Source organism: Triticum aestivum, chromosome 4A, assembly GCF_018294505.1.
Source record: "Triticum aestivum cultivar Chinese Spring chromosome 4A, IWGSC CS RefSeq v2.1, whole genome shotgun sequence".
Lineage (NCBI taxonomy): Eukaryota > Viridiplantae > Streptophyta > Magnoliopsida > Poales > Poaceae > Triticum > Triticum aestivum.
In genome coordinates, this window is record NC_057803.1 from 35,515,000 (window position 1) to 35,584,332 (window position 69,333).

The 69,333-nt window shown below is 48.1% G+C and overlaps 1 protein-coding gene across 1 annotated transcript; it reads right to left on the reverse strand.

Annotated features, from left to right (window-relative positions):
* Positions 1-35,854: 35,854 nt before the first annotated feature.
* On the reverse strand, positions 35,855-38,119 carry LOC123084948 (putative polyol transporter 1). Its single transcript, XM_044506489.1, has 2 exons — positions 37,799-38,119; positions 35,855-37,689 (listed from the first exon to the last, which is right to left on the reverse strand). The coding sequence occupies exons 1-2, from the start codon at positions 37,920-37,922 to the stop codon at positions 36,248-36,250; spliced, it is 1,566 nt and encodes a 521-aa protein (XP_044362424.1). The 5' UTR covers positions 37,923-38,119; the 3' UTR covers positions 35,855-36,247.
* Between the last annotated feature and the right edge of the window lie 31,214 nt (positions 38,120-69,333).

Here is a 69,333-nt window from a genome sequence, read left to right on the forward strand (position 1 = left end):
TCACCTACATCACAAGTGCCACTTTGCTCCACTTGGGAGCCGTTATTCTCATCAAACTCCACGTTACACGTCTCCTCAATAAGTCCCGTGGATTTATTGAGGACACGGTAAGCATGAGAGTTTGTAGCATAACCAACAAATATGCCCTCATAAGCTCTAGCCTCAAATTTAGACAACCGAACACCTTTCTTGAGAATGAAACACTTACACCCGAATACCCGGAAGTACTTGAGGTTGGGCTTGTTACCGGTGAGTATCTCATATGGAGTCTTGTTCAAGCCCTTGCGGAGGTAGAGCCGATTTGATGCATGACACGCGGTGTTGATGGCTTCGGCCCAAAAGTTGTACGGAGACTTGAACTCCGCCATCATGGTCCTTGCCGCATCCATCAACGTCCGGTTCTTCCTCTCTGCAACACCGTTTTGTTGAGGGGTGTAGGGTGCGGAATATTGATGCTTGATTCCCTCGTCACTAAGAAACTCATCCAAGGTGTAGTTCTTGAACTCGGTGCCGTTGTCACTTCTTATTGTCAAGATCTTTGCATTGTGTTGACGTTGTGCTTCATTTGCAAAGTCAATGACGGTTTGTTGGGTCTCGCTCTTCCTCTTGAAGAAATACACCCACGTGTACCTTGAGTAGTCATCCACAATCACCAAGCAATACTTCCTACCTCCAAGACTATCGAAGGATGGAGGCCCAAAGAGATCCATGTGAAGGAGCTCCAAAGGCCTCTTTGAATAAATGATAGTCGTGGGAGGGTGAGCCTTCTCATGTAGCTTTCCTTCGATACAGGCACTGCAAGCACGATCTTTAGCAAAACTAACATTCGTTAGTCCACGGACATGGTCCCCCTTGAGGAGACTTTGCAAAGATCTCATATTGACATGGGCTAAACGGCGATGCCAAAGCCATCCCACATCAACTTTAGCCATTAGGCATGTCGCGGTCTTAGTGGGTCGCTCCGAAAAGTTAATCACATATAGACCGTTCTCGACATGCCCAACAAAAGCTACTTTAAGAGTCTTGCTCCACAAGAGGGCCACGGTATCGATATCAAAGAAAGTGGCAAAGCCCATGATAGCAAGTTGACGAACGGAAAGTAAATTGTATGCAAGGGACTCAACAAGCATGACCTTCTCGATCGTGAGATCATGAGAGATGACCACCTTGCCAAGTCCCAATACCTTAGAAGATGAGGCGTCACCCCACTCGACATTGGTGGGCATAGATGGAACCTTGTGCACGTCCACCACCAAGTCCTTGCTTCCGGTCATATGATTTGTAGCTCCGCTATCGAGCAACCATGATCCCCCACCGGAAGCAAACACCTACAAGAGATCAATGCTTGGTTTTAGGTACCCATTTTGTAATGGGTCCTTTGATGTTAGTAACAAGGGTTTTTGGAACCCAAATAGACCATTCAATGTATTCATGAAGAGAACCAACAAATTTGGCATAAACATGCCCATCACTAGCACGACATAACACATAAGAAGGGTTAAAATCGCCGGCTTTGTTGAGAGGGGTGGCATTGCCCTTCTTGACATTGTTCTTCTTCTTCTCCTCGGGGGCACTCTCTCCCTCCCTCACAAAGGTTTGCATGAGGGGAGGAGGTCGTTTGGTCTTGTCATTCTTCTTCTTGTTCTTGGAGTCGGGCACGTACCCAACCCCTTCCTTGGCCACACCTCCCTTTTGGTTGATCAAGAGATCGTTGAGGTTCTTCTTGCCTTGTATGCAAGTCGCAAGACCTCTCTCAAGTTGCTCCTTCAACTTCGCATTTTCCTCAACAAGATGTATATGCTCACAACACGGGTTAGTAGCATTTGCATTATCAATTAAAACCATATGAGGAAAAGTTGCTTTCTCCTTAGTTAGCTTCACTTGGAGTTGATCATGAGACTCCTTGAGACTAGCGTGAATACCCTTCAAGGCCTTGTGGGCCTTGTCAAGTATATCAAACTCCTCTTTGAGTCTAGCAAGATCAACCCCGAGTTTGGCCTTCTCGGAATTTAGCACACGAGAAACAATGAGGACATGATCATAATCTTTCTTTAACTTAGCATGATCAACGTTGTGTGACTCCTCAAGAGCCAAACGAAGACCACGCTCTTCCTCAAGAGCATTGGAAAGATCCGAAATCTCATCGGCATAGTCACGACTATGCCCTTCCATCTTAGAGATGGTGTCTTCGTGAGCCTCGATCATGTCATTGGCTTCACCAAGTTGTTCCAAGAGAGCAACAAAGTGCTTCTTGGATTTTCCCTTGAGTTTGCCCATAAAGGCCTCAAACTCGTTAGCCTCCACATTAGCTCCCTCAAGTTCATTAATGCTATCCGTCGGGGAAGGATGATTAATGATGGTAGTTTTGATGTTGGAGGTTACCTTGTTGGTGGCTTTAGCCATGAGGCACTTGGCGGTGATGCTCTCATTGGGTGAGTCGAAGAGAGACACCCGTGACGTTGTTGCAATGGCAACGGAGGCCATGGCAACCGACTCACCATCTTCATCATCGTCATCATCCTCATTGTACTCTTCTTGCACAACCAAAGCCTTGGGAGGAGTCTTCTTGGTGAAGTTGTTCTTGTTGGGGAACGACTTGGCCTTGTCCTTTCGGATGAGCTTGCCACCATTGTCTTCCCTCTTCTCATACGGGCATTCCGCAACGAAATGACTCACGTTGCCGCAATTGTAGCAAGTCCTTACACGTTGCTTGCCCCTTGTGCCACTCGAGTTGCTTTTGCTAAAGTTTGGCCTCGAGTTTTTCTTGCTCCAAAATTGCCTTGAAGCAAGTGCCATGTGTTCATGATATGCATACTTCATATCTTCGGGGTTGCTCTCCTCTTCTTCCTCTTCTTCTTCTTCCACGGTGAGCTTGGCCTTCAATGCTAGGTTAGGCTTCTTTGCCCGTTGAGAACGGAGCACCGCATTGTCGGCGGTCTTGTCCAAAATGTTCATGGCCACAAACTCATCCAACACTTCGCTTGAGGTCAAAGTGTGGAAGTCCGGTCTTTGACGAATGACGGAGGACATGGCCTTGTGATAGGGCATCATTGCCTTGAGGAATTTGCGCTTGATCCAATTGTCATCCGTGTCCTTGCTCCCGTGATCTCGTAGTGAGACCGCGAGTTTGGTTACTCTCCGATAAAGCTCACGAGGTTCTTCATCTTCTTTCATTGCAAACTCATCGGCCTCATCTTGTACCACTTCATAATTGGAGCGTTGAATGCTTGCGCTTCCCCGGTAGAGAGAGACAACACAACGCCATGCATCTTTGGCCAAGGCAAAGGGACGAAGATGAGGTAGGTCTTCGGGTGGAATTGCATCTTGAATGATGAAGAGAGCATTCTCATTGAATTGATTATCCGCGGCTTCTCGAGGAGTGAAGTTGCTTGGATCATGCGGATAAAAACCTTCTTCAATGATTCTCCAAAGGTTAGTGTTCACATGATTTAAATGACGTTTAAAGCGGTAAACCCAAGAATCAAAGTCCTCATTTTTCACAATCTTAGGAGGAGGACCGGCATGATTCAAATGAGTGGAAGGAATCGGTCCACCATAAACAAGTGGTGGTTCCACATGGGCAAAGATGCGGTGCCATTCTTACCACTAGAAGAAGGAGCCTTTTCACTACTAGCTTCCCCCTTGTCGGGGATAGCATCCGTCACCTTGTTGGCGGGATCACCCACTTTCAACGGTGCGGTGGATAGTTTAAGCCCCTCAAGAAATTTAGTAAACATGCTCTCAACTTCGGTCGTCATGGAGGTTTTCAATGTCTCCAAGGCCACATTGAACTCCTCACGAGAGACCGAGGTTCCCCCATCGCCCGTAGACGAGATAGGATTCACACCGGAGTGTTCCTCCGCACCGTCTACGGTATCAACCATACTCTTTGGACGGTAAAGTCCTTAATAAAGAGACGAGGCTCTGATACCAATTGAAAGGATCGATATGGTTGACTAGAGGGGGGGTGAATAGGCAACTAACAATTTTTAGCTTTTCTTTAGCAATTTAAACTTTGCATCAAAGTAGGTTGTCTAGATATGCAACTAGATGAGCAACCTATATGATGCAACACGAATAGGAACACAAGCAAGCAAGATATATGAAACAAATAAGCTACACAAGTAAAGGCATGAGATAACCAAGAGTGGAGACGGTGGAGACGAGGATGTGTTGCCGAAGTTCCTTCCCTTTGAGAGGAAGTACGTCTCCGTTGGAGCGGTGTGGAGGCACAATGCTCCCCAAGAAGCCACTAGGGCCACCGTAATCTCCTCACGCCCTCACACAATGCGAGATGCCGTGATTCCACTATTGGTGCCCTTGGAGGCGGCGACCGAACCTTTACAAACGAGGTTGGGGCAATCACCACAACTCAATTGGAGGCTCCCAATGACACCACGAAGCTTCACCACAATGGACTATGGCTTCGCGGTGACCTCAACCGTCTAGAATGCTCAAACATCCAAGAGTAACAAGATCCACAAGGGATTAGTAGGGGGGAATCAAATATCTCTTGGTGGAAGTGTAGATCGGGGCCTTCTCAACCACTCCCGAGCAAATCAACAAGTTTGGTTGGCTAGGGAGTGAGATCGGGCGAAAATGGAGCTTGGAGCAATAATGGAGCTTTTAATGGTGGAAGAGATAAGTCAACGGGGAAGAAGGAGACCCCTTATATAGTGTGTGGAAAAGATCCAACCGTTACCCACCAACCAGCCCGCGGCCAGCGGTACTACCGTGCCTGGCCAGCGGTACTACCGCAAGGCCGCGTGGTACTACTGCTTGCAACCAAGCGGTACTACCGCACGGCTGTGCGGTACTACCGTACCGACCCACGGTATTGTCGTGACCCCAGCACAGAAACAGACGCACAGAAGCTGGGGGCGGTACTTCCGCACGCGCGGTACTACCACGCCCCCCATGCGGTACTACCGCAAGGAAAAAGTCCTAGCCAGGGGGAAGGGAAACTTCCGTGCCTACTTCCGCAAAAAAACGGAAGTAGCAAAAACCCGACACAGTAGTACTGCCGAGGGGCGGTACTACTGCCTGACCGCATAGCGCGGTACTACTGCACGGCAAAAGCGGTACTACCGCGGCAGGTGCGGATGTAAAAAATTACATCCGCTCCTACTACCGCAAAGGGGCGGCACTAGCCTGGTGGGCAGCGGTAGTGCGACTCCAGGGGAGCGGTACTACCGTGGGCACCAGCGGTACTACCGCGCCACCGCGCGGTACTACCGTGGATGCCTACGGTACTACCGTTGATCCAGGAGCAGTACTACCGCAACCACAACAGCAGCCAGTCACAGGAGGCAGGAAAATGGAGGAAGCTCCAAGGAAGAAGGAGGGGATAAAAGGAGACGTGTACGTGATGATTCCACCCAAACCTTTCCAACGCGGACCCTCTCTTAATAGTACGACTTTCCTACGACTCAAATCCACCAAAAAGAAACGTAGAAAAGACGTCGTCTTCGTCAGTCTTCGAGGGGCACCCAATCGTCTTGTGCCTAGCAAAGAAGTGTCTGGAATACTCATGGCACACGATTAGTCCGCAAATGCGTTGTCATCAATCACCAAAACACTTAGGGATAAATATGTCTTTACAGCCACTAGTGAAACCTACGGCCCCCGGGTCTCTTCTTTATTATATTTGCCTTTGTGATCTATTTTTATTTGCTTTTATTTTCAGACCTATTAATCCAAAAATACAAAAATACCTAGCTGCAATATTTATTTATTTATTTATTTATTTTATCTCGCGTTCCGGCGAGATCTATTTATCCAATTTACTACAATTTTACCTATCTTTTTACCCATGAGGGATTGACAACCCCTCTCTTATGTCGGGTTACAAGTATTTGTTCTTTGTGTGCAGTAGCTGTTTACGTGGGTGTTTCATGGTTATCCCACTGGTTTGATAACCTTGGTCTCATCACTAAGGGAAATACCTACCGTAATTGTGTTGCATCATCCCTTCCTCTTTGGGGAAATACCGACGTAGTTCAACCCGCATCAGAAACATAGTCGATCCTGTATATAAAAAAGTTCAGTGTGCTTGTAACAAATGTTTCGGCATGTATTTACATAAATTTTCAACATTTATTTGAAAAATAATCAACATGTATATTGAAAATGTTCAGTATGTATTCAAAAAAGTTGCATTGTATTTGAAAATAGGAAAAATTAAAGAGCAGAATTAAAAAAATTCGAAAAGAATGATACATTCAAGCTTAGGGGGGGGGGTCGGAACCTTCCCAAAACTGATGCCTACATTCATGTGAGGTTTAATGAACAATGGGGGTTGGTTTTGCACGGCCAGTCATATGTATCGCTTAATGCAATACATATGGAGGAGTAGGGTGCACACCTTGAATCGCTAGCTCCCAACATACACGTAAGTTTGTGTTTCTTTTTACCTTTGATTTCTTTTCCTTTTCTATGCTAATGCTACTTTTGTTCCATTATAACATTGTTTTGGCATCTTTTTAAACAATTTTATTGAAGTAACCTATTGATCCACTGAACAGTGCTAGTTGATGGGTTTTTTTGCATGTATTTCGAGTTTGCATGAAATTACCTTTTCAGGGACCAAAATTTGGTGAAAAAATATGTCACAAAGTTTCAATTAAGGGAAGGCAACATGTGCCGGAGGGGAGGCATGTGGGCCCTATGTGGGTTGCCCATGCAGCGAGCCCATGGTCGGGTGGAGGTCCTTGCGCCTCTCTACCGCCTCTTAGTCCTACTGCCTTTATATTTGCCCGAAATGTCCAGGGTTTATCAAGATTTTTCCCGCAAGCGCCACCTTGTGTTCTGTGACTATCCAATTTGGAGGTTTTCCGGTAGTTTACTGAAGGGAGAATTTTTCACCAAAACTATCTTCATCAATTCCAAACATATGATACTTTAATCATAGGTTTCTTAATGGTGGAATCCGCAAGATGCAAGTTTAAAGAACAATCATCAAATTCACGGAAACCTATCAAATCACACAAAGTTTTAGGAATCGTGGAAACACTAGCACCCAAATCACATAAAGCATAGCATTCATGGTCTTTAATCTTAATTTTAATAGTAGGTTCCCACTCATCATGAAGTTTTCTAGGGATAGAGACTTCCAATTCAAGATTTTCTTCATAAGATTGCATTAAAGCATCAACGATATGTTTAGTAAAAGCTTTGTTTTGACTATAAGCATGCGGAGAATTTAGCACGGATTGCAACAAGGAAATAGAATCTATTAAAGAGCAATTATCATAGTTAAATTCCTTGAAATCCAAGATAGTGGGTTCATTGCTATTTAAAGTTTTGACCTCTCCCATCCCACTTTTATCAATTTTTGCATCAAGATCTAAAAACTCTGAATCATTGGGACGCCTTCTAACTAAAGTTGACTCATCTCCAGTCTCATCATTATCAAGATTCATATTGCAAAGCAAAGATTTAATAGGGGACACATCAATAACTTTTAGATCTTCATCCTTATTTCCATCAAGTTTTTCTTGTTTGGCGGCCATCTTATTAACTAAGGTTGCCTGCTTGTCCAAAATTTGAGATATTAAGTTTTCAAGATGAGTGAACTGAGATTTCAAACAATAAAATTCTTTAGACATATCATCGAGCTCTTTGTTCATGTACCCTATAAAACTTTTTTGTTCTTTAAGCTCGTTTCTGAAGAAATTATTATGCTCAAACTGCAAGGACATAAAACTTCTAACATTGTTTTCAATTTCTTCCAACCTTCTTAGGTGAGGATCAAAACTTTTTGGTAAGGCCATTGCGGCAAACAATCCAACACACAAGCAAACCAGAAACAAGCAAAAAGAGACGAACTAGAAAAGAGAAGGGGAATGGAAAAAGAGGGCGAATAAAACGGCAAGGGTGAAGTGGGGGAGAGGAAAATGAGAGGCAAATGGCAAATAATCATTACTAGGGAAAAGGCTAGCAACAACGCGGGTTTTAGGTGTATCAGTAGCGCGTGGACCGGCGCTACTAATAAGGCGCTACAGCTAACACATAGCAGTAGCGCGTGCTCACCAGCGCTACTGCTACACAAGTGTAGCAGCAGCGCACTTAGTGGAAGCTCGCTACTGCTAATAGCTATAGCGTGCTTCTTCCGTGCGCGCTACTGCTACTACCGCGCTGCCGCTAACTTTTCTCCACTCGCTACTGCTAATTTTAGTAGTTTTTTGTTTTTTTAGGCATATTTGTTTTGTATTTGAACAGGCTTTATAGAAGAATCTTTAGCACATACAAATGTCATCATGATACACATACAAATGCCTGCGAGACCACAGATGTAATCATAGCATATACATACAAATAGTCTCATCATAGTCATCATCCAACACAAAGTGGTCTCTCGTCATCATCTCGAAAATAGTGATACAAGTCTCGATTACTTGAAAATACATCGCCATCCATCTAAACAATGATATACGCGAGAAGAGCTATCACTTTGAGTACATGAGTTCGTATCCCTCTCTCGCATTAGCGTGAACCTAAACTAACTACTGCCTGTCGCTCGGAAACCGGAAACCGGTACACCTGGGCCTGACACTCCGGCCACTTGTCGTATATATACTCCTGGCGTAGCACTTCTTCGCCATCTATGATCTATGCACCTGCATCGTCACATGAGTCGATGATATGCAACATATATAGTTGAGCAACAGAAAGAGACAAACTTGGCAAAAATAGAAACAACATATCATAAGCATAAATAACAAAGTTCACCGTACCCCAAAATTCCCTAACTAGAGTGATTTTCGCTAGTCGAGGAGGAGGACGGTTTAATTACATCACAAATAAAGTTTCACCATGCATAACTCAAAGTTTTGTCGTACAGAAAGTATGGACTAAACGGACACATTGTCATATATCGACAATCACTCCAACATGTCGTTCCATCCATCCAAGTCAGGGAGATAGTCCTTGAGCTTAGTGAAAGGCTTCATGTCGAGACGCTGAGAGGCTATCCATGTTCGGACGTCTTCCCGCGACATTTGTCCTTCTCCGTAGAACATCCCTGTTTTTCCGACGACCTCCTTCATGATGATTTGGGCAAGTTCGCGTTGGATGTTATAGAACTCAGCTCGAAGTCGATGATCCTCGATATCTCCTATGTCCTTTGACCATTGCAGAATATGGGCATCACCGGATCTAGGTGACATGCGAAGGTTCTGGTGATCCCTTCTGTACTCCAGCATGTGGTGTAGGACATATAATACATCATTAAGAGAATCGTTCGGTTGCTGGATGCAGCAGAAGTCGGTCTTATGGCCGAAGGCGGCCCTGCCGCCCCTTGTCTTCTTGTCCCTGACCTCTCCACCCCTTGCTTGGTAGTAAAACATAGCACTGTCGAGAACATCCTTGATGTGGGTGTAATCCTTTTTGTGAATGTTCTTCGACGAGTCCAAGTAAAAAGTGTGGGAGAATCGGGGGTAGAGGATGATGAGGACGGCACGCCCGCCGCTGCGCAAAATAAGTACACCTCAAATTAATTAGCCTCCACCGTGCAAATGAATGGTTGAAATCGAAGGAAGGATAGCAGCGCGGATGACTTACACGGGATGATAAGGCACGAGAATCGCCTCCTTGTCCTTATTGGCGAGCATGAAAGTGATGATGTAATCCCTCGCGTATTCACGGTGCTTTGCGCAGACTCCCAAGAAGCCCTCATGCATGTAGTACGGGTCAGCGACACAGATATTAGATATTTGCTCAACCCCGATGATGTAGTTCATGTGCAAGGCATAAAGGCGGACAAATGTAAAATCCAGCTTCTTCACGTGAAACATGTCGAATATGTAATCGAATCGGAGGAAGAACTTATCCGCGGGGAAGCTGTCGACGTACGACATTTGCCATGGAACGTTAACCACATAGAGTGGGTATCCTGGATCTTTCGAGGCGATGATGCCTTTCTCTACCCGCAGCACATCGTCATGAAGTCTCCTTAGATCGCCGAATCTGGCCCGTAGCGCTGTTGCAGGTAGGATTGGTTGACCGGGGATATGCCATTTATCCGCATCGGGGATATCTATACGGTCCTGAAGCTGAGGCTGCTGAGGCGGCTGGATCATAGAATCAGCTTTTTGGCCTTTCCTCGCTCTCTTCCTAGACTTATTTACTACCGGAAGGTCGTCCATAATACGTTGAGACGGCAATTCAGGCACCGACTCATGACGCTCAAACCCTGAGGAGGCGCCAGTATAGACATACTGTTCAGCTCCATCGTCATCCTCATCCTCATTCATGGCGACGTCATCAGCGACTAATGGAGCCTCCTCCTTACCCCGTAAGCAATCGCCCAACCCGACACCCGACGCTAATTGGGTAGGTGGGGTGTTGATGTTCATACCTTGCTGAAGCTGCGTGCTCGTGGGTGTGCTCCCGGCCGCCTCCAGACGAAGCAGACTCTTTGGCCACAACAGCACCCTGAAGGAAATATGCCCTAGAGGCAATAATAAAGTTATTATTTATTTCCTTATTTCATGATAAATGTTTATTATTCATGCTAGAATTGTATTAACTGGAAACGTAATACATGTGTGAATACATAGACAAACAGAGTGTCACTAGTATGCCTCTACTAGACTAGCTCGTTAATCAAAGATGGTTATGTTTCCTAACCATGGACAAAGAGTTGTTATTTGATTAATGGGATCAAATCATTAGGTGAATGATCTGATTGACATGACCCATTCCATTAGCTTAGCACTCGATCGTTTAGTATGTTGCTATTGCTTTCTTCATGACTTATACATGTTCCTATGTCTATGAGATTATGCAACTCCCGTTTACCGGAGGAACACTTTGTGTGCTACCAAACGTCACACGTAACTGGGTGATTATAAAGGAGCTCTACAGGTGTCTCCAAAGGTACATGTTGGGTTGGCGTATTTCGAGATTAGGATTTGTCACTCCGATTGTCGGAGAGGTATCTCTAGGCCCTCTCGGTAATGCACATCACCTAAGCCTTGCAAGCATTGCAACTAATGAGTTAGTTGCGAGATGATGTATTACGAAACGAGTAAAGAGACTTGCCGGTAACGAGATTGAACTAGGTATTGAGATACCGACGATCGAATCTCGGGCAAGTAACATACCGATGACAAAGGGAACAACGTATGTTGTTATGCGGTTTGACCGATAAAGATCTTCGTAGAATATGTAGGAGCCAATATGAGCATCCAGGTTCCGCTATTGGTTATTGACCGGAGACGTGTCTCGGTCATGTCTACATTGTTCTCGAACCCGTAGGGTCTGCACGCTTAAGGTTTCGATGACAGTTATATTATGAGTTTATGAGTTTTGATGTACCGAAGGAGTTCGGAGTCCCGGATAGGATCGGGGACATGAAGAGGAGTCTCAAAATGGTCGAGACATAAAGATTGATATATTGGAAGCCTATATTTGGATATCGGAAGTGTTCCGGGTGAAATCAGGATTTTACCGGAGTACCGGGAGGTTACCGGAACCCACCGGGAGGTATATGGGCCTTAGTGGGCCTTAGTGGAAGAGATGAGAGGTGGCCAGGGCTGGGCAGCGCGCCCCTCCCCCCCTAGTCCTAATAGGACAAGGAGAAGGGGGCGGCGCCCCCACTTCCTTCTCTCTCTCCTCTTTCCCCCCTCCCGAATCCTATTCCAACTAGGAAAGGGGGGGAATCCTACTCCCGGAGGGAGTAGGACTCCTCCTGGCGGGCCCTCTCCTGGCCGGCCGCACCCCCCCCCCCTTGATCCTTTATATACGGAGGCAGGGGGCACCCCTAGAGACACAAGTTGATCCACGTGATCATATTCTTAGCCGTGTGCGGTGCCCCCTTCCACCATAGTCCTCGATAATATTATAGCGGTGCTTAGGCGAAGCCCTGCGACGGTAGTACATCAAGATCGTCACCACGCCGTTGTGCTGACGGAACTCTTCCACGACACTTTGCTGGATCGAAGCCCGGGGATCGTCATCGAGCTGAACGTGTGCTAGAACTCGGAGGTGCCATAGTTTCGGTCCTTGATCGGTCGGGCCGTGAAGACGTACGACTACATCAACCGCGTTGTGCTAACGCTTCCGCTGTCGGTCTACAAGGGTACGTAGATCAAACTCTCCCCTCTCATTGCTATGCATCACCATGATCTTGTGTGTGCGTAGGAAATTTTTTGAAATTACTACGTTACCCAACACACCCACACATTGCAACAATCACCAAGCTGATGCGGTGTCTCGTCGTCATCCCCCGCTAGTATTGGAGGAGGCAAATTCTCGTGGCCCGGTTTGACACTGGCCACGGAAACCTTGAAGACGTTCAGGGGGATCGGACGGCTGTGGAACAATGGTTCCTTCGGCTTCATTATCGTCGCCTTCCCCACGTCCACCTTCTGGTCGCCGATGGTGTACAATATGGTGCACGGGGTTTCGTCGGCTACAAAGAAAAGTCGGTGCGGGAGCCGGTGCGGGAGCAGGTGCTGGTGCAACGCTAGTCGAGCTGCTCCCCAAGAAGTCGGCAAGGGGAAAGTCCTCTGCATTTTTTCTGGATTTTGCCTTGTCCAAATGATAACGCCCGTCACCAAGGAAGTAGACAAATTTGCAACCACCTGTTTTGCGGCAGCTACCGCTGTTGCGACTGTTTGAGATGATTTCTTCTCAACCGCAATCTCAACCTTCTTGTCGATGTTTTCTTCAGTTAACCTCCGTCTTTCCTTTCTCTCCTCCGTGGTCTCACGGTAGTACTTCTTCCACGTGGTGCCATCTCTGACACCATGCGCGCGTCCATATGACAGTCGAGTATCCACCGGTTGTCGTTTCAATATGTTCAACGCCCGGTTGAATGGAGTGTCCCACTTGGGCCTCGCCAATGCCTCAGACGGCGAGTCGCTTTTGGCCGCAATCCGCTGCTGCTCTCTCTGCAAAAGGCACAAGGATCGTTTACAAATATGACTAACATGTGCAGTCGAATTGATCAGAAACTAAAATTACCAGCTGTCTCATGAACTCCGTAATGACCGGTGTTGTCTCGTAAACCTTGTTCACTGGGTCCCAACGGTGCCGGGCCCTGAGGACGTCATGCTCCTGCGGGACGGTGAAATCCACCAAGGGGTCTGGGATGCCAAGACTCGCGGCTTCCGCGTCCTCCTTGGCCCATTTGGACCTCTTTCCGCCGTAACCACGACTTCCGAGGTGGTGGCTCCCAATGTTCCTCTCTTGAAGCCCCTTCATGTACTGAGACTTTTCTTTGGCAGCTTCGACCTCGCAAGCCTCCTTGAATATTTGAAACTGCTCTTCCGTGATTGTCGGATTATCCTTTACAATCTCGGAGTAGGGTTCCTTCTTGTCGATGATCTTTGCTTTCACTCGATTTTTCCAGGCGGCCAACGCGTTGCTAAACTTGGTCATGGCGTGTTTGTTTATCTTCTTCATTGCCGGGTCCTCATCTAGATCTTCGTAATCCTTCTCATTCCGGCCCGGGAACAAGAATATCTGGTGAAACTTCTTTAGGAGGGAGCTCCTCATATTTTCTATCTTCGGTAGTTTCTCATCGTTGATGGTGGCGGTTGTCCGTACGATGCAGCCTATTTGATTGCCGTAGCATCGACGCGCTTCCTCGGGAGCCTTTGGCTCAAAATTGCCGTCGTCCACCTCCGTGACCACTAGTCTAGTAGTCTTGAGTTTGTTAGGAAGCCGTTGCCTCTTTGCTTTCTATTCTACACCGGCTCCGCTCCCCGAGGCAGCGCCGGTCTCGGTCTCAGCGCCGGTCTCGATGCCGGTCTGAGTCTCAACGCCGGTCTCAGTCTCAGCACCGGTCTGCGTGTCGGTCTCAGTCCCCGATGCCACTGGTTGATTGTCGGCAAGGATAAAAAATTCGTCTGCCGCCCAGTAGACATCGTCGCAATCACCAGAACCCTGTCCTTCATTGTTGCTAGCCATGTTTCCTACGATTAAATCTAGTAAATTAATTCTAGATCTAATAAAATGAATAATGACATACAAAAGGCCTATGTTTTGTAGGAACGTTGACTCCTTCCTGGTGCGGCAAATCCTGGGCACTCAATATGTCCTAGTTTGTAGCACAAGTCATGCTGAAATCCACGGAAAATTTCGGCATGACCTTTGCTAAAAAATGGACAAATCGAGAACTTGAAATTTTCCAGAACGGAAATGAATCAACATTCTGGCAAAACATATATAGGCCACTCAGCTTCATTCAAACAACAAAGCCACTTGGGCACAAACAACATGACCACTTCAATGAAAAGATATAATCAACAATAAAAGTCTAGGAAGGGATCATCTTTAAAATAAAACTTACCGAAATAACCTAGATAATTAACCTAATTAAACTTGTTAACCTGACTAGTTCTCTGTCAAAGCCCTAACTAAATTTTTGCACTAACCTAGGTAATTAACCTAATTAAACTGGTTAACCTAACTACTTCTCTGTCAAAGCCCTAACTAAATTTTTGCCCTAACCTAGATAATTAACATAATTAAACTAGCTAACCTATGCATGAGAGAGAGAGGGGTGGGGGCTTACAGAGGATGGCTCTGGTGGTGGTGAGGGAGGCAGTGGTGGCGAGGGAGGCAGGGGCATCTCCGGTGACGGCGAGGGAGGCAGTTGTGGCGAGGGAGGATCTGGTGGCGTCGATGGCGGCTCCGGTGGCGTTGATGAGGCCGCGCAGCTCCGTGGCGTTGGGGGCGGCTCCGGTGGCGTCGACGGCGCACGACTCTGGTGGCTCCGGGGGCGTCGACGTCAGCAGGAGACGGCGGCGAAGTGGGGCGGCGGCGAATCGGGGAGACGGCGGTGGGGTGGGTCGAGAGATTTGGGGGGCAAGTGGTGGCCAGGGGGAAACGGTTTTTTGGTGAAGTCAAAACTAGCTGTAGCGTGTTTCGCAGAACGCGCTATAGCTAAGGTAGCTATAGCGCTTTTTCCAAAACGCGCTACTGCTATACATATGTAATTTTCTCTCTTTTTTATTTCCTTTTCTGTTTCTATAGCGGGGGTCCTGGAAACGCGCTGCAGCTGCGTTAGCTACAGCGCCTCTTACTAACACACGCTACAGCTAAGCCTTTCTCTGTTTTTTCGCTTTTTCATTTATTTTGATTTACATTTTATTTTATTTTCTTTCTCCTTTTTCTGTTTCTTTCATTTTCATTTACTTTTCTATTTGTTTTTCATTTTATTTTATTTCCATTAGCAGTAGCACTGTTACAGGGAAACGCGCTGCTACTCATGCCCTAGCGGTAGTGCGCTTCCTGCAAGGCCGCTACTGCTATGCGTAGCCCATCGTTCCAGCAATGGGAATATTAGTAGTAGCGCTTTTACGGGCACACGCACTACTGCTAGGATCGTATCTGCAGCCGGTTTATTCTGAACCGCTACTGCTATCTAGCACTAGCGCCCTTTTTTAACCCGCATTGTTGCTAAATTTCTGTGTATAAGGTTTTCCCTAGTAGTGAATGTAATGCGAGGGATAAGAGTTTGTGATGGGTACTTGGCATGTCTTGACTTGTGCATAGACTCCCCGGCAACGGCGCCAGAAATCCTTCTTGCTACCTCTTGAGCACTGCGTTGGTTTTCCCTTGAATAGGAAAGGGTGATGCAGCAAAGTAGCGTAAGTATTTCCCTCAGTTTTTGAGAACCAAGGTATCAATCTAGTAGGAGGCCACACGCAAGTCCCTCGTACCTACACAAACAAATAAGAACTTCGCAACCAACGCGATAAAGGGGTTGTCAATCCCTTCATGGTCACTTACGAGAGTGAGATATGATAGAGATGATAAGATAATATTTTTGGTATTTTTATGATATATAGTAAAAGTAAAGATTGCAAAATAAAAGGAAATCGAAATAGCTCGTTAAAGGAAGATTAATATAATGGAGAATAGACCCTGGGGCCATAGGTTTCACTAGTGGCTTCTCTCAAGAGCATAAGTATTGCAGTGGGTGAACAAATTACTGTCGAGCAATTGATAGAAAAGCGAATAATTATGAGAATATGTAGGCATGATCATGTATATATGCATCACGTCCTTGACAAGTAGACCGACTCCTACCTGTATCTACTACTATTACTCCACACATCGACCGCTATCCAGCATGCATTTAGAGTATTAAGTTCATAAGAATAGAGTAACGCATTAGGTAAGATGACATGATGTAGAGGGATAAACTCAAGCAATATGATATAAACCCCATCTTTTTATCCTCGATGGAAACAATACAATACGTGCCGTTTCCCTTTTTGTCACTGGGATCGAGCACCGTAAGATTGAACCCTGATGTCTACTACACAACCTTCTTCTTGTAGACGTTGTTGGGCCTCCAAGTGCAGAGGTTTGTAGGACAGTAGCAAATTTCCCTCAAGTGGATGACCTAAGATTTATCAATCCGTAGGAGGCGTAGGATGAAGATGGTCTCTCTCAAGCAACCCTGCAACCAAATAACAAAGAGTCTCTTGTGTCGCAACACACCCAATACAATGGTAAATTGTATAGGTGCACTAGTTCGGCGAAGAGATAGTGATACAGCGATATGGAGTAGATAAAGGTTTTGATCTGAAATATAAAACGCAAGTAACTAGTAAGTGAGCATAAAGTATGATAAACAGCTAGGGTTATACTTTCACTAGTGCAAGTTCACATAATAAAATGGATAAAACTATCCTCACATGCAAAAAGGCACTCAAAGTCACTAATAGCGGAGAACAAACGAAGAGATGAGCGTAAACTGGTATTGCAATGTGTTGAAAAAGGCTCAGGGTCATCTTTCACTAAGTTGTAGTTCTGTCGGCATTCTGGGAACGGGGGTCCCCAGACTTGCCTGCCTGCGGCCTGCGGCGTGGCTCAGGTGGGGGCCCAGCGCAGCCCATCTTCATCAGCACAAGCTCAAGACCCTCGCGAGGGGCCAAGCCTCGCGGGGCGGACACAGGAAGCTTCCTCAGAGGCAGCCTCATCAGGCAGGCTCGCGAGGAGGCGGAGAGATCAATGCAAGGGTACCTTGCGAGGATCCCATGATGCAAGCCATGACGATCAAGGCCAGGCGGGCGCCGGCCTGCGCAGGGTCCTTGTTTCCCCTTTGGTGCAAAGGGGGCAAGCACAGGCCAAGGCATCAGGCAAAGGTTGCCATCCCGGTGCAACGAGACCAAGACCAGCAGAGCGGCAGGACGAAGGTCACCGTGGAGCCCAGGACGGCGTCATCACCAGTGCTTTTGGCAGCCGAAGACCACCTTTGGTCAGGATAACTTGTACTAGATGTTCCCCTTCAAAATGGCCAATTGTTGGCGCCCTTCCCGCTCAATTATTCGGGGAGAGGCCCAGGGCCTCTATAAATAAAGCTAGCCACCACAGAGTAGAGACATCTAGAGACCAAGAAGAGAGGGGGACGGGCAGACAGACATCTAGAAATCTGGTAGAACCCTAGCAGAGAGAGAGAGAGAGAGGCAACTAAACTCACCCTAGCAGTTCATCGCACCAGCTCAAGAACACCTCTCGCGAGGCTGTTCTTTCCTTGTACTGTTCATCATCAGCCCCCTGAGGCAATCCACCACACCACACACTGGAGTAGGGTATTACACCACAACGGTGGCCCGAACCAGTATAAACCTTGTGTCTCTTGTGTTGTTCATCATTTTCATCTTAGTTTGCATGAGAGGACCGGACGTAGACCGGTAGGGGAGAGATCTCCGCACATACCCCAGTATTCAAACCTCAAGGATCTGCCGGAACCCGAAATCCGACATTTGGCGCGCCAGGTAGGGGTGCGCCGGAATCTTTCTTCCGCTGTTCGGTGTGATCTTCGTCGTGTCCATGGCTGACGCTCGTCGGGCTCGCGCGAGCGCCGGGCTGCTCGCGCCACTCGCGTCGCCCAGACGGGCCCGTCGGCGGCCCCCCCTCGTCGTTCCCCGTCGCCCGCCGCCAACGCTGCCACCAGCCCGGCGGGGAACGAGCAGCAGGCCTCGTCCCAGCATCCTTCGGTGCGGCGGGATGGCCACACCGCCTCCCCGTCGCTGACTCCAGCTGGCTCGTCGTCCCACGCCCGTCGCGCACCCATGGATGCGCACGCCTCACTGCTCTTGGCGTGGGAGCTCCTCCACTATCGCCCGTTTGACGACCTCTACGAGGACTGGCTCGCCCGCATCACCGACCTCGTCAGTGCCGCAGGGGGCTCCCCCTTGCAGTCCCTCTTGCTGCTTCGCCCTCCGTCTCGTGTAGGGGCGAGGATCAAGAGGCGCCTCCGCCGCCTCCTCCCCAATAAGGTGCCTTGGCTCCAAGGCGCGCAGCCCCAGGGCGGGACCCTCCACTTCCGACGCCTACGCAGCAAAAAGGGAGCTGCCAAGAGATCCCACATCCCCGAGAAGGTGCTCGCGCGCTCCCAGCGCCGGCACGCCAAGATCGCGCCCCAGCGCCTCCACGACGAGACCCCGCGCTGCTCCCAGTGGCGGCACGTGGTGACCCGCAAGAATAAGTCCAGCACCAGCAAAGGGCGCCGGTGGCCACGGTGGGCTGCCTGGCCTTCAACCTCGAGCTACGCGGCGTCACATGGCCAGGCAAGTTCAAGCCTGACCTCCCTCCCTGCTACGATGGCACAGCGGACCCCGTGGAGTTCCTGCAGCTCTACAAGCTGGGCATCGTAGCCGCCAACGGAGACGAAAAGGTCATGGCGAATTGGTTCCCCATGGCGCTCAAGGACGGCGCCCGCACCTGGCTCCTGAACTTGGCTCCCGGCACGATCTCCTCCTGGAGCGAGATGCGCACCCGCTTCATCGCCTACTTCCAGGGCACACGCGACCGCCCCCCGGCTGTGAGCGACCTGCGCCGCATCAAGCAACAGCCAGGAGAAACCCTGCAGAAGTACATCCAGTGCTTCAACTACGCTCGCCTCAAGATCCCCAAGGTGACTGAAGAAGCTATCATCTCAGCCTTCTCCGACGGCGTGCGCGACGTCAAGATGAAGGAAGAGCTAGCAATCCATGAAGACCTGTGCACATCCCTGGAGCTGTTCAACTTGGCGACCAAGTGCGCCAGGGCTGAGGAAGGGCGTCTCTCCCTCCTCGAGCTCCCGGCAGCCGACCCGGAAGAAAAGAAGCTCAAGGCCAAAGACGTGAAGCGCAAGGGGGCTGCCGTGCTAGCAGCGGAACCAGACACCAAGCGAGGCAGGGATCAGCCCGAGTCATCCAAGGGCGGACGGTACTGCGTGTACCACGACCTCCACACCCACAACACCAACGAATGTCAAGAGCTCAGAGCCGTGCGAGATGGGCGAATCGGCCGACGCCCAGAGCGCAACGACAGGGGCTATGGCCGAGGAGGAGGAAGAGGCGGCGGACGATGGGAAGACCGTGGCCTTCGCCAGGGATGGCGTGACCGCCCTCGCGAGGACCGCTGGCAGGACCAGCCTCGCGAGGGAGGCTGGAGGGACCAGCCTCGTGAGGGCCACCCGCACGGCAACGCAGGCCTCCCTCCTCTGCCGCCTCCACCAAGGAGGAACGAAGACCAACACCAAGACGATGGGGCTGGGGGCTTCCAAGAGCCGCGTGCAATTGCTTGCATCTTGGGTGGCGCCCAGGCCCCAGCCTCACAGCGCATCTTCAAGCAGTTTGCTCGCGAGGTGAATGCAGTCCTTCCCAAGCTTGAGGCCACGTGCCCTCTCAGGTGGTCTTCGTGCACGATCACATTCAGTTCCGCAGACCAGCTCAAGTGTGCGGCAACGGCCGGAGTCCTCCCGATGCTTTGCTCCCCAGTCATCAGCAACGTGCAGGTCACCAGGACCCTCATCGATGGCGGGGCAGGACTCAACGTCCTGTCCGTCGAGACGTTCGACAATCTCCAAGTGCCGTACGACCAGCTTCAGCCGACCAAGCCTTTCTCAGGAGTCACCGATGGTTCCACTGTTCCAATTGGGCAGGTTCGCCTTCCGGTCACCTTCGGGCAACGCAACAACTACCGCACCGAGCTCATCGACTTCGACGTCGCTCACATCCGCCTGCCGTACAACGCCATCCTTGGGTACCCAGCCCTAGCCAAGTTTATGGCAGTGACTCACCATGGTTACAATGTCCTCAAGATGCCAGGAAGCGGTGGAGTCATCACCGTACCTTGTGAAGAAAGGGACGCAGTGTGCTCGCTTGAGCGTGCGTTCCAAGCCGCAGCAATCGAAGACCCAGATCACGGGAGCGGGAGGCCTCCCGAGGCGACCCTCAAGAAGAAGAAGACCTCACCTGGCCCGAGCCACAAGGAGGCAGGCACCTCCGGAGGTATTGCGTCAGGATTCGCGCCCGATCAGGGAGCGCCACCCTCTCACGCATAGGAAGGCGCGCCCGGCGCCCTCCTCAGGCAGGGCTCGGGGGCTCTCTCTTGGAGAGCCCCGACCTTGCCAAGGTCGCGGGGGAGGCGCTCGGGCACCACTTGGAGGGGTGCTTTCAAGCACGCTTCCCTCAGGAAGGTACAAGTCAAGGGAGACCAAACCCTCAGGAGTTCATCACAAGGAACACGCATGAGCTACAAGACTCCAGAGTCATGCGCAGCAGCCGCTGCTTACCTGCCGTGGCCCCACACCCAGGCGAGGATGGAGGACTGCGCGCCTGCGTCGACGTACCAGGGCTCAACCAAGCTGTGTCCCAGGAGCGCCTATGGCCTTCGGCCGTAGCGCGCTGCGAGGGACCACCTCACAGCTATGTTTGCATGCCCTTCGGCCTGCCGAGCACGGTCGCCGCACATCAGCGCTTGTTGAGGAGCATTCTGGAGGCTCAGGAGGTCAGGCATCGCGCGGTCCTGGCGGAGGTGGCGATGGTCCCCGAAGACACGCACGTGCCACCAGAGCCTCCCGAGGCCCCTGGGCCTGGGGGCTCATGAGGGCCGACGTCTTCACCACGCATCGCTCACTTCCTCAGCATCACTTCATCTTCAACGGCACCAGGTGACATCTTTCAGAGTTCTACTTTCAGCTGGGAGCGCCCACACGGCTGCACCATTCCCAGGCCGCATGGGCCCGTCCCCGCGGCATGTATCCATTCTGGTTATGCTCTTTGCTTACCTTGTTGGGGGCGCCCCTCGGGCTGCATCATCCCCATGCCACTCAGGCCCGACCCAGCAGCAGTTGCTTTTACCTGCGCTTGCTTGAAATTGGATTTCCTATGTGCTTAACATACCTGACCTAATCACCTGCTCGATCCACGCCTATCTGAAGAGCCGCTCACTCTGGCACGGCGCGTGCGCACGGGTCCGTCCCTGCAGCGTTGATAAATCTGAGTGGTCGAGCTCTGGCCGCGGCAGCCCCGCACGGCGCCACCTCACCAGGCCCTTAGTGCCCTGACCGCTCCCTCGGAGTGACCATAAGTTGGCCGGCGACCGTAACGACAGGCCTTGTTTCTCCTCATGATTGGTGTGCAGGATCTACTCAGAAGCAGCATTGGGGGCATCGTGAGCTCTCTCTCCCACTCTTCGGCACGGACCACTTGCATGTTAAAATGGGGGCGCCTGAGCATCGCGACTCATGGGCTCTCACTGGGTCTTCAGCCCTCACCCCCTGGACTTGACCCACGGCATCGCGACCTGCCATACCAGCGGCAGCTGAGCTCGCTCAAGGGCCGGGACCTGAGGATGTAGAGCGTTAAGGAAAGTGCGGGGGAGTGGGAAGAAGCTCGCGAGGGCCTCACCCAGCAGTACCTCGGCCACCGCCTCTCGGGCCGGGCGCCTCTCCGAGGAACTACGTCAGACGCACAAGATAAGTCGCGCACTCGCAAGAGCTAGACCAACGCAGCGCTAAATCCCCGCCCAGTGCAACTCTGTCACAGCGATGCTACCTTCCTTTCTCGCCCAGCAACGATTGCTTGAGCGCTAAAGGGGACCTCCCGAGCATCGCGACTCGGGGGCTCTTACCGGACCTCGGGCCGGTCACCTCCTGGCCTTGACCACGGCATCGCGACTTGGCATACCAGCGACGGCTGAAGCTTGCCTGGGGACTGGGACCTGTCAGCATAGAGCGCCAAGTCCTCGTGATGATAGAAAGGGGGAGCTTAGCCGGGACAGAACGGACACCTCACGCCAATTCATATTAAGGATATAGTATTTACAAAAGGCACGGCAGACGCCTTACATACCCCGGGGGGTGTTGCTTTGATTCCTCGCAGGGAACAAAAGGTGCTAACCCTAAGGAACGCTACTTGTTGGCACCTCCCCAAGCGACGCCATCATCAACAGTGGGCTGCCCAGTGTCGGCGCCAATCCCATCCAGATCAGTGGCACCGGCGGCCCGATGCAGCTGCCCCACTCAGAGCGCGGCACGAGCTCGGAGGCTCGTAGCTGTCGTCGCTCGTCTCCGGGGTCGCGAGGAGTTCGGGGGAGCCGTTGAAGCCCTCAGTCCCTCCGCTGCTGCCTGAGGAGCTGCAGGAGGACCAACGGGCGGGGCTGGTCCTCGCCAGTTCGTCGCCACTGCCGCTTCCCTTAGGGCAGCATTCCAGCTGGCGTCCTTCTGCATCAAAGACCTTGAAGACAATCAAGGAGGCACCGTCGTATTCAAGATGGATCACCAAGGCACCGTCCGCGCGACAGACCCGGGCAATCTCACCCCAGCCCCGGGTCATGAAGACCTTGCCCGGAGCGACGACCGCGACCTCCGCTCTGGTTGCAGGGGTGCCACGATCGGCGTGCTGCAGCCAGAGCTCCAGGGCCCCGCTCGGCAGCATCTCGAAGGCGAAGGAGGAAGGAAGGCGGATCCACGAAGTTGGAGGCATGGCGGCGTGGAGCACAAGCTCGCGAGAGGAGCGCTCCGCGTGGACTCTAGGGGGACGACGCGCACCACTGTGACTCGCCGACATCGGCAGTGACGCTGTCGGTGTTGCTCGGCGCCCTCCACCCTGGGGCCTACAACGCGGGCGCACAAGGGTAGCGGAAACCCAGGCGGCGGCCGCTCATACCACGGCCTTGACACCACCTGTCAGGCGCCTTCGTCCCGGTGACAGAGGATTGGCCGCTTCTTCGGCGGGAGGGGGTCAGGACCCTCTCTAGGGGCCTTTCCCTTCTCCTCAGCTGAAAACCGGCGGATCGGTGCCATTGGTGCAAGAGGAAGCAAGGATGGGGAAGAAGAAGAGAAGGGAGTAGCAGACAGGGGTGAACTGGCAGAGCTCACGCAGCCCCGTACTTATAGCCGGGGAAGGCCAACCGCCGAAGCACCAAGACCTCAGGTAATCATGACCCATATCTATGCATGCAAGAACTTGTCAAGTCGTGCAGTTGCCAAGGCGTCATGGGGAAGCGCAGACGCCCACGTCCAATCAACCGCCACGCGGCGCCCAAGGCCGCAGGCTATTAGGGCCCGCGGCGCTTCGCGTTTGCCCCTTCGCTTCTCTGCTAAGCCAAGCCCGTGCGCGCCTTGGGCCCGGGGGCTACTATCGACGTTCTGGGAACGGGGGTCCCCAGACTTGCCTGCCTGCGGCCTGCGGCGTGGCTCGGGTGGGGGCCCAGCGCGGCCCATCTTCATCAGCCCAAGCTCAAGACGCTCGTGAGGGGCCAAGCCTCGCGGGGCAGACGACAGGAAGCTTCCTCAAAGGCAGCCTCATCAGGCAGGCTCGCGAGGAGGCGGAGAGATCAATGCAAGGTACCTCGCGAGGATCCCATGACGCAAGCCATGACGATCAAGGCCAGGCGGGCGCCGGCCTGCGCAGGGTCCTTGTTTCCCCTTTGGTGCAAAGGGGGTAAGCACGGGCCAAGGCATTAGGCGAAGGTTGCCATCCCGATGCAACGAGACCAAGACCAACAGAGCGGTAGGAAGGAGGTCACGGTGGAGCCCAGGACGGCGTCATCACCAGTGCTTTTGGCAGCCGAAGACCACCTTTGATCAGGATAACTTGTACTACATGTTCCCCTTCAAAATGGCCAATTGTTGGCGCCCTTCCCGCTCAATTATTCGGGGATAGGCCCAGGGCCTCTATAAATAAAGCTAGCCACCACAGAGTAGAGACATCTAGAGACCGAGAAGAGAGGAGGACGGGCAGACAGACATCTAGAAATCTGGTAGAACCCTAGTAGAGAGAGAGAGAGGTGACTGAACTCACCCTAGCAGTTCATCGCACCAGCTCAAGAACACCTCTCGCGAGGCTGTTCTTCCCTTGTACTATTCATTATCAGCCCCCTGAGGCAATCCACCACACCACACACTGGAGTAGGGTATTACACCACAACGGTGGCCCGAACCAGTATAAACCTCGTGTCTCTTGTGTTGTTCATCATTTTCATCTTAGTTTGCACGAGAGGATCGGACGTAGATCGGTAGGGGAGAGATCTCCGCGCGCACCCCAGTGTTTGAACCTCAAGGGTCTGCCGGAACCCGAAATCTGACAAGTTCCCTCAACAATACTAACATAATTGGATCACATAACTATCCCTCAACATGCAACAAAGAGTCACTCCAAAGTCACTAATAGCGGAGAATGAATGAAGATATTATGGTAGGGTACGAAACCACCTCAAAGTTATTCTTTCCAATCAATCCATTGGGATATTCCTATAAGTATCACAAACAGCCCTAGAGTTCGTACTAGAATAACACCTTAAGACACAAATCAATCAAAACCCTAATGTCACCTAGATACTCCAATGTCACCTCAAGTATCCGTGGGTATGATTATACGATATGCATCACACAATCTCAGATTCATCTATTCAACCAACACAAAGGACCTCAAAGAGTGCCCCAAAGTTCTACTGGAGAATCACGACGAAAACGTGTGCCAACCCCTATGCATAGGTTCATGGGTGGAACCTGCAAGATGGTCACCAAAACATACATCAAGTGGCACGCGGTATCCCATTGTCACCACAGATATCCACGGCAAGACATACATCAAGTGTTCTCAAATCTTTAAAGACTCAATCCGATAAGATTACTTCAAAGGGGAAATTCGATTCATTACAAGAGAGAAGAGGGGGAGGAGAAACATAAGATCCAACTATAATAGCAAAGCTCGCGATACATCAAGATCGTATCTCAAGAACACGAGAGAGAGAGAGAGATCAAACACATAGCTACTGGTACATACCCTCAGCCCCGAGGGAGAACTACTCCCTCCTCGTCATGGAGAGCACCGGGATGATGAAGATGGCCACCGGAGAAGGATTGCCCCCTCCGGCAGGGTGCCGGAATGGGTCTAGATTGGTTTTTGGTGTACGGAGGCTTCTGGCGGCGGAACTCCCGATCTATGTTGCGTTCTAGAAGTTTTAGGTCACGTGGGTATATATGGGTGCAGGGAGGACGTCGGAGGAGCCACGGGGGTCCCACGAGACAGGGGGCGCGCCCTAGGGGGGGTGCGCCCCCCCACCCTCGTGAGCACCTCGTGTCTCCCCTGACGTGGGGTCCAAGTTCATCAGGTGTGTTTCCTTCCAAAAATAACTTCTCTAGTTGATTTCGTTCCGTTTCGACTCTGTCTGATATTCCTTTTTCTTCAAAATACTGAAATAGGCATAAAACAACAAATCTAGGCTGGGCCTCCGGTTAATAGGTTAGTCCCAAAAATAATATAAAAGTGGAAAATAAAGCCCAATATTGCCCAAAACAATAGATAATATAGCATGGAGCAATCAAAAATTATAGATACATTGGAGCCGTATCAAGCATCCCCAAGCTTAATTCCTGCTCGTCCTCGAGTAGGTAAATGATAAAAACAGAATTTTTGATGTGGAGTTCTACTTGGCATAATTTCAATATAATTCTTTTTAATTGTGGCATGAATATTCAGATACATAAGATTCAAGACAAAAGTTCATATTGACATAGAAAATAATAATAATACTTCAAGCATACTAACAAAGCAATTATGTCTTCTCAAAATAACATGGCCAAAGAAAGTTATCCCTACAAAATCATATAGTCTGGCTATGCTCCATCTTCACCACACAAAATATTTAAATCATGCACAACCCCGATGACAAGCCAAGCAATTGTTTCATACTTTTGATGTTCTCAAACTTTTTCAATCTTCACGCAATACATGAGCGTGAGCCATAGATATAGCACTATATGTGGAATAGAGTGGTGGTTATGGAGAAGACAAAAAGGGAGAAGATAGTCTCACATCAACTAGGCGTATGAATGGGCTATGGGGATGCCCATCAATAGATATCAATGTGAGTGAGTAGGGATTGCCATGCAATGGATGCACTAGAGCTATAAATGTATGAAAGATCAACAAAAGAAACTAGTGGGTGTGCATCCAACTCGCTTACTCATGAAGACCTAGGGCATTTTGAGGAAGCCCATCATTGGAATATACAAGCCAAGTTCTATAATGAAAGATTCCCACTAGTATATGAAAGTGATAACATGAGAGACTCTCTACTATGAAGATCATGGTGCTACTTTGAAGCACAAGTGTGGTAAAAGGATAGTAACATTGTCCCTTCTCTCTTTTTCTCTCATTTTTTTATTTTTTTATTCGGGCCTTCTCTTTTTATGGCCTCTTTTCTCTTTTTTTATTTGGGTTTCTTTGGCCTCTTTTATTTATTTATTTTCGTCCGGAGTCTCATCCCGACTTGTGGGGGAATCATAGTCTCCATCATCCTTTCCTTACTGGGACAATGCTCTAATAATGATTATCATCACACTTTTATTTTCTTACAACTCAAGAATTACAACTCGATACTTAGAACAAGATATGACTCTATATGAATGCCTCCGGCGGTGTACCGGGATGTGCAATGAATCAAGAGTGACAAGTATGAAAGAATTGTGAACGGTGGCTTTGCCACAAATACTATGTCAACTACATGATCATGCTAGCAATATGACAATGACGAATGTGTCATGATAAACTGGATGGTGGAAAGTTGCATGGCAATATATCTCGGAATGGCTACGGAAATGCCATAATAGGTAGGTATGGTGGCTGTTTTGAGGAAGGTAAATGGTGGGTGTATGGTACCGGCGAAAGGTGCGCGGTACTAGAGAGGCTAGCAAGGGTGGAAGGGTGAGAGTGCGTATAATCCATGGACTCAACATTAGTCATAAATAACTCATATACTTATTGCAAAAATCTATAAGTTATCAAAGCAAAGTATTGCACGCATGCTCCTAGGGGGATAGATTGGTAGGAAAAGACCATCGCTCGTCCCCGACCGCCACTCATAAGGAAGACAATCAATAAATAAATCATGCTCCGACTTCATCACATAACGGTTCACCATACGTGCATGCTACGGGAATCACAAACTTCAACACAAGTATTTCTCAAATTCATAACTACTCAACTAGCACGACTCTAATATCACCATCTCCATATCTCAAAACAATTATCAAGTATCAAACTTCTCATAGTATTCAACACACTCATAAGAGAGTTTTATTATTAATCTTGCATACCAAGCATATTAGGATTTTAAGCAAATTACCATGCATTAAGACTCTCAAAATAATATAAGTGAAGCATGAGAGTTCATCTATTTCTTCAAAATAAAATTACCACCATGCTCTAAAAGATATAAGTGAAGCACTAGAGCAAATGACAAACACTCCGAAAGATTTAAGTGAAGATCAATGAGTAGTCAAATAATTATGCAACTATGTGAAGACTCTCTAACATTTAATAATTTCGGATCTTTGTATTTTATTCAAACAGAAAGCAAAGCAAAATAAAATGACATTCTAAGAATAGCAAACATCATGTGAAGAAGCAAAAACTTAGGATCAACCGATACTAACCGATAGTTCTTGAAGAAGAAAGGTGGGATGCCAATCGGGGCATCCCCAAGCTTAGACACTTGTGACTTCTTGAAATATTATCTTGGGGTGCCTTGGGCATCCCCAAGCTTGAGATTTTGTGTCTCGTTAATTCCTCTCATATCACGGTCTCCCTAAATCTCAAAAGCTTCATCCACACAAAACTCAACAAGGTCTCGTGAGATAAGTTAGTATAAACCATTGCCAAAAACTTATCATACTCTACTGTAGCAAAACACTAAAATTATTATTCAACATTGCATACTAAATGTCTCTGCATATTTAATAGTCCTATCCTCAAATAGAATCATTAAAGAAGCAAACATATGCAAACAATGCAAACATAACAGCAATCTGCCTAAACAGGATCGTCTGTAAAGAATGTTGCAACATCCATACTTCCCTAGCTCCAAAAATTATGAAATAAAATTCCCACTGTAGTAAATTTATCATAGATTAATATTCAAAAGGTTTCAACATTTTATCACATTCTGACTTTTCTAGGGAATTATTGCAACAGCGGTAAACTTTCTGTTTTCAAACAGCAACATGTGGACTTGTAACATAGGCATAGTAAAGGCTATCAATGCCACTTTTATTGAAATAAAAGATGCAAAACATTGTTCTAAATAACATCAAGCAAATCCTAACAAAATAAATTGACGCTCCAAGCAAAACACATATCATGTGGTGAATAAAAATATAGCTCCAAGTAAAGTTACCGATGAACGAAGACGAAAGAGGGGATGCCTTCCGGGGCATCCCCAAGCTTAGGCTTTTGGTTGTACTTGAATATTACCTTGGGGTGCCTTGGTTATCCCCAATATTAGGCTCTTGCCACTCCTTATTCCATAGTCCATCGAATCCTTACCCAAAACTTGAAAACTTCACAGCACAAAACTTAACAGAAAACTCGTAAGCTCCGTTAGTATAAGAAAGCAAAACACCACTTCAAGGTACTGTAATGAACTCATTATTTATTTATATTGGTGTTAAACTTACTTTATTCCAACTTCTATATGGTTTATAAACTATTTTACTAGCCATAGATTCATCAAAATAAGTAAACAACACATGAAAAACAGAATCTGTCAAAAACAGAACAGTCTGTAGTAATCTGAATCAAACGTATACTTCTGGAACTCATAAAATTCTCAAATAAACTGCTGGACCTGAGGAATTTATCTATTAATCATATGCAAAAATAATTAACTAAATATCACTCTCCAAATAAAAATGGCAGCAATTCTCGTGAGCGCTAAAGTTTCTGTTTTTGACAGCATGATCAACAAGACTTTCTCAAAGTCTTTCCAAAGGTTCTACTTGGCACAAACACTAATTAAACGCATAAAACCACATCTAAAAAGAGGCTAGATGAATTATTTATTACTAAACAGGAGAAAAAAGCAAGGAACTAAAATAAAATTGGGTTGCCTCCCAACAAGCGCTATCGTTTAATGCCCCTAGCTAGGCACGATGATTTCAATGATGCTCACATAAAGGATAAGAATTGAAACATAAAGAGAGCATCATGAAGAATATGACTAGCACATTTAAGTCTAACATGCTTCCTATGCATAGGGATTTTCTAAGCAAACAACTTATGGGAAAAATAATCAACTAGCATAGGAAGGCAAAACAAGCATAACTTCAAAATTTTAAGCACATAGAGAGGAAACTTGATATTATTGCAATTCCTACAAGCATATGTTCCTCCCTCATAATAATTTTCAGTAGTATCATGAATGAATTCAACAATATAACCAGCACCTAAAGCATTCTTTTCATGATCTACAAGCATGCAAAATTTACTACTCTCCACATAAGCAAAATTCTTCTCATGAATAATAGTGGGAGCAAACTCAACAAAATAACTATCATGTGATTGAAAATTAAGATCAAGATGACAAGTTTCATGGTTATCATTATTCTTTAAAGCATACGTGTCATCAGAATAATCATCATAGATAGGAGGCATGCTTTCATTATAATAAATTTGCTCGTCAAAACTTGGGGGACAAAAAATATCATCTTCATCAAACATAGCTTCCCCAAGCTTGTGGCTTTGCATATCATTAGCATCATGGATATTCAAGGAATTCATACTAACAACATTGCAATCATGCTCATCATTCAAATATTTAGTGCCAAACATTTTAGAGATCTCTTCTTCTAGCACTTGAGCACAATTATCCTTTCCATCATACTCACGAAAGATATTAAAAATATGAAGCGTATGAGACAAACTCAATTCCATTTTTTGTAGTTTTATTTTATAAACTAAACTAGTGATAAAACAAGAAACTAAAAGACTCGATTGCAAGATCTAAAGATATACCTTCAAGCACTCACCTCCCCGGCAACGGCGCCAGAAAAGAGCTTGATGTCTACTACACAACCTTCTTCTTGTAGACGTTGTTGGGCCTCCAAGTGCAGAGGTTTGTAGGACAGTAGCAAATTTCCCTCAAGTGGATGACCTAAGGTTTATCAATCCGTAGGAGGCGTAGGATGAAGATGGTCTCTCTCAAGCAACCCTGCAACCAAATAACAAAGAGTCTCTTGTGTCCCCAACACACCCAATACAATGGTAAATTGTATAGGTGCACTAGTTCAGCGAAGAGATGGTGATACAAGTGGTATATGGACAGTAGATAATAGTATTTGTAATCTGAAAATATAAAAACAGCAAGGTAACGAATGATAAAAGTGAGCGTAAACAGTATTGCAATGTGTTGAAACAAGGCCTAGGGTTCATACTTTCACTAGTGTAAGTTCCCTCAATAATACTAACATAATTGGATCACATAACTATCCCTCAACATGCAACAAAGAGTCACTCCAAAGTCACTAATAGCAGAGAACGAACAAAGAGATTATGGTAGGGTATGAAACCACCTCAAAGTTATTCTTTCCAATCAATCCGTTGGGCTATTCCTATAAGTGTCACAAGCAGCCCTAGAGTTCGTACTAGAATAACACCTTAAGACACAAATCAATCAAAACCCTAATGTCACCTAGATACTCCAATTTCACCTCAAGTATCCGTGGGTATGATTATACGATATGCATCACACAATCTCAGATTCATCTATTCAACCAACACAAAGGACCTCAAAGAGTGCCCCAAAGTTCTACCGGAGAATCACGACGAAAACGTGTGCCAACCCCTATGCATAGGTTCATGGGCGGAACCCGCAAGTTGGTCACGAAAACATACATCAAGTGGCACGCGGTATCCCATTGTCACCACAGATATCCACAGCAAGACATACATCAAGTGTTCTCAAATCTTTAAAAACTCAATCCGATAAGATTACTTTAAAGGGGAAACTTGATTCATTACAAGAGAGAAGAGGGGGAGGAGAAACATAAGATCCAACTATAATAGCAAAGCTCGCGATACATCAAGATCGTATCATCTCAAGAACACGAGAGAGAGAGAGAGAGAGAGAGAGAGAAAGAGAGAGAGAGAGATCAAACACATAGCTACTGGTACATACCCTCAGCCCCGAGGGAGAACTACTCCCTCCTCGTCATGGAGAGCACCGGGATGATGAAGATGGCCACCAGAGAAGGATTGCCCCCTCCGGCAGGGTGCCGGAACGGGTCTAGATTGGTTTTTGGTGGCTATGGAGGCTTTTGGCGGCGGAATTCCTGATCTATGTTGCGTTCTGGAAGTTTTAGGTCACGTGGGTATATATGGGTGCAGGGAGGACGTCGGAGGAGCCACGGGGGTCCCACGAGATAAGGGGCGCCCCCACCCTCGTGAGCACCTCGTGTCTCCCCTGACGTGGGGTCCAAGTTCATCAGGTGTGTTTCTTCCAAAAATAACTTCTCTAGTTGATTTCGTTCCGTTTCGACTCCGTCTGATATTCCTTTTCTTCGAAATACTGAAATAGGCATAAAACAGCAAATCTGGGCTGGGCCTCCGGTTAATAGGTTAGTCCCAAAAATGATATAAAAATGGAAAATAAAGCCCAATATTGCCCAAAACAGTAGATAATATAGCATGGAGCAATCAAAAATTATAGATACATTGGAGATGTATCAAACCCAAAGCTAAGCACTTCTCCCGTTGCAAGAAAGATCAATCTAGTAGGCCAAACCAAACTGATAATTCGAAGAGACTTGCAAAGATAACCAATCATACATAAAAGATTTCAGAGAAGAATCAAATATTGTTCATAGATAGACTTGATCATAAACCCACAATTCATCGGATCTCGACAAACACACCGCAAAAAGAGTTACATCGAATAGATCTTCAAGAAGATCGAGGAGAACTTTGTATTGAGATCCAAAGAGAGAGAAGAAGCCATCTAGCTAATAACTATGGACCTGAAGGTCTGAAGTAAACTACTCACACATCATCGGAGAGGCCATGGAGTTCATGTAGAGGCCCTCCGTGATCGATGCCCCCTCCGGCGGAGCTCCGGAAAAGGCCCCAAGATGGGATCTCTTGGGTACAAAAGGTTGCGGCGGTGGAAATAGGGTTTCGTGGTGCTCCTCGATGTTTTTAGGGTATATGAGTATATATAGGAGAAAGAAGTAGGTCGGTTGAGCCATGAGGGGGGAGGGCGCGCCCCCTGCCTCATGGACTCCTCATTTGTTTCTTGACGTCCACTCTAAGTCCTCTGGATCACGTTTGTTCCAAAAATAACTCTCTCGAAGGTTTCATTCCGTTTGGATTCCGTTTGATATTCCTTTTCCGCGAAACACTAAAATAGGCAAAAAAAACATCAATTTGCACTGGGCCTTGGGTTAATATGTTAGTCCCAAAAATAATATAGAAGTGTATAATAAAGCCCATTAAACATCCAAAACAGAATATATAATAGCATGGAACAATAAAAAATTATAGATACGTTGGAGACGTATCAGCGCACTACAACGTCGTATTGTCGGTTCCAACAAAAGGGTGCGTGAGGGAGCTGAAGTTGGTCGTCTGATGTGTGTCATCAACCAATAAGGGAGCAAGCACACTAGAATGTTGCATTGTTAGCTCCAGGAGAGGGGGCACAACTCCCCATTGGTCGTGAATCGCCGACCAGGATGAGCACGCCTCATCGACCCGATGTTGCGCTCTAGGATAGGGAGTCGTGATGGAAGAGGGCTTAAGGGCGGGAGAGATGGAGAACATAGCCTAGAGACCCTTTGCCATTGGTCAGTCGACCGGAAGAAGCCACCGGTAGTGGCGTGGAGGGGAGTGGCGGAAGAAGACTATTTTTAGGTGGCGGCGGTTGGTCGCGTCATGCCAAGGGCTTTCTCGAGCGGGATGGATAAAACTAGTACTAGTGAGTAGCAGTGCTATTGTTGTCACCATGTCATATGTGATGATTTCTTTTCAAAAGGGGGCAACCAGTCCTCTACATCATGAGATGAACACAACCATTTTATTAAATATGAAATGAGTTCACATCACTGCGTACCAAAAGGTTTACAGCAAGAGATTACCACACTGGTAGAAAAGAATAGTACATGGTTCATCTAAATAATCTACTACTGTCACGCCAACCAAACTTGTTAAACAAACTCCATGTCACAGTTTCCAGACAGCTTCACACAAATACCATAAGCTCCCGCGTGTCCACACGTTGAAACGATGACCACAAATAGATTAACACTGTAGCTCTCAAGATAACCCACAAAAAAATAGTTGATCTACAAAAAACACTCATTCCAGCAATTTCAAGTTGCCCCAAAAATGGCACAAAGTCCCACACGGATTTGATCCTTTTAGATTATGGTGAATACCAACCAATCAATTACCAAAAAAATTGGTATACTTGCTGGTGATGCTAAATTGAAAGTGACATGAATTGTGCGCCAAATCAATGTAGGAACAAACATGCCATGAATAAATAATGAATTGTTTTCCCTTGATCACAAAAACATCATTTTTTTGCTATCCCGTCAATTACGTTTTGCAAGATTATCTTCGGTAAGAATTACTTCTCTCTACAAAAACCCCATGAAAACTTTGATTTTAGAAGGAACTTTAGTTTTCTACATTTGTTTTATGCAAATAGCCTAGAACATAAGATCTGCATACATAGACTTTACGATGAAGACACCATTGGTAGTCAACCTCCACTAGAACGTAACTAACATCTGAGTTAGATTGATAGATGTCAACGTACTAACTAAATGAATACACTTAGTCCATTTTTCACCAAGTAAAGCTCTGTGTGAATGTTCAATCGGCTAGTCCTCGGAATAGATGATATGATGATGGGCCCCATATTCTCATGATGTCAGTGGGCGTTTCACACATGCAAAATGGCATGGTCTTCCCTGACGATCCGGGTTTCAGTTATAATTGCCTTGTGATTTAGGGCATGTATAATGATTGATAAGGTCGTCTTACCTTAAACCTACCATATAGTTTAGAGACGACAATAAAATATCGAAAATTGGCAATGGCTCCTAGGTGCATATGCACCCATTGTCTAAATACATATTTTAAAAAGTTGAAAAACTTCGAACAAAAATCCTGCATGTATATCCAAACATTTTATGTGCGTGCACAAAGTTTTCGGTGAAAAATGAGGTTTTTTGTGGCTTGTGTAAAAAAGACAATTTCGGATGCTTCATTACAACTATTCATTTTGCATTTCTTTATCTTTTTTACACAAGCCACAAAAAACGTAGTTTTTCACCGAAACTTTGTGCATGCACATAGAATGTCCGGATATACCCATGGAATTTTTATTCCAAATTTTTCAACTTTTCAAAATGTGTATTTAGACAATGGGTGCATATAAGGTTGTCTTACCTTAAACCTATAATATCTCTTAGTCTTATCTTTTATAACTAGATATTCGAAACATATGGTGAGAGATATCATTGTTAAGAGTGTTAAGAGATCATCTTAAATAAGAAAAGACACAACCTCCTTTTTTGCAAAAAGGATCAGATCTATTATAAAGATTCACTAGAAGTGCAAAGCACCTCATATATAATAAGAATTACATGGAGGTCCATTGCCCCCAGAACAAGCCGATGTCGCCGCTCTCATACTAGAGCCGCCCTGACCTTATCGATGACATCCAGAAAGTCTTTGTGCACATGCCCTTAAGGATCAGCACCCCGGAGCACCAGTCGTCCCGTTGAATCTGTGAATACCTGAAGAACCTAACGTCAAATCTTGTCGTTGCGTAACTGCAGCGAGAAACCCTAACCTTACCGTCCCAGGGAGCTGGCAGGATTCTATGCCAGAGCTCTGTCTAATCTGTCCCAATGGATGAATTTGAGGAGGATAGGAGCTCGAAAGACTTACTCGAAGAAGAAGCGCCGCCATCGATCCGAGCATCGTCCTACAAAGACTAAAAAACCTACCTATCTACTGGCTAGGGCCGAGGCACCAGAAATCCCCTCCCTACAACTAATCGTCGAAGTGGCAACCAGAGGGGAGGCGAATCCATCGGCTCGCCGACAGAGATAAGGGGAGGAATGCTTTCCCTAGTCGCCTTAGGAGAGGGAAAAGAAAACCATTCCTAATTCAATGATCTTTTTGATGAATAAGACACAAACCTTCTTTCTAATTTCTCTCTGCTTAACCTCAACATTTATCCTATGTGGCTCACCTAAGATATTAACAGTATATACGCCCTTACACTGTTACACATACTTACATTATATATGAGCACAAACGGTTACATGTTCAGACGATACGAACTGTTCTCTTGTTTTCCCTTTTGCGCAAGTGAAAACTACGTCACATACTTCACACATCATTTCCCGAAAGAAACAAAACATCATGTTTTTCTTTTTCTTCAAGTTGCACGTGTACAAAGGTCGACAAGAGAGCTTTCGTTTCGACAAGGTAGCTCAAACTTGAACTTCAACATTTGTCTGGATTTGGTAGGCACATATAAACAGTTCTATAAGGACAATTATTTCGAATGAAACAACTCATCACCCATTCATTAGTGGGCCAAAAGAGTAATCATAGGGGGGATGACTTCTATACTACTCAAATTATTACAAACTGAACTTATTAGTGTAAAATTTAGGCCGAATTTACGACAATATTAGTTTGTCGTCATGGTAATGTACACCGGTTTAGCTAATCCGAAGTTGTCAGGAATTTTTCTTACGTCTGGATAGACTTCTAAAAAGTTTATCAGTTTAGAAGAAGCTCAGAGATGGAAAATATGCAACTAAAGATCAGAGATGACTCGGTCATATATACCGTATAACACAAGCCTGTACATACCAGAAATGCTACCCCATACACACTCGTACAGTATCACTGTCACCTCGGTGAAAAAGATCTGTCACAAGCTGCGCAGTGCGCGCCACGGCAAGCAGCGCGACGGCCGGTGAACCGGACCTTTCTACGTGGATTCATCACGCGTGCGGAATATCATGTGATCTTCCTCCCCGTAGAGCGCTGGGTGTCCTTCCCTACGTCCTAAAGTCTGTAAATCTGACCAACGTGTCCAGAATCTAGAGATTCACGTCCAAGATAGCTTTGGACACAGGCCACACCACACACAACACAAGCACACGACATGTGTACGGACGTACGGCGTAGGTTACTCGGGGTTACTGCTGAGTGATCAGCTCGGTGGACCTCTTGCGCTCGTGGTGCACGACGGCACCGTCGTCGGTGTCGCCGTCGTCCATGTCCTTGCCGAAGAGCTTCCCGGTGTCCTCCAGGCTCTGGCCCATCGTCTCCGGCAGGAAGAAGTACATGAACACCCACCCGGCCGCCGCCACGCAGGCGTACAGGTAGAAGCTCCCGGCGATGGTGATGGCCTCGCTGAGCGACAGGAAGGACATGGTGGTGGCCCCGCCCATGAGCCGGTTCAGGCCCGTGCCGATGGCGGCCGCCTGCGCGCGCAGCCGCAGCGGGTAGATCTCCGAGCAGTACACCCACGCCACGGGCCCCAGCCCCGACGCGAACGACGCCACGAACGACAGCATCGCCACGATGCTCACCGCGCCCAGCGCCTTCGCCTCCGACTCCGGCCGCCGGTCGAGCATGAGCAGGGACGTGGCGAGCGTGAACAGGAAGATGGCCATCCCGCCGCCGCTGGCTAGCAGCAGCGGCCTCCTGCCGACCCGGTCGAGGAGGAGCGTCGCGATCGGGATGAAGAAGGTCTTGCACGCGCCCACCGCCATGGACGCCCCCAGCGAGTTGGTCCTGTTCTTCATCCCGGCCTTCTCGAACACCCGCGGGCTGTACATCACCACGCAGTCCACGCCCGTGGCCTGCTGGATGAACATGAGCCCGAGGCCGGCGACGAGCATGCGGCGCACGGGCCGGCTCGGGTTGATCAGCAGCTCCCTCCACACTCCCTGCCCGCGTGCGGCCTCGTTCGCGCGCACGATGGCGACGACGTCATCGGCGTCCGTCGCGTCCGCGGGGATGCCGACGACCTTCTTGATGTCGAGGAGCCGTTCCTCGGCCTCCTCGGGTGAATCGGAGGTCCTCAGGAGGACACGCCGCGCGTCCTCGATCCGGCCCCGCATGACGAGCCACCGGGGGGACTCCGGCATGGCGAGGACGGCGAAGCCGAGGAAGACGGGCGGCACGGCGCCGACGAGGAACATGGCGCGCCAGCTGAGGTGCACGGGGAGGCGCGCGAAGGCGAAGTTGGAGACGTAGCCGAGGAGGATGCCGAAGTTGTTGAAGACCTCCGGGAAGGTGGTGAGGAAGCCGCGGGAGGAGGTGGGGGCCACCTCGGCGGTGTAGACGGGGGCGATCATGAGCGCGTAGCCGACGCCGATGCCGGCGACGAAGCGGCCGGCCATGAGGAAGGCGTAGTTGGGGGCGAGGCCCATGAGGAGGGCGCCCGTGAAGAAGATGGCGGCCGCCAGTACCATGGTGTAGCGCCGGCCCAGCCAGTCGGAGGTCAGCCCCGCCATGAGCGACCCCAGCAGCGAGTAGATGCTGATGATGCCGGCCAGGATCTCGATCTGCGTGTCCGTGATCTTCAGGTCCTCCTTCATGAACAGCTGCGCGCCGCTCATCACCGAGATGTCTGCTCGCACACATCAAACAAGTTAACGTACGTGTTATCCACAGCATCGGCCTTCATGCAGCACGGTGGTGAGCAAGATCTATAGCTGAGAATGCACGTTGCGGCGTACCGTATCCGAGGAGGACGGAGTTCATGGAGGCGAGGAGGGCGCAGGCGAAGGCGTACTTGTTGATGGGAGGGCGCTTCGCCGGCGCCACGGCCACCGGCACGGCGTCCGCGTCCGTGCTGCTCATGGCTTGGAGATGAGGCGTGTGTGGTGACCTGAACCTAGCTCACTCTCACAGTGCTTAACCGACTGTGTAGTCCTGGTGTGCTCAGTTGCTCTATTATTGTTTGTACTGTGGGTCTCTAGCTAGCTAGCGAATGGGCGTGGCAGCCTCACTCCTCAGTGCTGGACGCAACTAGCAACGGAGATGTGGTGTGTGAAATTTCTTCTCCTCGGCCCTCTTTTATATACGGAGCTGCTGCTGTTGATCACTGAACACAGCGAGAGCGGAAGCAATAATAAGTGCACGCTCGCTTTAGCGGCAAATTTACGTATTCCGAATTAATGGGAAATTGATATGGGCCGTCGTTCTCAGATGTATAGAGTGTACTGTAGTATATGTCGACCGTTGTATTTCGGTCGTCATGAACAAGTGATTTCGATTCACAAATTAATGACCCAAGGAAGAAGTATATGTCGTTCCTGGACATCTCGTTTTCCTCCCTAGCGTAGGTGGCTAGGGCAAACTTTTTCCTCTAGACTTCACCGGCAAGTATGTGGATTCGCCTCCCCTCTACTTGTGGCTTCGGCCGGCGATGGCGGGAAGGGAAATCTCTGTGTCTTACCTCCTGTTATTAGATTATTATAGGCTAATGTTTTCTTAGTCCTTGCATGTGCGACGCTCGGACGTATGGCAACGTTTCTTCATTGAATTTGTCTTCTAAGCTCTGATCTTACTCTAATTCATCCGTTTAGATGTAGTAGACGAAGTGCTGGTGTAGATTCGTACCATCTCCTTGGGGTGATGAGGTTAGTGTTTCTTATCATGTGACGAGATTTGGTGTCAGGTACTTCACATCAATGCAAGGGTTGGACCTCCTCGAGGATTACATGCCTGACGCCTCGGGGCGGATTCCTCGCCGGCCACGTACGCAGCCCTTCACTATTAGGCTGGGTGTGGTTGACGGTGAGTCGCGTCTCCGTGACAGACAGGAGCCGGCTCCACAACGCCGAGACGACAACGACCACCATCGCCGTGATGAGGACGACGACCGCGACCGGGAGGACCGGCATGGTCGGGACGAGGACAGGCAAGCCTCCTCCTGGAGGGACCGCTTCTTCCGTAGCCGATCCCGTGCCCCGCCGCGTCGGCCAGATGAAGGCCGTGGCGAATCCCGCCGCGGCGACCGTGATAGGAGAGATGGTCGGCATAAAGACCGCAGGGATGGGCGTCGTCGTCGTACTGACTTGGACTCCTCGGACGGCCGCAAGAGATCAATCCGTGTCGCGTTCAGCGGTTAGCATCTGGTGAGGTGATCCCGGCTTCGGGTCGCCATGCTCGACACCGCCCACAAGACCGCTCTCCAAGACTTGTTGTTGTTGTCGTCTCTGAGGGATTGTGCGTCCGCTCTCCTCCGCCGTCTCCATGTACAACTTCCAGAGACATTGTTGAGATCACCCCGGCCTCCCCAATTCTGTCCTGGTTGCGCCGCGCTGCTTGCCTGGCCCCCAAGGTGCAGTCGTCTCTCACGTTGGAGGCGCATGAAGCGAGCACGATCTATACTCCGTTGCTTTGGAACCCCCCAGCACTTGAGGACCTGCCCCCTGAAGTGATGCAGAATACACCTCCTCCCTGTTCATCTTTGGTCAGGTTGGGGGCCTCTCATGTGTTGGCTGTTGTCTATGAAGATGACTGTGAAGAGCCTCAACATGGAGATGCCACTATGTTAGCTCCTGAGGACCTGCCCCCTGAAGTGATGCAGAACACACCTCCTCCCTGTTCATCTATGGTCAGGTTGGGGGCCTCTCCTGTGTTGGCTGATGTTGATGAAGATGACCGTGAAGAGCTTCAACATGGAGATGCCATTCTGGAACAACTGTCAGGTGATGCAACTGAAGAAGGAGATGCAACCCCACTGTTCATTCCTCGCATGCCAGCGCTGCTTCCCTGTCCATCTCCGAGATCGACGCCGCCTAGAAGGCCAACAGCGAGATGCAAAACCTTGGCTAGGGTCTCTGGCTTCCAGCTTCCCCGGCGCAGCCCTCGCATACAGGCAAAGAAGAGAGCCATTCCCATCGCCAAGCTTGCTGAACAACTGCTTTGTCATCGCATGGGCATCATTTCTGAAGAGGGGCAAGTCACAGAAGTGGCCATCACCAAGTTCGCTGACATGTTTCAGGGGCGCTTGCCGGACATCACTATTGTTGCATTCCGTGCTCTTTTTATGCTAGAATGTGATATTGCTACAACTGTTGACGATGCCCTTGTGCAGCACGGCGGAGAGGGAGGCCCTGACATGAGCGCGTCCACTGCAGGTGAAGCCTGAGCACCGCTGCTCTGACCAAGATGTAGTCTAGTTTCCCATGTTAGATCGACCAAGTCATGTATGTACGCCTGTTTGCAGTGGCACCTGTGCATTGTTCATGTTGGTCCTGGCGAGACCAGAGATGATCTGTTCGTGTCTAGCTTGTCATGGCTATTGTGTTAGTCCTGGTGATGTTAGTCCAGAGGTGTCCCATGTGTTGTTATGTTAGACACAAATCTATCAATCCTATGATGGAATGTATGTGGGTTAAACTGCCCAGATCGTCGCGCTACCGTCCATGAAACCATTGCTTCTTCCTTCTGTCAACTCGTATGCATCCAAGAGTCAAAGCTTCAGGCCTCCTTTGGTTTGGAGGAATTTCATAGGAATTCTAGAGGATAGGATTTCTTATAGGATTTTTTCCTTTAGAGTCCTTTGGTTCATAGGAATGGATTCTTATTCGTACATAGGATTGGTTCCTATCCTCCATATTTTATAGGAAAATAAAAATGAGCCTAGACTCAATGGAAAAATTCCTTTGGTGTCAACCAAATGACATCTCGTTTCCTATTCCTACTCATAGGATTTGAGATACATGTCATCTCATTTCCTACAAAATTCCTATTCCCACGATAATCCTATCCTATGAACCAAAAGAGGCCTCAATCTGTTGACCCCTTCTTAGCGGCGTATCTAGGTGGACAGCACCTAAAGAGCTTTGCCCAAAGGCCGCTGATGGTACAAAAGGTGGCATTTTGCTGCTATGGGATGACTCTGCGGTCATGCTGACAAATGTGCAAATTGGTGTCTACTTCCTCTCTGCGATAGTGGCCATCAACAACTATGGCGACGACAAAACTTTTAAGCTAACCACAGTGTATGGACCAACCTGTAGCTTAACAAGGATGCTTTCTATCTTGAGGTGACTTCAGAAAACCCTCCGCCTCGAACCAAATGGCTAGTAAATGGTGATCTCAATCAAATCTATTGTGACAGGGACAAAAACCGAGCCAATGTGGACCGTAGCCATCTCGTGCGGTTCCGCAACGCCTTCAACACATGTGAGCTCAAGGAGATACACATGCAAAACAAGAAATTTACTTGGAGCAATGAACAAAGTAACCCGACGATGAGCAAGCTAGATAGCTTCTTTTGCAATGAAGACTAGGACATCGAGTTTGCCACACACATTCTGCATGCCCTCTCCTCATCACTTTTGGACCATTGCCCACTTCTACTTGCTAATGATGTCGGACCAAAGAAGCCTAAACCCTTCCGTTATGAAAATTACTGGACAAAGATGCCAGGGTTCCAACGAGTCGTCTCCGAGGCATGGACTGAAATTTCTTGTCATGTCGAACCATATCAGCGGTTGTTCCACAAGCTAAAGAGAACATGCCAAAAACTGCGCTCCTGGAGCAAGACCCTTTTCTCGAACTCCAAGGTCCAGCTCCACATGGCTCTTGAGGTTATCCTTCGCCTTGACCTGGCGCAAGAACAAAGAGAGCTAAGCCTAGAGGAAAGGGACCTTCAGAAAAGATTAAAAAGAAGGATCATTAGCTTGGCGGTGCTCGAAAAATCTAGAAAAAGACAAAACTCGAGGATCATAAACCTCAAAGAAGGAGACACCAACACCCGTTATTTCCACCTCCGTGTCAATCACCGGAGGAGGAAAAACTTCATTCATCGCCTCAAACACAATAGGGGTTGGGTCACCTCACACGAAGACAAAGAGAAGATTGTTCACAACCACTTCAAGAACATAGCCAAAAAAAGGCCATGCTCGTAACATTGATGTCAATTGGGGATTGTTGCCAACTCCTAATTGCAATTTACAGGGCTTGGATGAGGCATTCACTGAGGAGGAGGTCAAAGCTGCGGTGTTTGAATTGTCGGGAGAAAACGCACCCGAACTGGATGGCTTCACGACCACTTTCTTCAAAGCGTGTTGGAACACAATCAAGCCAGGCATCATGTTGGCAGTCAATCATTTCTCCAATCTACAGACTGCTCACCTTCACTGGTTGAACTCGGCTGATGTTGCTCTCATTCCGAAGAAGGATGGTGCTGAGGATATTTCCGACTTCCTCCCTATAAGCCTAATTCATGCCATTGCAAAGATCATTGCTAAGATGATGTCCAAAAGGCTGGCACCTCATATGAACGATCTGGTCTCTCAAGCTCAAAGTGCTTTCATCAAGAAGAGATGTATCCATGACAATTTCATGTACGTGCGCAACCTTGCCAGACGCTTGCACCGCAACAAGACCCCGGCTCTTTTGTTCACGCTCGACATCAAGAAAGCGTTTGATTCGGTGCGGTGGGACTATCTCCTGGACTTGCTGAACCATCTTGGTTTCCCACCCCGGTTCCGTGGTTGGGTGTCTGCCCTCTTGTCTACAGCCTCGTCGCGCGTTCTGCTCAATGGTGTGTAGGGCGACCCCTTCAGACTTGGACGTGGGCTTAGACAAGGGGACCCTCTATCCCCCTTCTCTTTGTGTTCTCCATTGATCCATTACATTACATCCTGGAGAAGGCCACTTCGCAAGGTCACCTTCATCCTATTGGCAGACATGCTATGCCAATCCAGGCTTCACTTTACGTAGATGATGTTGTTGTTTTTATTGCCCCACTTAAGGAGGACGTCAATTTCTTTGCTGCTACCCTTAAGAGCTTTGGAGATATTTCGGGCTTGATGACAAATTGCTCCAAAAGCTTGGTCGCCCCAATTAGATGCGACAATGTGGACCTTTCGGATATTCTTCAATCTTTTCTGGCTCAACGATCCACCTTCCCGGTGAAGTATATATCTTGGATTACCATTGATTGTGAAGTGCCTAAAGAGAATTCACTTTTAGCCTCTAGAGGACAAGATTGCGGCCCAGCTCACTCCTTGAATGGGAAAGCATGTTTCAGCCCCTGGAAGGATGGTTCTTGTTAAGTCGGTCATCACGGCCATCGCCATTTTCTACATGACGATCTAAATATTTCGGTTGAAGTTATGAAAAAGATTGATGCCCTTCGGCGTGCTTATCTCTGGGCTGGTTGTGAAAAGGTCACGGGTGGGAAATGTAAGGTCAACTGAGATCAAGTTTGCAAGTCAAAGTTGCATGGTGGTCTTGGGATCCTAAATCTTCAGAAGTTTGCGGCTGCTCTTCGTCTCTGTTGGTTGTGGTTTGACTGGCAGGACCTGATCATGCATTGGTCAGGCTTGGGCACCCCTTGTGACAAGAATGATCAAAACATCTTTGCATCGGCCTCCAAGGTTTAGGTGGGAGACGGTCTTCGTGCCTCTTTCTAGGAGTCAGCTTGGCTAGATGGCATCAGGCCCAAAGATATTGCTCCCAGAATTTAGGACATCTCCAAAAAGAAGAACTCTTCCATTCATAAGGCATTGCTTAATGGCTTCTGGATCTCCCAGGTGAATGTTGCCTCGGGCATTACCTCTGAGCACATCATCCAGTTTGTTGCGCTTTGTGATAGACTCACCCACATTCAGTTAAACCCAGACATGCCAGATTCCATCACTTGGAAACTCACTACCAATGGCCACTATTCCGCAGCCTCGGCATAAAGGGCTCAGTTTCTTGGCTTGGTGGACACGGATATGAATCAAAATGTGTGGAAGAACTGGGCGCCCCCAAAGTGTAAGTTTTTCGCTTGGCTTGTTATCAATAATAGAATTTGGACGGCTGACAGACTCCACCGCTGTCGGTGTCAAAACCGGCGGATCTCAGGTAGGGGGTCCTGAACTGTGCGTCTAGGCCGGATGGTAACAGGAGGCAGGGGACACGATGTTTTACCCAGGTTCGGGCCCTCTTGATGGAGGTAAAACCCTACGTCCTGCTTGATTGATATTGATGATATGGGTAATACAAGAGTAGATCTACCACGAGATTAGAGAGGCTAAACCCTAGAAGCTAGCCTATGGTATGATTGTTGTTCGTCCTACGGACTAAAACTCTCTGGTTTATATAGACACCGGAGAGGGCTAGGGTTACACAGAGTCGGTTACAATGGTAGGAGATCTACATATCCGTATCGCCAAGCTTGCCTTCCACACCAAGGAAAGTCCCTTCCGGACACGGGACGAAGTCTTCAATCTTGTATCTTCATAGTCTAGGAGTCCGGCCGAAGGTATAGTCCGGCCATCCGGACACCCCCTAATCCAGGACTCCCTCAGTAGCCCCTGAACCAGGCTTCAATGACGACGAGTCCGGCGCACGGATTGTCTTCGGCATTGCAAGGCGGGTTCCTCCTCCAAGTACTTCATAGAAGATTTTGAACACAAAGGTAGTGTCCGGCTCTGCAAAATAAGTTTCCACATATTGCCATAGAGAGAATAATATTTACACAAATCTAATCTGCTGACGTATTCCGTAGCGTGACATCACACCATGGCCAAGTCTTTATTCGAATCGTTTTATTGTCCCACCTCAGCGCGTTTAGCGAGGCAGTTTCCTTGGCACTCTTGTTAAAGCAGAGATCGTGTCCCCTTATTCTGGGATTCTCATCAATACGGGCGTGGGTAACCCAACCATACCCGTTGGTATATTTTCTCGATCAAAGGCGAGTCCTAAACGGTCACGGGGAAGGCCCTTGGTATTCAACCTCTTATAAAGAGACCAAGGCCTTACTCCTTTCTTTCAATCTCAAACGACTTCGCCCTTCGCCTCGAGTTCCAACACCCAAGGTTCCAGATTTCAGGCGCTTCGGACCTTCGACAATGTCCGGTTCCGACCTTCGAGGCCGATGGATGCCCTCCTCCGTCACGAAGGAGGACGTGCTGAAGTTGAGAGAGGCCAGGTTCTTGACCGGCGAAATCTCGCATAGGCTGCCTGCTCAAGGGCAGGTCATTCCCACTCCCAAGCCCGGTGAGAGTGTGGTGTTCATGTCTCACTTCCTTCGGGGGCTAGGCTTCCCGACGGATCCCTTCGTGAGGGGGCTCATGTATTATTATGGGCTGGAATTTCACGGCTTAGCCCCGGAGTCCATCCTCCATATTTCCTCATTCATCGTCGTGTGTGAAGCCTTCCTCCTTATCACTTCTCACTTCGGACTATGGCTCAAGACCTTCAAATTAGAGCCGAAGATGATCGAGGGACGGCACGCGGAGTGTGGAGGTGCTTTTATAAGCAAGAATGCTGGTACTCCATGGCCCAAGGGCTCTTTTCAAGAGGAGTCCAGCTTATGGCAACAAGAGTGGTTTTATATTACCGCTCCCAGGGCCCCTAAGTGGGTGGCGCCACCTGCCTTTCGCTTGGGTCCCCCGCCACGACTGGCGTCATGGGTCAATACGGGGCTGGACTGGGGGCCGGCAAAGGACGTGCCCCTGTTGCAGGGCCACATCCCAGATCTCCTAGAAAGAGACATCAGTCTGGTCGTGGTGACGCAGGTTATGTTAATTCGCCGAGTTCTGCCCTGCAAACGTCGCCCCCTCCGCCTGTGGGAGTTCAACCCAGAGGGACCACGAGTTCTCCAACATTTTCTTGGCATGACGCCCGTGGAGATGTACAAATTGTTCTTCGGACCACAAGTAGTGTGTCCGGATTCTACGGAGGACGCAGGTCTGAGCTGCAATCGTCCGGATACTCAAGTAAGTAGCCTTGTGCCCGGACTCGCTATCCGTATATTTATCATAAAATTGCCCCTAAAAGAGATGTCCTTTAAACAGGAGTGGGTAGCGAAAGCAAAGCTAATCAGGTGTCCGGCCCCCCTCCCCGAGACCACGCCGGGTCCCGTGCTAGTCAGGATGTTGGAGGTTGTGCCTTCAAAGGGAAGCGAGGGAGGGGACAAGGAAGCTACAGCCTTCTCAAAGGAGGTTGTCCGGAAGGGAGGAATCGGAAATTCCTCTCCTCAGGGGAAGAAGAGGACCGCCTCTGAAAACCCGGAGACCATGGCCTTAAAGCGGGGGAAGAAATCTTCGCGAGAGGGTCCTGTGCTGGGGGCTACTTCAGCCGAATTATGCCCTCAAGGGGATCAGCCCTCCACCGAGCCGTAAGTAGAGAGGAGTTTTCTTTTTAAGAAACGAGAGAAATCCCTGCTTTATATCTGAGAAAAGTAATCAAAAATTTACCTTGTAGCTCAGACCTTAGCCCTTCTCAGCAGAGCTCGTCTTCGAGGGATCTTCTTCCGGAGATGATGGAGAGCGGAACGCCTCCCCTGCCGTACCACCTTGTGAGGCGGGCGACCCTGAGGTATCGTCGCGGAGGGTTTCTCCAAATCTGGCAGGGCCGGAAGGTAGTCATATGGCCCCCCAAATCCCTCCGCGTCCGGCCTTCGAAAAGGGCCATCGGACGAGTCCGGCACCGTCTGGTGCGCGGTCGGAGGAGCTGAAGGATCTGCTAGGGCGAGCATCCATCTCAGAGGAGCACCGTGCATTGATGGGTACGGTGATTGAGAGGATTTCATCCGCGGAGAGCGGATTGCATGAGGCCATCAGGAGTTTACTGACAGGTTTTGAGGTACGCGAAATAATGTACCCTTTTTGGATAGTTGTGCATAAATAAGATGCGCCCTGTGTAGATAGTAGCCCCTGAGACTCTGTGTGTTGTCAAAAGTGACGGCGCACAGAGGATCATAATCCCAGGTCTAATATGCCGCCTTTATACGTAGGTGGCGAAGTGTCCGGTGGCCAGCCGGACTGATGGATTTGCCGAGCTAAAGCGGCAACTTGACGTGGCAGATGCCGACATCGCGCTTGTCCACAAGCGGCTTGACAAGGCACAAGGTATGTAATTCCGTTGGCGGCGCCTGGTAAGAGGAGCTTTATGCCAGTATCTTACAATGTGTGCACTTGATGCAGATGGTGCTGCTGCCATGGAGAATCTTCAGGCGGAACTTGCCCGAGCCAAGGAGCAAGCCAGGAAAAATGATGCGGCTGCCGGAAAGGCAATTTAAGAGCTGAAAGCCGAACAGGCTGCTCACTGCCGAAGCAAGAAGGAAATGGCCGAGATGGCCATGAGGCTGAAGAAGGTTGCTGACCGTTGCAAGCTTCTTGAAAAAGAAGATCGGGCGAAACGGACGAACCTGAAGAAGGTCGTCGCCGATGCCAAGGATGCTCGCTCTGCGGTGAGAGCTATGAAGGAGGAGCTGCGTCAGGCCGGAGAGATCGCGGCTGGAAAGCCCTTTATGCTGCGGAGGAAGTTCTATGATCCTAAACATGCTCCGTTAGACCAGATGTGGAGTACGGCGGACACCTATCTGGATTTAGCAGCGAGTGCCACAGATGCGGCCGAACACTTCCAAGATCAAGAAGATCGCGAAGTGGAACAGCTCTTCTGGTCGCAGTTCCACAATCCAGGGCGTCCATTGTCATTAGCCGATCGTTTGGCCGAATGGGCCGAGCTAAATAGGTTGTCCGGACTCACCATAAAGTATGTCATGAATCATCTGTGGCCAGAGAGGCCAGAGCCGAAAAGTTATTTCAACTTGGTGCAGTAGTTCCTTGGTGTGGCGCTGCATATCAATGCGATGAAGAGGTCAGCGTGCATAGAGGGTGCGCGGATGGCTCTTGCCCGTGTCAAGACATACTGGGCGGAAATGGAAGCCACCGTTGTTGCATCCCCAGACTCGGATGGAAGCCGAGTACCTGCCGAGCGCTATTTTCAGGAAGTTCTGCAAGGCGCTCATTTAATAGAGATGCAGTGCTCGAAGGATACTATATTCGAATAGCATGTATTATTGTAAAACAATATTTTGATAAATTGTAGAAGCTTTTTATACTTGTGCCTGCAAGTATTGGAATACCTCATGTGCGGCTGTTTAACATATACGTGTATATAATCTGAAAGATGGCAGTCGTCGGCTTCAACCCCCACGCACATAATGCGGGGGTGTTCGCAGAAGGCGCATTTTCACACTTGATCCAACATCTTGGTCCTTCAAAGGAGGTGATAGCGCAGCGAACTAGGCAATCGGACTATGATGTTTTATCACTTTCACTTAGCCATAGGAGTTTGACATTGAGGCTACTTATATAGCCCCTGGTGGCGCCTGCGCTCGCCCGAACTCGGGGCGCGTATGTGCCATGGCCGGGAAACGGCCCTTCGTTAATGCGGAGGAATCCTAAAGATTCCGGTAAGTCATCGAGTGGTTGACCAGTCTCACGCTATATCATGACAATCAGTTTTCGGCTTTCTCTACTGAGGTGCTCGCCTGGCCGAACCGGGGCACAATCGCAGTAGTTCTCCTGGTGCCGCCTTAGCCGATAGAGCGGAACGTAAGGCAGCAAAACACAGGAGCCGGGCAAACCCAACATTTGACCAAAGACATGATTCGGAGCTGATGCATATAAGGCCAAACTCGCGACGCCGAACACTCCTTAAGGTATTCGGTCTTTATGAGGGCGGGCAGGATAACGTCCTTAGTAATAAGCCCCTAGTGTCCAGGTACGCGCAAAACTCTGACGTGGCCACATGCCAAAACGCCAGCCTCCTCCTTGGTTATACCAAGAAACCAGGGGATGTGTATCAACAAAAGACAGTAAAAAAGGTTTACGCAGGGTCTTAATCTGAAAAAAATCCTTGGAACGGCTCCCTGCTGCACGTCTGCGCCTGTGTCTCCGTTGTGCCGTATCCTGGACGGGCGTAGCATGTTGTTCAATATGAGCCGAACTCGTCTAGCCGTGTCCGTGGTCTTGACGACCTGTTTAGATGCTTTGGCTGGTGAAGCCGCTTTATTGTGGGGTTGTCAAGGCAGCCGCACTATTTTCCGCGCGGGAGGAACACTCAATGTTTTCCCTTTAATGAGATGATGCCTCGTGGACCGGGCATCTTAAGCGTAAGAGATGCATAATGCGGTATTGCGTTAAAGCGGATGAAAGCTTCGCGTCCCAGTAGTGCTTGATAGCTACTTGAGAATGGGGCGATGTGGAAGGTTAGCTGTTCGCAACGGAAGTTATCGGGGGAGCCGAACATAACTTCTAGCCGGAGAGAACCCATGCAACGGGCATCCGGGCCTGGCGTTACCCCTTGAAAGGAGGTTTTGCTATGGGAAATTTTGGTTGGGTCTATCCCCATGTTGCGGACTGTGTCCTGGTATAACAGGTTTAGATCACTGCCGCCGTCCATCAGGACATTTGTAAAATGAAGTCCGTCGATTATTGGATCTAATACCAAGGCAGTCCAGCCTGCGTTCCGGATACTTCTAGAGTAATCCTGATGGTCAAAGGTGATCGGTTTTAACAACCATTGGCGAGACTCCTTTGGGATAGGCCATATGGCGCGTATCTCTGGTGGCGCCGTTCTGTTCGTCACGTGAAGTAAGTGTACTGTTTTGACTTCTTGTGAGAAATCCTTTTGTTTTCTGGTGCTCTGCTTGTGGGGTTCGTCGTCGTCCTCATTTGGTGTGTCGAGCCCCTTGTGTTCGGCGTTGAGTTTGCCGGCTTGCTTGAAAACCCAACAATCTCTGTGGGTATGGTTCGCAGGCTTCCCGGGAGTATTGTGTATTTGACATATCTTGTCCAAGATTTTGTTTAAGTTGGATAGCTCGTCCCTGTTATCCTTGAGGGACGGCTTTCTCTGATTCTGCCGCGAGCTTTTGAATCCGGCATTGACCGCCGTGCTCTTTGGGCTATTTCCCTTATTCCGGCGCTGGTCCTTGCTGCGTCGGGGTTTTCCGTTTCCATCCCTAACTTCGGATGTACTTGGGTCGCTAGTGCTACATCTTGCCAACCAGCTGTCCTCTCCTACGCAAAAGCGGGTCATGAGGCTTGTTAATGCGGTCATTGTTCTTGGCTTTTCTTGGCCGAGGTGTCTGGCGAGCCATTCGTCTCGAACGTTGTGCTTAAAAGCTGTTAGGGCTTCGGCATCCGGACAGTCGACTATCTGATTCTTTTTAGTACCATGAGATGATCCAATGAAAGCACCAATGGCACCAACGTCCGGACTCCCTCAACCGCCATGGGTGGCCGAATTGTAGTCGTTGTCTGCTATGCCAACAAGTTCCGGAATCGGCGGCCCACCTCCTTTTCCAATGTCTGTATACCATTTGAGTCAGGGGCATGATTAAAGGTTGGCTTGCGCTTGATGTTCGGCCTGATGAGTGGATTGTTCTGGACTCAGTTAAGGATTGGTGGACTCAGAATGCCACAAAGCAAACTCCATCGAGAAGGCCGCTTATCTCGCTAATGATGCTCATCTCTTGGGAAATATGGAAGGAACGAAATGCTCGAGTTTTCCGCAGCACTGCAGTTCCGGTGGGAGTGTTGGTCACTAAGATCAAAGAGGAGTGCTCGCTTTGGAGCTTTGTTGGAGCAAAATATTTGAGTAACATTATGCCGCGAGAGTGATGTGTTGTATCTTGGCCTCCGGCCTTAAACTGTAAACCTTCTCTCTTAATCAATGAAAATGGCAAATCTTTTGCCTCGTTTAAAAAAAATGGTGTCGACTGCGGCTTCAGGGCACTGGTCCTTAGGAGCACGTGCATGAAGACTTTCTGATTGTCATCTACAAGGTCAAGTTGGCTCCAGCGGCAGAGCAACGTCAGCGGCGCGTTGATGGCTCGTTCTGGTGGTAGTAGTAGTCTTGAAATTTGATGTGATTTTTATTATGTTTGAGATGCTTTATATGTCCGGTGAAGTTTTATAATAGATCTGATCCATTTAAAAAAACAAATATTGTTCCCGGAGGTATGACCCAATTGACTTGTGACTGGCTTGTTGCCAAGGCATTGGGACGACCCAGTCAATTGTTAATTAGTGGTACATGATGATCCACACGAGTTGGCGGCACTATTGTTTTTAATTATCCAGGTTGACCGTTTTTTCTTCCCGTCTTGCAAGGCGATTAGAAAAAGCCTTCCTATCCTCAATCTTCACTTTCGAGCCTGTCGATTCGCCTTCCCTCCACCTGTTGCTTCGGCGACCGGTGACGGGGAGGGGATTTCTGGTGCTTCAGATCCGGTTAGTGGATGGGTAGGGTTTTAGTCCTTACAGGGGCGAATTTGGACGGATGGCGGCGCTTCTTCTTTAAGTCGGTCTTCTGGGCTTCGATCCTCCTCAAGTACGTCCATTGAGACGGATTATACGAAGCTTCGGCGTAGATTACTGTCAGCTCCTCGGGGCGACGAGATTAGGATTTCTCGTCGTGTAGACGCAAAGGCACGGCGAAGAACTTAATTAAGATGGTCTCAAATGGAGAAGTGTTCAAAGTGAGAAAGTTCTGTATCGTCAAAAGGAATAACTTTGATATTTGGGCCATAGTCATCCGGTCTCATCTCTAAGGCCGAAATTGTGTTCGAAGTACTTAGATTTTGTATTCAGAACACTATTCGGCTGATTACGCCCCCAAGACTACCTCATATTGAAAACTGATCTACATAAATTTTCTTCGTCTCATCGAAACAGTCAATTTTGATATAAAGATCGTCTCAATCCAAGGTCATATGCAAAAGTTAGAGCTCGCATAGCGAGACCCTCCAGTGAGCAAAAATATGACGCCCGGAACCAGACACATATGTGGGTATGTCTGATGTGCTGCGTTAATAATTAGCTGTCTTGCACGAGCGATTTGACCCTCGAGATGACCTCTGATGAAAAAACATTCAACATGAAAGTTGTTCATCTCATCAAAACGGTCAAGATTGCTTTTGGGCTCGTTTCCATCCGAGGTCGTTTGTCACCACAAAAAGGACCATCAAAGTACAGCCAGTTTAAACCGAACAGTTTTGGAAAGTTCGGATAAAATCAGTCCAAATTTGACTAGGGTTTTGGACGTGAATTGATGTAATTTTCTTGTAAGGAAAGCCTAGATAAATACTTTGCTTGTACGGGAAGTCCAGCCGCCTCTTATATATGTTGGGGCTGACAGCCGATTGAAACAACACACAATCGACAAAATCATCTACCACTTTTATCTTTTATCTTTTCTCCTTAACCCTAATTCTTCTTCTTCCTCGTTCTTCGTCTGTTCTTCTTGTTGCAGGGAGGCGAACCTCGAGGCCCTAGGGGCGATCAGGTCGACCTAGGGCAGCCCATAACCGCCGCGCGCCCTGACGGGGTCCCTCCCGGGCGTGTGGGGTTTCGGGTCCTCAAAAGCACCCGCCGGATTGCCTACGTACCGCGCTTCCGGACGGGTCTGCTTCGACGTGAGCTGCGGTGCATCACCCCCGGTGTCGAGGGTACACGATGACGTGTTCGTGTGCGAACACACTTTTTGGCGACTCCGCTGGGGACGAAGCGTTGAACGGTCTCCGGCCCGTTCTTGCTACGAAGAGATCGTCATCTAGGGTTTGACATCTACAAAGGTAATATGAATACCCACTTCACTTATGTAGATGCAAATAATGCATATGTTGTTGCTAGATCGCCTAATGAGCATAATGTATCGGCTAGCCCTAGTTTTATCAATAATGTATCTAATTCTGTGCAATAGCTGATTTAGAATAATCTTGATGCTTCAACTTCATATAATTTCAGCAATATGCAACATATGTATCCCAACTCCCATGCATCGGCAACCCCACAAATCTATATGTCGATGAACAACATGATGAGTTTGGTTAATCAAGTTGAGATACCCCATGTAGGAACTTCCAATAGGATGCAACAAAATGTTTCAACTTTTTATTCATTGGCAAATAACTTGCAGTTTGTTAATCCAAACGTGTCGGTGGATAGGGGAATTGGCCGTGCTACTACTAGTTATTCGGCCAATTACCCTCAAACATCATATGCTACACCTCATGCTACTAATTTTCTGGCACCATACGCAACTGTTGATGTCCATAATTTGGCTCCCCACCTTCATGGTCATGGCCGAATAAGTGAAACTTCTACAGGAGCACAAATGCCTTCACCTACTACCGTGGCATATCATGTTCCCCCAACACAATTACAGAATTTCGGTGACATATCGTTACCGAAAGAGTCTAAAAGTGTTGGGGGGGGGGGCAATTCTATCCAGATTGGGTCATTAAGAAAAATCTTACGCCTTTTTGGGATGAATGCAATGTTGTTCTACATGAATTAATAAAAGAGGGAATGCCTATTAATTCTACTGCAATCCAAGCTAGATTATGCCAAAAAGAGAAAGCATTGGGTGTGGATAGAATTATCAAAAAAGATGGTGATTCGGATAATAAAGTTAATTCGGCTATTGAAAAGACCGAATCAAATATTACGTATGCCGAATCTATTCTAGAAAAACAGGATGACAAGGTGTTGGGGAGCTATTCGAAAGAGGAACAACCTATCGTTCAAGTAACGCAACCATCATGCTCTCCCAACGTGTTTGAAAAGGTATGTCTAGCAAGTGATTTACCTATCTTCCGATTTGGTCGCAGCTTTATTGTTGATGCTTCTATAAGAGAAATTCTCATAAGTAATTTTGAAAGATCAATGACGAAGGGAAATTTACTTGTTAGCAATAAAACTGTTATAAAACATATCGGTCAGTCTATTGTGCCATTTATAAAGACCGATAGTGACCTATTATTGCAGCCAAAGTTTTCTGCATTGCTTTATCAAAATTTCATATCTAATTGGGTAGCTTTGCTTGTTTCTTACTTGGGTTGCACTTGGTCTCAACTGAGACATGTGTATTCTAACTATTTTCGTTTCAGAAATTTAAAGCCAAGGTTAAATTCTTTTGAAAAATCCGATGCTAATATAATATCTTATCCAAATACATCAGAGATAGGGTGTAAAACACAATGCATAGCCGAATGGGGAGATTCTAAATCTGAACCATTCGTTTGCTCAACTCCAAAGCCGTTTGCACACCAAGATCGGCTAGAAAATAAGAAGTATACCTTCAATTCAAGCATGTGTGATCAAATATTTGATTTCTTGCTGAAAAATAATTACATTAAAGTTCTTGATCACCATGTGAAGCCATCAATCCAAGGACAAATGTATTGCAAGTTGCATGATTCGTCTAAGCATAATTTTGAGGATTGCAACATGTTTCGTCAAATAGTTAAATCGGCCATTGATAAAGTACGATTAAAATTTGTTGAAACACCAAGGGATGACCAGTCTATTCTGATTGGTCCTAATGGAAAAAGGTTTTTGAATCGACTACTTCAAGACGATTTCTTTAAAGATGAGAAGGTAAAAACTACAGGTGATGGGATCAAGTTTTCAAGTAAAAAAGTTGCTCAAGAGCACAATAAAAATATTCTTGAAGGCATGGGTTCTATCGAAGATACAATGAAGACGCCAAGGACTGGGGGGCAACAAGAAAATCCAAAGATCGATGCAAGTCAAGACAAAGGAGATAAATGCCGCAATAAGCACAAGTGCAAGAAATCCAAGGTCACTTTTGCACAATTATTAGATAAATATCAAAAGAAGAGTGAAGAGAAAAGTGCTTATCGGCCAATTAATGGAAAAGCATCAAGATCACCCCCTAGGCGCAAACCCGAGGATTGGTATTGGCAAAATGAGAATTCTGCGGTATATTCGTATCCATATTTTGTGCCGCCAATGCCAATGTCATGGATACCTTCCTATGATCATGTAAATCCATATCCATCGTGGGACAAGTATGATACAAGGGCGCATTCTTCATCTTATTTTAGAACATCTCACAAACATTATGCAGCTCCAAAAAGATCAACATTTGAACAATCACATGTCAAAGACCGTTTCAATCATAAGGAATCGGTCCGGAGCTCAAGGAACAAGAAAGAGGTGGTCAAACAAATTTATCGTGTTAAAAAAGATGGCCGTAAGAGTGCTACTTCAGATTTGATCTCAAATGAGAAGGAGCCAATTAAAGTATTGACATTGTCTACTAATGGCGATGAGGCAAGTCAATCAAGTACCAAATCTGAAGATAAGAAGTCGAGAGTGCACATGATAAAACAAGAATTGCCATTGCTTCAAACAAAATCACAGCCAGGGTGCCCACTCGGCTTATCATATTGGCAAAAGAAGAAATTACAAAAACTTAGTGCACAAGAACTTGAAGAAAGGAATATGGCATGGGTTTCCAAAGGAAGTATTCAAAATAAGAATTATGTGCAAGCTTCCTTTACAAGCAGTGCGGCAAATGTGAAGAAGGAAAAGAGTGAAAACTATGAAGGACCAAGCCGAATGTTTCAACATCTTCGGTCCACACATTATCCATTTTCTTCAACAATGTCGTTGATGCCTATGCCATGTAATTTCTCATCATGTATGATTGGTTATCCTTAATGGGCTTATTTTAAACCATGGATGCAATATAATTTCTTACATCATGAAAGGGTATTACCAAATCATCATATGTTTGATTAGCTTTACTTTTGTTGCTAATCCAAATGGCCGATATATACTTATCGTCCTAAGCACATAAAATGGCCGATGGAGTGTTGACATCGTTCTTAGGAAAAGCATCGTGCAAGTTATTTTTCAGCACACAAGTTTGCCGAAAAACATGGGGGCATGTGTTGACACCAGATTTTGGCACGGCGAAGAACTTAATTAAGATGGCGTCAAATGGAGAAGTGATCAAAGTGAGAAGGTTCTGTATCGTCAAAAGGAAAAACTTTGATATTTGTGCCATAGTCATCCGGTCTCATCTCTAAGGCCGAAGTTGTGTTCAAAGTACCTAGATTTTGTATTCAGAACACTATTCGGCTGATTACGCCCCCAAGACTGCCGCATATTGAAAACTGGTCTACATGAATTGTCTTCGTCTAGTCGAAACGATCGATTTTGATATAAAGATCGTCTCAATCTGAGGTCATATGCAAAAGTTAGAGCCCGCACAGCGAGACCCTCCAGTGAGCAAAAATATGACGCCCGGAACCAGACACATGTGGGTATGTCTGATGTGCTGCGTGAATAATTAGCTGTCTTGCACAAACGATTTGACCCTTGAGATGATCTCTGATAAAAAAAACGTTCAACATGAAAGTTGTTCGTCTCGTCGAAGCGGTCAAGATTGCTTTTGGGCTCGTTTCCATCCGAGATCGTTTGTCACCACAAAAAGGACCCTCAAAGTACAGCCAGTTTAAACCGAATAGTTTTGGAAAGTTCGGATAAAACCAGTCCGAATTTGACTAGGATTTTGGACGTGAATTGATGTAATTTTCTTGTAAGGAAAGTCTAGATAAATCCTTTGCTTGTACGGGAAGTCTAGCCGCCTCTTATGTATGTTGGGGGTGACGGCCGATTGAAACAACACACAATCGACAAAATCATCTACCGCTTTTTATCTTTTATCTTTTCTCCTTAACCCTAGTTCTTCTTCTTCCTCATTATTCGTCTGTTCTTCTTGCTGCAGAGCGGCGAAGCTCGAGGCCCTAGGGGCGATCAGGTCGACCTAGGGCAGCCCATAACCGCTGCGCGCCCTGACGGGGTCCCTCTCGGGCGTGTGGGGTTTCGGGTCCTCAAAAGCACCCGCCGGATTGCCTGTATACCACGCTTCCGGACGGGTCTCCTTCGACGTGAGCTGCGGTGCATCACCCGCGGCGTCGAGGGTACATGGTGACGTGTTCATGTGCGAACACTCTTATCTTTCTTTTTCATATGGATAATAAGAGTACATAATAGATCTCAGCCATTGATTTGATTAAGCAGTGGTTTGATTCTTACCTCTATGTGAAAAAAGGGGGTAAAAGGAAGCATGTTAAAATTTCTTCCCGCTCGATAATTATATGGGAACCTCGAACGCGTAGTCCACCGCCTTGCACATGAATCCCTCTTTTATCATTTGATTAAGTCTTAAATGAGACACCCCCACCCCCTAAAATGAATGTATTTGACATGTTTCCCTGTGAGCTCGATATGGTTTGCGATTTATGTTTCAATCGCAACTTGGTCCAAGCCGAAAACCCGTTCTTCCACCCCCCCTCCCTTCTCTTTCTCTCTCTCTCTCTCTCTCTCTCTCTCTCTCTCTAGCCCCACGCGTGTGCAGGGCGAGCATCGCAAGCTGGAGGAGGCCCTGGCGACTGACGCACCCATGGTCGTCTACTCTGTCACCATCGGCAAGGACCTCTATGGTGAGGGCGGCTCCGGCTCCGACAATGCTGAGATGATAGCCGCCAACCCTGTGGTGCGACGCTCTGCGTCCTCGGTGGGCCTGGGATTGCAATATGGTCCATGTTTCAGTAACAATATAGGTCATGTTGCAACCCCGCACACGTGTCCATGTGAGAACTCGGCATGGGTTTGCAACATGATCCAGGTTTCGCTCGTCACACGGGTCATGTTTGCAATCCCGCAACGCGAGTGAGATGCTGGGCCGTTTGATTCTAGCTGATCTGACGGCATGGAGGATGATGGATTATTGAAAGTTCTAGAGATACTTTCCGAGAAAAATATGTGCCTATAATCTTCAAGTCTCAACTTACAATACCCAAAATGATAGTTGCATACAAAGTTTTAAAACTTGCACTAAAAATATGTCGAAAGCGTGCGCACCACTTTTTTGTGAATCCGGGTGAGTATCAGAGAGCATAGATGAGGGGGACTACAAATCAACAACACTGTACCCATTCCAATAAAAAGAACAGTGTGCATACCTGGTGTTTAGGAGAACACGTTTTCTTTGCGCACATAGTGTGTGCAATACCACAATGTCGTCATGTCGACACCATGCATCACTGCACCATGTCCTCACCTGCGCACGAAACCTTCTCGTCCGGTTGCCATCGCGGGCATCTGCTCCTCCTCCGCTACGTCGACCCGGCGTCACCGTTGCATCCTCCTCCCTCCGGAAGTCCGGATACTTTTTTTTTTTTTTTGAAACGGAGAAGTCCGGATACTTGTACCAGCCCAGGATCGCGTATAGCCTCACGATCCAAGCCGATCTTCAGGGAGGAGGATACTGACCCGTCGTTATATACAGGTCGATCTTCAGGGGCACCGTACGTACGTTGGTCGTTCTGAGACGAAGGAGCCGTGTCTGTACTCCTGGCGGCTGGACTCACCAAGAAGCCTTGCAATTTGTACCTCCCGTGCGTATGGTCCAGTATATTTCCAGGTGAAGGAGACTGCACATGTGTTCATAACTTGCCGTGCCCCCTTTGCGGCTTGCGATGGAGACGGCGGTGCAGATTTTCTACTTCTCGTAATGTGGATCGCGACGCTGGAACGCACACCCAGCGTAGGCTGTTGCATCCTAGGTCGAACCGATCGCTACTGTATCTTGTTATGTGTTGCTACTACGGATTTCTCACGCCTTTACTGTGTCCATACGATACGGAGCGATCGGTCGATGAGGATGTGCGCAGCGATCCCGTGAGATTGCGTATGCCCGCCGGCCATTGCTTGCTCACGCGGATCTCCACCGGCTCATGGAGCCCGGGAGCGCCACGTTCGTCTCCGTTCGTTCGTTCATGAACCGCGCTGTGCCGATCGGCCCGAGATCTAGCGGCCGCGCTCGATTGTCCAGCGATTAATCAGAGTGATTAATTTGGGCCGATGGTAGTCCTGTTCATCATTCATCAACGAGATGCCCGGATTTTCCATGGCTAGAGACCTAGAGTAAACTTGTCCACGGACTCAGCTCGGTGTCGATGCAGGTATTACTTCCGTGACAAGCACTGCGAAAGCACGTGTGTAGACGGCCGTGCTCATACCAGACCGGAGGAACCGGAGGGGTATCGATCGGAGGGGAGCGTGGTCCATGGAGGCACAGCGACGGCCGGGGCGTCCACGTCAGGCACTCGCTGTAGACTTCCGGGCGCCGGTCGAAAGGGACGACACCAGCCCCGCCGGCCCGGAGAGAGACGCGGTTCATCGGACCATTCCCTACCACTTGCCCCACCGCGTTTCAACCTCGACCCCGACCCGCTGAACGAACCAAGAATCTTGGCACTGAATCCACAATCCAGCCAGGTCGCCAATTAATCCCGTTGCGTCGTCGTACAGTCTAGCTTCTTTTTTCGAACACGTCGTACAGCCCAGCTAGTGAACGCCTACCTAACGGACGTCCCTCACCAAAGACTAACTCCAAAAATATAATGCAGGGGTACACATCCTGGGCCCTGCCTGCCACTGGGCATTGCATTGCGTTGCGTTGCACCGGGCGCTCCCTTACACGTAGCCGCCGCCGGAACGCACCATCGGCATCGGCATTTTTCTCCAAGCAAACGGATCTTATGCTTACCACTAGCACAGAGATGGGGTATTTAATTCCTGTTATCCGGTGTGTTTCAGCTTGCTTTACCACCATCTCACTCCACCCACGACGCAAGTGTACGTAGTTTTCATGTCCAATGGCGCGGCTATGTACCCCCCGCGGTGCTCAGCACGAAACCTTCGCTGTCCGATACCATGCCGCCGCTCTGCCAATCGTCGTGCAGCGCGGTCCTCGGTCCAGCGTGAGTAGACTGAGGGCCAATGAGGACGCCAAGGCGGGCCTACTTTTACTTTACTGATCTTTTTCTGCTCATCGATCCAAAATATCTTGGAGGATTTTGCCTTTGCCTGCAGTCTTAAGAGCAACTCCAACGCGCCGAACCATTTTGTCCGCATGTGTCCGTCTGGATCGTCACGGACAGAAAAGCCGGCCCAACGTGCCGACCCAAATGAACGCACGTCCGTTTTTCGTCCGTCTGCCGACCCATCCCCGGCTCAATTTTGAGTCTGATTTGCGACGGCGCGGACATGAAACGGACGCGTGTGATGTGTGCCTACTTCTTCCCTTGGCCCGCCAGTCGGTGGCACAACGATCACCATTCCCCTCCACTTTCCCAAAACCTCCCGGCCGCTCGCCATGGACGATGCCGCCGCCGGCCTCGCCTCGTCCGGCCTCACCTCCGTCCCCTCAGGAAAAGGCAAGCCCCACGCCCCCCCCCCCCCCCCCGCGCACCAAGAAGAAGAGGCAGCTGACGCCCGAGTAGTGGGCCATGCAGTCGGCCAAGAGGAAGGACCGGAGGCACGCGTCGAACGTAAGGGACGAAGCAGCGAGCATCGCCGCCCTCACCGCCGCCACACATCAGGAGGAAACCAATGCCCGAGTCGCCGCGACGACGAGGGAGGCCCTGATCTACCTAGGGCTAAACCCTGGCCAGCATGAGCTCGTCAGCGCCGCCATGGCCGCGGCCAGCACGGGCTCGTTCGCATTTCCTCGGGTGGTGCTCCCAGAGTGCCAGAGTCGACGCGTGCGTCTGCCACGCACCCGATTCCCGGCTTCCACGTCTATCCGCAAGCCTCTCGCTTCTCCGGGGAATGCTCGCCGGAGGTGAGCGTGGTGGCGCCATCCACGCCTGCGCCCGCGCCCGTGTCCATCAACGTCAACGCCATGCCGGTGGCCGATGCATCATCCTCCGGAGGGGCGAGAAAACGCCCGCGAGAGATGCCAGCCGACGTGCTCCCCGGCGCCCGTAACCTGTTCGACATAATGCTAGCGGTCGGCGACAATGAAACGGCCAACCGTTTCATCATCGAGAACATCATCTTCGAAGGTGGTGCGGCGGCCGCTGGCTCCGCTCGCAGTTGCCTACAATCCTAATGAGACCCAAAGCCAAGACGGCTGAGCGCCATTCACGCCGACGACCTATGATCAACTCCAAGACCAACTCCAAGAAGGAGGACAAGCGGGATGCGGCGTCGATCGCCTTGCTTGCAATCGTGAAGGTCATGATGAGCGAAAATGACTTAAGGGAGAAGAAGCACCGGCAAGACAAGGGAGAGCAAATGAAGTCTTCATGGAGATCCAAAGGAGAAGGCTTGAGATGGAGGCGCAGAAGCAAGCGAGGATGCTTGAGATGGAGGCGGAGAAGCAAGCCAAGATGCTCGAGATCGAGGTTGTCAATGCCAAGACCAAGGCGAAAGAAGTGGCGCTTGCTAGCATGATGACGGGGGTGGAGATCATGAAGGTGGACCTGAACCCCGTGTCACCGAGGAAGAGGCCATGGTTCGAGAAGATGCAGGCCGACATGCTCAAGTTCGACGGCGAGTGATCTATGACTGAGAGCGCCATCCCTTTTTTGTATGCCGGCAAGTGTGCTGGCATGACCATGGCCGAGATGGCGTGGTCGAATTTTTGCCCCTCTTTTGTATGGTGGCATGTCTGCCGGCCGCTGGCAAGCGCGCCAACGTGAACTGTGCGGTGGTTTTTTTTTAGGCTGACATTGTATACCGGCCGCTGGCATGATGCCGGCATGAACTTTGGGCGACGACATGACCGCTGGCACAATCTATGATCACGGGCCTTTTAAATTTATGAGCGGTCATGAAATGGGTCGTGCACGTTGGACGTACGTCCAACCTAAAACAGAAATAGAACAGACGTGGAGCAGGCGGCCGATCTTAACAAACGAAAAGCAGACAAAGCGTCGGCTGGAGTTGCTCGACAAAGTAGGATGGGGAGATGAACCGGCCAAGGACGGGGAAGGGAACCACCGGGTCAAAAGATTGTTGCTGGATCTCGCCAAAACAGCAACTTTCTTTGCCTTTCCTGAGAAGCATAGTGAGCAGCTTCTCATTTTCTTTGAGACGAAGAGCACAGTGAGAATCGATCTTTTCACTGATTCTGTTGAGAGGCACCGGGGAACTTGTTTCCATCCAGGCTAAGAAAAAGACCGGCAGGACAAAGTGTGGACTATGTCTATGGGGATAGAGCCATTTCAGTTTTTATCCGATGTGATGGAGCACCCTGTGTCCAAGCTGAAGCTACAGCTCATTTCTTGTGCAAGTTTTGGGTGCCTGGTTGATTGGTGTAACTACAAAGTTGTGAAGTTGATTGGGTCCAGAGTTTGGATGGTAGTGTTACTACTGCTAAAGATCCTCAGCCCCAACTACATACTCCACTAGATATGATGACCACCCTTCTAACCGAGAACGCATATTGATATATGGAGACCGGAGAGTGATGAGTGCACTCTGTATCGCGCTTTGAGGAAGGACCTACCTTGGAATGGATGAGGAAGCACAAAGAGCTAGCAAAGCTGCATCTGCCAAGGATTTGTTTTCTTCTTCACGTGGATTTGCTTTTGCTTTTGCTTTGCTTTGCTTCTTCTAGTGCAAGATCCACCTGTCATGCGACACGTCATAATAAAGAATTTGCAAAGACGTCTGTTATACTATAATACATACTCCCTCCGTCCCAAAATGTAAGATCATTCTTAGTTGTGTTAAAAATGATCTTACATTTTGAGACCGAGGGAGTAGTTTGCAAGGATCTCACGAGATCTCGTTAGATTTTGTTCAGCCGGCAGCATTCACTTTGTTAGGCCCTTTTCTCGCATGCTGCAGCATGCAAGGCCAAAACGAAGTGCTAATCAAGATCAATCAAGCTGCATGAGTTCAGTATAAAGGATAGAGCTGGAGATGCATGATTTTTCAGCACCGCAGATGTGGCCATGCTGCACTGCTAGTACGGAAACACCATCGGGATGATCCAGAAAGCGGTTCTGATTGCTCAACGCTTTTCCTCGTGTGATCATGTTTCTTCAGGACCTTTTGCCTGTTTGATGCGTGCAAGTAATCATGGTGCTCATCATGGAGCACTTTTCGACGCCGATGCAGGTTCCTTTGCTGCTGCTGATATATGTGGAAGCGTGTGCCTGCGGCCTCCGGCGACGAAACCGCGTCTGCGTCTACGCTGCAACTGAGCAGAAAAATCAGATGCGTTCATCATGTGAATCAGGCAAACCCGAAGGCTGGAGTGCCTAGCTATGATTCATTCATGGGAGCGACGCCTATGGTAATCTATGCTTCCGAATGACCGGCCCGGTAAAAGGGAGCCGATGTTGCCCTGGCCGCCGAACGCAGCTCGACACGCTACGCGTGTGGATCGTCAGCATTAGCACTAGCTAGCCTAGATCGGCCACCGTACGACGCATCGAAAGAAATTCAGTAGTACGAAATTAACCCGATCCTGCCGTGGAAAGGCGTCGCCTAAAGCTGGTTAGGAAATGGATGGACGGATGGATTGACGGAACGGACCGGCGGCCACTACGCGTGCTAGCCGGTTCGCCGGGGCCGGAGCCTGGAGCGGAGAAAGAAAATCTAAAGGGAACAGCACTACCAACCATGGAGAAAATTTGAGCCGCCCGTCCACTCACGTCCACCGCTCGATCGGCCGTTGCGATCGAGCGATCAGTTCGCCCGTCTCCGGGTGAAGCTCCCCAAAGCGATCTCGCCGGCGGCCGGCCGGGTCGCTGCGGCTGCGGGTGGATCCTGCAATAAGCTGCGGCGCCATTGGGCGTAGTTGGTGTAAGCACGCCGTGTCAGGGGAAAGCCAGGCAAAAGATTGGCCGCCCTGTGCTGCATGGACACGCACGCGCGCGCGTGTGCTGCTTTTTGGCTCCTGCCCGCGTACGTACATCTTCTCCGGCTCTTGAAAACAAAAAGGAGTAGGGAGAGAAAACTTTTGGAGTCTGCCAAGTGCGCCGCGTGCGCGTGCCGTCCTTTGATTAGTTCAGTTTGCGAGCTCGTGGGATATGCATGGCGCTACGGACTGTGATAAAACTTTGCTTTACTGAACATGCTGAAATGGATTGCAGGTCTGATAGGCGTCAAGACTCAGGAGACCTCTGAACTCGTTCCTTGAACCCTAACATCATTGCGTCTTTCTCGCTAGTGTTTGGGCTTGATGCCCCCCGTCTTTTGCCATAGTAAACATGCCTAACCCAAGATGCTCTTGCAGCTGTACAAGGACTGCGAGTGTGCTGTCATTTCAGTGTCACCAGTAGTTGTCTTGCCTTCTAAGGCTGCATAAATGCCTGCATATGCAACAATACCTACTGTTTGACAATGTTAACAGCCTTTCTTGTCCGCTCCCTTTCGGTTTCCTTTCAGCGTTTTGGAGCACCCGAGACGTCCTTCTCGGTAGCAGCTTCCAAAATTACGAAGCGCCAAATCCAAATTTATGTCTGTGCTATTATTACTCAAAACAACCATGTCTCCATTTCATTGAAAGGCATGCCTCTATAATTTTTCCATGGACAGCAGCATGCTACCGATTGAATGGTGGTGGCAAAAGCAACATTAATTACACACGAAAACGCGGTGCGAGAAAACTACAAGTCCTGAATCACAGCGGCAGTAACAACACTGTTGCAAACATTTCGAAGCGTATCGAATAATAAAGTCTTCCCTTGTAAAATCTGTACCGCCTGTGAACTATCCCAAACCGACATGTTTCAGCTTGTCAAAAGTTACTTGTTTCCATCATGAACTGTGTAAGGGCAAGGCAACAACACATCTGTGCCCGCCAAAAGTATGCTGTTACCTTTCTGCACTGTGTATATGCTTCTGGACATGGCCACAGACGATGATATATATTGCAATATTGCATGTCTTAATAAGTTCATATGACAGTTTAGCGCAAGATAGGCATATCTCATAGAACTCATTTATCAATTATTGGGCTGGATAGCATGCCCGTTTTACTGTGAAATCAACAGTACGAGGCAAACATGAAGTGAAAGCGTGGTCACAGACGCTACATAGAACACTGCAGGGTTGAAGAAAGCTTGATAACAACGCCTCAATATGGCACCACTCAGAGGCCAATTCACATCAGATCCTTCTTCATTTTCCCCCTTTCTTTTGGTGAGTAATTTGTTCAGGGATACAAAATGGTAATTGGCCTAACAGAAAGCCAAACATGGTTGCAAGTAAACCTATTCATGGACAACCCGGCTCGGAGGCCCGAACCCGGAGCCCGACATTTGGGCCGCACTTGGGCTTCACTTTCTCGCCCGAAGCCCGGCCCAAAAGCCCCAAAACAGCCCAAAATAGCCATATATATTTTATTCAAAATATAGGTATAATAAATTAATATAATATCCCGAATATTATTAATTTAATAAAAAGATGTCACTGTTCATGTGCTTTGGGCTGGGCCGGGCTTAGGCTTGGGATTTTTTCTTCGGGTTTTGCCAAGCCCAACCCAAACCGACCGGGCCCGGAGAATGACCAGGGTTAGTTGCAAGGCTATGTGCTTCATTTTTCTTTCTTTCTGTGGCCATTTGTGCCCATGAGGCCATGAGCCCAACTGTTTTCTATTTACCACTTATAGAGCCCCTTGTACTTACTAGATGATACTCCGCACGATTGTGGCGCAAATTGTTTTCAATATATACTTTCATGATATTTGATTCTTTTAAAAGTGAATATTTTGATGAATAATATGGGAAATAAACTAAAAACACATCTGATTTATTATGTTTAATTATTGAGGTGGGCCTTTTCCACCCGTGTCTGCATGTTGAGGTGGGCCGGCTGTTAAGGCACGTTTTCACTAGAAGCTTCCCAGCCCGGTTTGGGAGGGTCCATCTTATTACTGGTTTTTTTCTGGACCTGCTTTTGTTCAGTTTTTTTAATATTGTTTCTTTTGTTTTTATTATCTTTTATTAGTTTGCAGGCTTTTTCAAATTTGTTAAATTTTATCAAAAAAAATTTAACTTTGGTCAAATTCATGTTTTGTCAATATTTCTTCAAATTCATAATATTTTATAGAAAAGATAAATTATTTTAAATTATGAATATTTTCTAGATGATTGACCTTTTACAAACCTGTGGACTTTTTTTTTGAATTATCGAACTTTTTCAAATGCATGAACAATTTTAAAATTTTAGATTTTTTTAAAAAAAATCTATGGACTATTTTCATACCTGTGATTTTGTTCGAAATCTATGAACCTTTTTTTTTTAAATTTTCATTTTCAATTTTTTTTCAAATGTGAACGGCCAACCATATAACGAGTGAACGAAGGAGACCTACGGACGAGTACTAGGTTTCGTCGCCTTGTTGGGCCAGGTCCAGGCGAGCCCATACAGATGCATTTTTTCCTGTGTCACTAGAGAACTTGTTAAGGCTCGCTAAGCTTTTAACGGTTTAAAAGTTATAAAAATATATATAATAAATAATGGAGCATTACTCTATTGTAATAAGATGATCCAACGGAGCGATTGTGAAAATATGCATTTATGTGTCCTTGGCAAAAAAAGCAATTATTCTAGCTTAATATGACATAGATATATACTGAACTACTTTTTAATGCAGGACTACATTCGTATTTTTTCGATCGCTCCATTGAATCATGTTATATTATAGGTGTGTTCTTTCAGGTTTTATGAAAACATTTATGCCATCAATGTTGGGTTTCGTAGTAATTTCAAAAAAATTTCCTACGCGCACACAGGATCATGTGATGCATAGCAACGAGAGGAGAGTGTTGTCTACGTACCCAACGCAGACCGACTGCGGAAGCAATGACACGACGTAGAGGAAGTAGTCGTACGTCTTCACGATCCAACCGATCAAGCACCGAAACTACGGCACCTCCGAGTTCGAGCACACGTTCAGCTCGATGACGATCCCCGGACTCCGATCCAGCAAAGTGTCGGGGAAGAGTTTCGTCAGCACGACGGCGTGGTGACGATCTTGATGAACTACAGCAGCAGGGCTTCGCCTAAACTCCGCTACAGTATTATCGAGGAATATGGTGGCAGGGGGCACCGCACACGGCTAAGGAATCGATCACGTGGATCAACTTGTGTCAACTTGTGTGTTTAGAGGTGCCCCTGCCTCCGTATATAAAGGAGGAGAGGAGGGGAGGCTGGCCGGCCAAAGAGGGAGGCGCAGGAGAGTCCTACTCCCTCTGGGAGTAGGATTCCTCCCCCCAATCCTAGTCCAACTAGGATTCCTCGGAGGGGAAGGGAGAGAGGGGGGCCGGCCACCTTCTCCTAGTCCTAATAGGACTAGGGGAGGGGAAAGAGGCGCAGCCACCTTGGGCTGCCCCTTTCTCCTTTCCACTAAGGCCCATGATGGCCCATATGGCTCCCGGGGGGTTCCGGTAACCTCCCGGTAACCCGGTAAAATCCCGATTTCACCCGGAACACTTCCGATGTCCAAACATAGGCTTCCAATATATCAATCTTTACGTCTCGACCATTTCGAGACTCCTCGTCATGTCCGTGATCACATCCGGGACTCCGAACAACCTTCGGTACATCAAAATGCATAAACTCATAATATAACTGTCATCGTAACCTTAAGCGTGCGGACCCTACGGGTTCGAGAACAATGTAGACATGACCGAGACATGTCTCTGGTCAATAACCAATAGCGGGACCTGGATGCCCATATTGGCTCCTACATATTCTACGAAGATCTTTATCGGTCAGACCGCATAACAACATACGTTGTTCCCTTTGTCATCGGTATGTTACTTGCCCGAGATTCGATCGTCGGTATCCAATACCTAGTTCAATCTCGTTAACGGCAAGTCTCTTTACTCGTTCCGTAATACATCATCTCACAACTAACATATTAGTTGTAATGCTTGCAAGGCTTATGTGATGTGTATTACCGAGAGGGCCCAGAGATACCTCTCCGACAATCGGAGTGACAAATCCTAATCTCGAAATACGCCAACCCAACATCGACCATTGGAGACACCTGTAGTACTCCTTTATAATCACCCATTTACGTTGTGACGTTTGGTAGTACCCAAAGTGTTCCTCCGGTAAACGGGAGTTGCATAATCTCATAGTCGTAGGAACATGTATAAGTCATGAAGAAAGCAATAGCAACATACTAAACGATCAGGTGCTAAGCTAATGGAATGGGTCATGTCAATCAGATCATTCTACTAATGATGTGACCTCGTTAATCAAATAACAACTCATTGTTCATGGTTAGGAAACATAACCATCTTTGATTAACGAGCTAGTCAAGTAGAGGCATACTAGTGACACTCTGTTTGTCTATGTATTCACACATGTATTATGTTTCCGGAAAATACAATTCTAGCATGAATAATAAACATTTATCATGATTATAAGGAAATAAATAATAACTTTATTATTGCCTCTAGGGCATATTTCCTTCAGTCTCCCACTTGCACTAGAGTCAATAATCTAGATTACACTGTAATGAATCTAACACCCATGGAGCTTTGGTGCTGATCATGTTTTGCTCGTGGAAGAGGCTTAGTCAACGGGTCTGCAATATTCAGATCCGTATGTATCTTGCAAATCTCTATGTCTCCCACCTGGACTAGATCCCGGATGGAGTTGAAGCGTCTCTTGATGTGTTTGGTCCTTTTGTGAAATCTGGATTCCTTTGCCAAGGCAATTGCACCAGTATTGTCACAAAAGATTTTCATTGGACCCGATGCACTAGGTATGACACCTAGATCGGATATGAACTCCTTCATCCAGACTCCTTCATTTGCTGCTTCCGAAGCAGCTATGTATTCCGCTTCACATGTAGATCCCGCTACGACGCTTTGTTTAGAACTGCACCAACTGACAGCTCCACCGTTTAATGTAAACACGTATCCGGTTTGCGATTTAGAATCGTCCGGATCAGTGTCAAAGCTTGCATCAACGTAACCTTTTACGATGAGCTCTTTGTCACTTCCATATACGAGAAACATATCCTTAGTCCTTTTCAGGTATTTCAGGATGTTCTTGACCGCTGTCCAGTGATCCATTCCTGGATTACTTTGGTACCTCCCTGCTAAACTTATAGCAAGGCACACATCAGGTCTGGTACACAGCATTGCATACATGATAGAGCCTATGGCTGATGCATAGGGAACATCTTTCATATTCTCTCTATCTTCTGCAGTGGTCGGGCATTGAGTCTTACTCAATTTCACACCTTGTAACACAGGCAAGAACCCTTTCTTTGCTTGATCCATTTTGAATTTCTTCAAAATTTTGTCAAGGTATGTGCTTTGTGAAAGTCCAATTAAGCGTCTTGATCTGTCTCTATAGATCTTAATGCCTAATATGTAAGCAGCTTCACCGAGGTCTTTCATTGAAAAACTTTTATTCAAGTATCCCTTTATGCTATCCAGAAATTCTATATCATTTCCAATCAGTAATATGTCATCCACATATAATATCAGAAATGCTACAGAGCTCCCACTCACTTTCTTGTAAATACAGGCTTCTCCAAAAGTCTGTATAAAACCAAATGCTTTGATCACACTATCAAAACGTTTATTCCAACTCCGAGAGGCTTGCACCAGTCCATAAATGGATCGCTGGAGCTTGCACACTTTGTTAGCTCCCTTTGGATCGACAAAACCTTCTGGTTGCATCATATACAACTCTTCTTCCAGGAATCCATTCAGGAATGCAGTTTTGACATCCATTTGCCAAATTTCATAATCATAAAATGCGGCAATTGCTAACATGATTCGGACGGACTTAAGCATCGCTACGGGTGAGAAGGTCTCATCGTAGTCAATTCCTTGAACTTGCCGAAAACCTTTTGCGACAAGTCG

Bases quoted from the DNA above. Each gene is read 5' to 3' on its own strand.
- LOC123084948 (XM_044506489.1), bottom strand. From the start codon at position 37,922: ATGAGCAGCACGGACGCGGACGCCGTGCCGGTGGCCGTGGCGCCGGCG. The intron at 37,690-37,798 runs GTACGCCGCAAC...GTGTGCGAGCAG, and splicing joins CTCCGTCCTCCTCGGATACG to ACATCTCGGTGATGAGCGGC.